Source organism: Lutra lutra, chromosome 10, assembly GCF_902655055.1.
Source record: "Lutra lutra chromosome 10, mLutLut1.2, whole genome shotgun sequence".
Classification (NCBI taxonomy): Eukaryota; Metazoa; Chordata; class Mammalia; order Carnivora; family Mustelidae; genus Lutra; species Lutra lutra.
Genome location: NC_062287.1, coordinates 102,161,380 through 102,233,468, shown reverse-complemented (window position 1 = coordinate 102,233,468; position 72,089 = coordinate 102,161,380). Strand labels below are relative to the sequence as shown.

Sequence of the window (72,089 nt, the reverse complement as noted above, 5' to 3'; positions counted from 1 at the left end):
GGTTCTAAAAAAATTTATTATGGTAAGAACACAACATGAAATTTATCCTCTTAAGAAATGTGAAGTGTATTATACATCATAATTACCTTCTAAATCACATGAAAATATCTGTATAAATTGAGCATAGAGACAGTAAGAATGTCTATAGGGTGACTAAAGGAATGAGATCATCTGAATTAATGACATATTTATCTAAAGTAGTAAAAATAAAAACACATTAAATGTCCAATATTAGGGAAGAGTTCAATAAATTGTAAAACATCAATACTACTGAGTAGTCACAAAAAGAATAAGAGTGAACATGGCATTTTAAAAGGAAGACATTTAGGGACACCTGGGTGGCTCCTGATTTCAGCTCAGGTCATGAACTCAAGGTCCTAGGATCAAGGCCAGGTCAGGCTCCACACTCAGTGAGGAGTCTGCTTGAGGATTTTCCCTCTCCCCCTCCCTCTTCCCTCCTATCGTGCACACGCTCTCTCTCTCTCTCTTTAAAATAAATGAATAAATCTTTTTAGAAAGAAAAAAGGAGAGGAAAGGAAAGGAAAGAAAAGGAAAGGGAAGGGAAGGGAAGGGAAGGGAAGGGAAGGGAAGGGAAGGGAAGGGAAGGAAAGGAAAAGAAAGGAAGGAAGGGAAGGTAAGGGAAGGGAAGGGAAGGGAAGGGAAGGGAGAGGAGAAAGGAAGGGACATTTATAACCTGTTACATAGAACTGTTGCAATAGTGTAAAATATGTTCATGGGAATGAACTCATCTAAACAAATAAGTGTATCTGTGTGGGAGAAAAATGGAAAACACATCTGAAGACAGCCTCCATGAGCACTTACCCACCCATACAGTTGCGAGACTTAATTGTCCATTGCCATGAATATAAAGGGCAAATTGTCTTCACTCACATGGGCTCTAGGTATTTTGGACCATTGTGGATGAATTTGATTTGTTTATTTTGGCTTCAGGAAAGACCTTTTCATGTGAACTTGCCTCTGCTCTAAGATTTCCCTTCTCTTCCCCTGGCTGGTACCTCATTTCATAGATGAGCTGATGAGGTATAGATGAGTTGCAGGCCTTCCCAGAAGACTGAGTAAGTAGTCCCTGCACACGACTTGTCTACAACATTACTCTCCTCCACTCTCTCTCTCATTGTCCTTTCCCAGTTCTGCTTCTTTTCTAGAGCACCCACCCCTCCAACACATTATTAAATATGCTTTTTCTTATTTATTGCATATGATCTGTCTTCCTCCCTCTGAGAACACAATCTCTATGAGAACAAAATTGTTGTCTGCTTTGTACCCGGAAGTATCCCAAGCATTGAAAGTGGGGCTTGGTGAAAATTAATTTTTGGGATGTCATCAAGATCAAAAGCTTCCACACAGTAAAGGAAACAATCAACAAAACAAAGAGACAACCCACAGAATGGGAGAAGATATTCACAAATGACAGTACAGACAAAAGGCTGATATCCAGGATCTATAAAGAACTCCTCAAACTTAACACACAAAAAACAGATAATCAGGTCAAAAAATGGGCAGAAGAATGAACAGACACTTCTTTAATGAAGACATACAAATGGCTAACAGACACATGGAAAAAAGTTCATCATCACTAGCCAACAGGGAGATTGAAATAAAAACCACATTGAGATACCACCTTACACCACTTAGAATGGAGAAAATTAACAAGACAGTTAACAACATATATTGGAGAGGATGTGGAGAAAGGGGAACCCTCTTATGCTGTTGGTGGGAATGCAAGTCGGTGCAGCCACATTAGAAGACAGAGTGGAGATTCCTGAAGAAATTAAAAATAGAGTTTCCCCATGACCCTGCAATTGCACTACTGGGTATTTACCCCAAAGATACAGATTAGTAAAGAGAAGGGTCATATGTACTTTGATGTTCATAGCAGCAATGGCCCCAGATGCCAAACTGTGGAAAGAATCAAGATGCCCTTCAATGGACGAATGGATAGAACAGATGTGGTCCTTATACACTATGGAGTATTATGCCTCCATCAGAAAGGATGAATACCCAAATTATGTATCAACATGGAAGGAAATGGAAGAGATTATGCTGAGTGAAATAAGTCAAGCAGAGAGAGTCAATTATCATATGGTTTCACTTATTCATGGAGTATAAGAAATAACACAGAGGACATGGGGAGATGGAGAGAAGAAGGAAGTTGGGAAAAATTGGAGTGGGAGATGGACCATGAGAGACTGTGGACTCTGAAAAACAACCTGAGGGTTTTTGAGGGGTGGGGGTGGGAGGTTGGGTGAGCTTGCTGGTGGGTATTATGGAGGGCACATATGTCATGGAACACTGGGTGTGGTACCTAAACAATGAGTTCTGGTACACTGAAAAGAAATTAAAGAAATAAATTTTTAAAATTTTTAAAAGTGGGGCTTGGCTGACAGCAAGAATTCAATAAATATTCTAAACATATGGAATAAAAATTTCCTATTGCTAATGGACATACAAGAAGAAGGCTGAACATGGCTAAAAATTAATGGCAGCAATGATGAGAAGGTATGAGATTTTAAGTCCATGAAGTCTGGAGGGAAGTGGAAAGGGAGAAACAAAGAAGAAAAGCATGGTAAGGCAGAGTTGGAAATAGAAATATATTAAGGGCAACAACAACAAAAAAACACTTTTTAATGATTAGAAAAGCATCAGCAGAGAAAAAACTTGATCAAAAAACAAAAACAATTAAGATCAGAGAAAATGAAACCAAAGGTCAGAAGGAATGATTATGGAAAAATCCTTCATAAATTTTTTGCTTCTCAAGAAAAAGTTACCCACCATTTATAGAATTTCAGAGCTAGAAGGATCCTTGATGTCCCCTGAATACCATACGTGACACCCCAGATGAGGAGCCCACATAAGAGCTTCAGTACTTGCCCAAGGTCAAGCTACCACACGGCAGAGCCAGAACTCAACTCCAGATCCCCAGATGCCTAGGCTAGTGCTGAATTTGTGCATCGCACACGCACCTTGAGCTCAGGCTGAAAAGAACGTGTGCATTCAACAATGCTCACTGGGACGTTGTCCAGAACACAATATCGGAAAGTTCCCTGGTGGGTACAGGAAAGGAACGAGGATCCCCTTATGGAATTCCCAGAGTGTCATTGTCCACAGTGACCACATAGAAGACTTGCCCAGTAATCTTGCTTAGTTGATCAACTCGGGAAATTTTCCTCAATTTCTTTCTCCAGTTGGGTTCAGTTTAAGGGGATACCACTGGGGAAATTCCTCCTCTTTGGGGACCCATTAATTTTAAAGACCTTTCATAAAGGACACTAACCAATCTGACTCAATCAGGCAAGACTGGACTCGGAGTGGCTGTAACAGAATCCATTTTCTATCATTAAGGAAGAGACAGGCTTCTAATTCAGAGCTTGAATTAGGATTGTTCCATTGTATCATCCTTCCAAAGGATATCTCTCTCACATCCTGCTCCATCTTTTTTTTTAAGATTTTATTTATTTATTTGACAGATAGAGATCACAAGTAGGCAGAGAGGCAGGCAGAGAGAGAGAGGAGGAAGCAGGCTCCCTGCTGAGCAGAGAGCCCGATGTGGGGCTCGATCCCAGGACCCTGGGACCATGACCTGAGCCGAAGGCAGAGGCTTTAACCCACTGAGCCACCCAGGCGCCCGATCCTGCTCCATCTTGATCGTAAATTTCTAAGTGGTGTCTCTTCTCCTGAATGTTAGCATGTAAGACACTTCTCTGTTTTTATCTGGACATTATGGAGGTATCATACACCACAGTCTTCTCCAGGAAATACTGCAACTCAAAGTTCATGGGTCTTCATTCCATTTTACCCTGTAACAGTCAGTGAGCTCTCTGGGAGAGCTCATTTATCTTCTATGGCGGGAACTCAATGTCTCAGCAAGAAAATTAACCTTCTCTTTAGTGAATTTCCTGAAGTGGCTGATGGAACGGAGCAAATTTCAAAGTGGTAAGGGAGCATTTCAAGAGACTTAATTCCTCTGGTTGATTTTATTTTTAAAAATAATAGTAAGAGACAAAAATTCCTATAATGTGTTACTCTTGGGGAAGAACAGTCATATATATCAATATTAAATTGCAGAAAAAATGGGTTATCAGAGTGGGTGTTACTATCCAGTTGTACAGATGTAGGAAGGTAACTCTGATGAATGATGGAATTAGGTATATGATACCTAATAAGTGTAAACCCATAATGAAATGAGCCTTTTCCTTTTTTTTTTTTTCACTGTTTCTTCCAAGGGGCTATCTTAAAGAGTATAGCATGAAACTCACTTTTTCAAGTAGCATTGTTAAAAAGTAAGTCATAAACAATTTAATGGTGCTATGTGAGGCCGGGGGCGGGGGTGGGGGGTGGGAGTAGTATTCCATGGTAAAAATAGTTGGAAATTTTTCAGGTAAATTGAAGCTATTTGCTTTACAATAAATAGGACATCACAGAACTTTGTTGTGCTAATATGCATTGTAAATCTTGAGAGGAAGTGTGAATATTTTCAATTTGCTCATAAAAATTTATTTCTGAAGCATCAGAAGAGCTCAAGTTCTAAGGAACACAGTTTAAGAATTAGTTAATCAGAGGTGCCTGGGTGGCTCAATTGTTAAGTATCTGCCTTCAGCTCAGGTCGTGATCTCAGGGTGCTGGGAAGGAGTCCCATGTCAGGCTCCTTGCTTAGCGGGGAGCCTGCCTCTCCCTCTCTCTCTACCTGCTGCTCCCCCTGCTTGTGGTCTCTCTCTCTCTCTGACAAATAAATAAAATCTTTTTTAAAAAAGCATATTTTATTGAAATCTCTTTTTCATTTTGTTTCATTTTTCCCTATTTTCTGTTACTCTTTTTATTATTCAAGGTTTAGCACAGCAACTGCAATGCCTGAAAAGACTCAGCTCTAGAGGAACCTCACTATCAGCTCCAGAAGAGATAAGAACCAAAGGGTAAATATCCGAGGGAAACTGACCATTGTGGGAAAAGAGAGGGGAGGGCACTTACAGTCATTGGACCCTTGTTATGTCCCAAACACATTACTTATTTGAAGCATTTAATCTTCATAAATTCCATGTAAGCCTCCATACTCACATCCCCAAGCACACATTAGAGAACCAAAGCTTACATAATTAACATAAAATTAAATTACCAAACAAGGGGACTGGATTTCAAAATCAGATCTGACTACAAAACTCCATGTGATTGACACCACCAGCTTTCCTTCCCAACACCACGTTGAAACACCAATGAATAAAGGAAACATGTTAATTTACTATGATTGCCAAATTGCACATGCTCAGTGCAAAATTTGTAAATACAGAAAAGCATAAGTCATACACAAAAAGATTCGCAATCCCTTTCACTCTGTCATATTTATTATTAATACTTTCAAAAATGTTCTTTTATATTTTTATGAACAGATTTCATTATTTTTTAATGGAATCATGATGTAATGCCTTTTTTTCTTAAAGATTTTATTTGTTTATTTGACCGACAGAGATCACAAGTAGGCAGAGAGGCAGGCAGAAAGAGAGGGGAAAGCAGGCTCCCCGCTAAGCAGAGACCAGATGCCAGGCTTGATCCCAGGACTCTGAGACCATGACCTGAGCAGAAGGCAGAGGCTTAACCCCCTGAGCCAACCAGGAGACCCAGTAGTGCCTTTTTTCCATCTGCTTTTTCATCAGCCTTCCTGATGTTATTAAATATCTTTCTGCAACATTGTTTTCATTGTTTTCAAATGATTGCTTGCCCCATCACATGGATATGCCACAATTAATTTAAGATTTTCCTCTTACTGATATTTTGGTTGATACCAAATATCACCATGTATCACCATGATACAGAAAACTGTCATAATTTTATGCATGGTCTCATGGCTAGTTTATAAGAATAAATTCCTTGAAATTATATTGCTGAAGCAAAGTGCATGCATCTATTAACTCTTTTCTTACATATTGCCAGATTGCACTTCACCAATTCTTCCAGCCCCTTACACGTCCACTAGCAATATTTGGGGATGTGTCTCTCCTTACAAGTTTAACAACAGCAGGGATTCTTTTTTCCCACCACTGTCAGTTTGTAAGTAGAAAATACTATCTGATTTTGTTTCATTATATGTTTATTTGAACATTAATTAAGTTGAATTTGCATGTTTTTCATTATTAGCATATTTCTTTTTTGAATTGCCTATTCAGATCCTCTATTTGTTTTTCTAATGAGGAGTTTATTTTTGGCAGATTATATAAAATTTCATCTCCTATTCAGTTTGCTTATTGTATTTTTGACCCACAGATTTTTTACATTTTTATTCTGTCAAAATATCCATAAGATTTTTATGGATTCTGCTCATTTATTGTAAATCATTTGTACTTGGAAGTCTGAAAAAAGTTCACCAACACTACCTTGTAGGTTTCTTCCTGTTTTTAAAATATTTGACCCTTAAGTCCATCAGAAATAAATTTCATTTTTTAAGTGATTTGCCCATTGCCCTAAGTCCATATTAGGAAATCGCTCCTCTCTAATTGATTTGAATAATGATTCAATTCACAATAGTGAATATACATTGAATGTGTCCTCTGTCCCTGGACTGTTCTAAGTACTTTTACAAGATAATTCATTTGAGTCTCACAACAACCTGAGAAATAAGTACGTGTATTTTCAGATCCATTTTACAGATGATAAAACTGATGCACATAATAGACAGAGGTAATATAACACAGTGATTAAGACAAGAGACTCTGGAGCCAGACCACATGCAAATTTTCATTCCAGCAGCTGCTAGCGGTGTGACTTTGGGCAAGTTACTTACCCTCTCTGTGCCTCAATTTTCTCATCCATAAAGCAGATATAAGAGTCCTTTTTTAGAGGCCCATTATGAAATGAATTAAGAAATGTAAAGGGCAACTGAGGGTTTGGGAGGGGAGGGAGGTGGGGAGTTGGGTAAACCTGGTGGTGGGTATTAAGGAGGGCACGTATTGCATGGAGCACTGGGTGTGGTGCATAAACAATGAATTTTGGAACACACACACAGAAATTTAATTTAATTTAATTTTAAAAATGTAAGTGCATAAATTAATGTTGGACCCAATAAGTGTTACTTGGCTACTATAAATGGTTCCTTGTGTTCCAGTATGCTGCAGTTCTACTGTTCTATGAATACCATTTAATTTTGACAGAACATAGGATATATTTATATATTTTAATGTCTCATGATCCAAATTTTGTCCTATGCAGCACTCTTTATTTTGTTAACATTCCCTTGTTTATTCCTCCAGGGATTTTGATAGGAATTACACAGAAATCACTTCATACTTCAATCCAATTAACACTGAAGTGTTGGCTTTTTCCATCGAGGCATATTGGTGCCAACCTTTGCAGTTTTCTTCAAGAAGTTCCTGTCTGTTACTTCTTAGGTATATTCACTGCTTTATTATTTATTATCCACCCATTCACTTTGGTGGTTTTTTGAGGGAAGAGTACTTTGTAACCAACATTGATAGAAACAGAGAGCCCTAACATCCAAACCATGAACTACATACTTACCTTAATCATTTTACTTTAACTTAAAATCTTCCAGTGGGCGTTTATTCATCAACCTTTTCATATAAAGCCAAGGGCTTTGAGTTTGTATCACCTGAAATCAAAGCCTTTCTTCTCAAATATCACGTATTAATGCCAGCTTTAGCTTTTGTAACAATAGAGTGAACACTTAGACCCATGTCAAATGCGAATATTAAATTATTCCAAATTTCCCTCCCTGTCTTCCTTCGTGGTCCAGCTCACACGTTATTCCACCAAAATTTTTAGCAACTTGCAATTATCAAGCATTCAATTGTTAATTTTCATCATTTATATTTCTATAACAACTTATTAGATTTTTTAAATACTTAATAAAATTACATAATCACAGCATGAATACAAATAATATAAGTTTATTTGAGAGAAACCACACCAATATGTAGACATACAACTCAACACGGAGGTGTAGGAATGCTCAGACATAGTAGAAGAGCCACAGGTCCCTTACATTCCCTTTCCTGCTTCTCTGTGTCTCCTGCGTGTTCATTGCCTCGGCCATCCTGCACATCCGCTCTGCTGAGGGCCGCCAACCAGGCCTTCTCTACCTGCTCCTCACACCTCACTCTTGTCCTGCTGCAGTACGGCTGTTGCAGCCTTGTCTACCTGTGTACTGGCTCCAGCTCCTCCTAGGACAAGGACTGCCAGTTTGCCCTGGTCTACACCGTCATCACCCCACTACTCAACCCACTGATTTCCACCCTTAGGAACAAGGATGTCAAAGGTGCCCTGAAAAAGGCCATCAGTAGCAAAGGGACAGCTGAAGCTCTTTAAAGTTTTAGGGGGAACTGAAAGAGGTCTCTGAGCACGTGACAACAGTGAAACTCTTACCTACAAATGCCAGGTTTCATTGGCATTTCATCCAAAGTTTGGAGTTTCATGAATTCTGTTCATAACGCATATTTTTTTTTTTACTACAGTTCATTTTCTTTTTTTTTTTTAATTTTTGTTTTCAGCATAACAGTATTCCTTGTTTTTGCACCACACCCAGTGCTCCATGCAAACCGTGCCCTCTCCAATACCCACCACCTGGTTCCCCCAACCTCCCACCCCCCACCCCTTCAAAACCCTCAGATTGTTTTTAAGAGTCCATAGTCTCTCATGGTTCACCTCCCCTTCCAATTCCCCCAACTCCCTTCTCCTCTCTAACTCCCCTTGTCCTCCATGTTATTTGTTAGGCTCCACAAATAAGTGAAACCATATGATAATTGACTCTCTCTGCTTGACTTATTTCACTCAGCAAAATCTCTTCCAGTCCTATCCATGTTGCTACAAAAGTTGGGTATTCATCCTTTCTGATGGAGGCATAATACTCCATAGTGTATATGGACCACATCTTCCTTATCCATTCGTCCATTGAAGGGCATCTTGGTTCTTTCCACAGTTTGGCAACCATGGCCATTGCTGCTAAAGACATTGGGGTACAGATGGCCCTTCTTTTCACTACATCTGTATCTTTGGGGTAAATACCCAGTAGTGCAATTGCAGGGTCATAGGGAAGTTCTATATTTAATTTCTTGAGGAATCTCCACACTGTTCTCCAAAGAGGCTGCACCAACTTGCATTCCCACCAAAAGTGTAAGAGGGTTCCCCTTTCTCCACATCCCCTCCAACACATGTTATTTCCTGTCTTGCTAATTTTGGCCATTCTAACTGGTGTAAGGTGGTATCTCAATGTGGTTTTCATTTGAATCTCCCTGATGGCTAGTGATGATGAACACTTTTTCATGTGTCTGATAGCCATTTGTATGTCTTCACTGGAGAAGTGTCTGTTCATATCTTCTGCCCATTTTTTGATATTGTTGTCTGTTTTGTGTGTGTTGAGTTTGAGGAGTTCTTTATAGATCCTGGATATCAACCTTTTGTCTGTACTGTCATTTGCAAATATCTTCTCCCATTCCGTGGGTTGCCTCTTTGTTTTCTTGACTGTTTCCTTTGCTGTGCGGAAGCTTTCGATTTTGATGAAGTCCCAAAAGTTTATTTTCACTTTTGTTTCCTTTGCCTTTGGAGTGGTTTTCTTATACACTAACAATGAAAGTACAGAAAGGGAAATTAGAGAATCGATTCCATTTACTATAGCACCAAGAACCATAAGATACCTGGGAATAAACCTAACCAAAGAGGTAAAGGATCTGTTCTCGAGGAACTACAGAACACTCATGAAAGAAATTGAAGAAGACACAAAAAGATGGAAGACCATTCTTCCATCTCTTGGATGGAAGTGCCTTGGATCGGAATTCCATGCTCTTGGATCGGAAAAATAAACATTGTTAAAATGTCTATACTGCCTAGAGCCATCTATACTTTTAATGCCATTCTGATCAAAATTCCACTGGTATTTTTCAAAGAGCTGGAGCAAATAATCCAGAAATTTTTATGGAACCAGATGAATGAATGAAATGTTGAAAAACAAAAATAAAACTGGGGGCATCACATTACCTGATTTCAAGCTTTACTACAAAGCTTTACTACAAATCACCAAGAGAGCATGGTACTGGCATAAAAACAGACACATAGACCAGTGGAACAGAGTAGAGAGCCCAGATATGGACCCTCAATTCTACGGTCAAATAATCTTCGACGAAACAGGAAAAAATATACAGTGGAAAAAAGACAGTCTCTTCAATAAATGGTGCTGGGAAAACTGGACACCTATATGTAGAAGAATGAAACTTGACCATTCTCTTACACCATACACAAAGATAAAATCAAAATGGATAAAAGACCTCAATGTGAGACAAGAATCCATCAGAATCCTAGAGGAGAACATAGGCAGTAATCTCTTCGATATCAGCCACAGCAACTTCTTTCAAGATATGTCTACAGTTCATTTTCATTTTTTTAAAGTTCTTTGAAATGAAAACTCTGAAAAGTGGACAGGGGTACTGTAGGCTACTGTTCACTTAGCCATAAATTAAAAGTCTACATTTCCCTTGAAGCCTCCTCTTGAGGAGCAATGGTATTAACTGAGTCCTCGAAGAATGTTCATAAGGACATTTCACCTCATAGGCCTTATTCTTGTGTTTCTCTTAAAGCCTGATAAGTAACTGTCTGGTCAATGTGCCTGTTTCCTTCATTAAGTCTCTTTCACATGTTACAAGGTCCCTGTGGGTGGGTCTAGTCTATGTCCCCACATTTCAATCCAGGAATGTATGAGTAGATCAGGAAAGGTGGAGCAGAGTCAGTTTGCTCTGAGGATTACCAGATGTTGAGAGTAAACTGCCAGATTTCAAACATAAGACCCCTACGTTTGGGAAAACAAGAGTGGGGCATCAAGTGTCATGGAAAAAACTGGGTGCCTGGGTGGCTCAGTCAGTTAAGCATCTGCCTTCAGCTCAGGTCATGGTCCCAGGATCCTGGGATTGAGCCTTGCATGGGGTCTCCTGCTCAGCAGGGAGCCTCCTTCTCCCTCTCCCTCTGCCTGCCACTCCTGCTGCTTGCACTGTCTCTCTCTTTCTGTGTCAAATAAATAAATATAATCTTAAAAAAAGAAGCACCAGCCAGTCTTACTATATTTATCACTTTGACAAAAATATTTGAAGATATCATATGCATGGTCACCCAAAACCTGGCCACTATAAATACTGATTTAGTTGTATCCTGTGGTGATATTTTGCATCTCTATTGCTGCAGACTCTCAGTGTTCTCTTTACAATAGGAGTGGAGTCATTAGTACCCTTAAATAGGCAGTAACCTTTTCAACATTGGCCACAGCAACTTCTTTCAAAATACATCTGCAAAATCAAGGGAAACAAAAGCAAAAATAAACTTTTGGTAGCCATTTGTATGTCTTCATTGGAGAAGTGCCTGTTCATATCTTCTGCCCATTTTTTGATATGATTGTCTGTTTTGTGTGTGTTGAGTTTGAGGAGTTCTTTATAGATCCTGGATATCAACCTTTTGTCTGTACTGTCATTTGCAAATATCTTCTCCCATTCCTTGGGTTGCCTCTTTGTTTTGTTTACTGTTTCCTTTGCTGTGCGGAAGCTTTTGATTTTTATGAAGTCCCAAAAGTTTATTTTCGCTTTTGTTTCCTTTGCCTTTGGAGACATATCTTGAAAGAAGTTGCTGTGGCTGATATCAAAGAAGTTACTGCCTATGTTCTCCTCTAGGATTCTGATGGATTCCTGTCTCACATTGAGGTCTTTTATCCATTATGAGTTTATCTTTGTGTACGGTGTAAGAGAATGGTCAAGTTTCATTCTTCTACATATAGGTGTCCAGTTTTCCCAGCACCATTTATTGAAGAGACTGTCTTTTTTCCACTGTATATTTTTTCCTGTTTCATCGAAGATTATTTGACCGTAGAATTGAGGGTCCATATCTGGGCTCTCTACTCTGTTCCACTGGTCTATGTGTCTATTTTTATGCCAGTACCATGCTCTCTTGGTGATTTGTAGTAAAGCTTGTAGTAAAGCTTTGTAGTAAAGCTTGAAATCAGGTAATGTGATGCCCCCAGTTTTATTAATAGTTTTAAGAAGACTGAATTCATATCAAGCCATCTTTTCTGACCACAATGTTATGAAAGTAGGAATCAATTACAAGAAGAAAACTGGAAAATTCACAAATATTATCAAGTGAGATTTATTCAACACCCAAAAATCAATGAGAAACACCACATTAAGAAAATAAAGAATATAGCACCTGATTGGTTCAGTTGGTTAAGCAATGGCCTTTGGCACAGGTCATGATTCTGGAGTCCTGGATCAAGTCCTGCATCAGGCTCCCATATCCATGAGAAGTCTACCTCTCCCTCTGACCTTCTCCCCTGTCATGCTCTCTCTGTGTCTCTCTCAAATAAATAAAAATCTTAAAAAAATAATAAAAAAATAAACTTTTGGGACTTCATTTAGATCAAAAGCATCTGCACAACAAAGGAAACAGTCAACAAAACAAAGAGAAAACCCACGGAATGGGAGAAGATATTTACAAATGACACTACAGATAAAGGGCTGATATCCAAGATGTATAAAGAACTCCTCAAACTCAACACCCAAAAAACAGATAATCAAATTAAAAATGGGCAGAAGATATGAACAGACACTTCTCCAAAAAAGACTTACAGATGGCTAACAGACACATGAAAAAATATTCAACATCATTAGCCATTAGGAAAATTCAAATCAAAACCATATTGAGATAATACCTTACAGCATTAAAAATGCAAATATTGACAAGGCAAGAAACAACAAATGTTGGAGAGGCTGTGGAGAAAGGGGAACCCTCTTACACTGTTGGTAGGAATCCAAGTTGGTGCAGCCACTTTGGAAAACAGTGTGGAGGTTCCTCAAAAAATTAAAATTAGAGCTACCCTATGACCCAGAAATCGCACTACTGGCTATCTACCCTCAATGATACAGATGTAGTGAAAGAAAGGCCTTTTGTACCCCAATGTTCATAGTAGGAATGTCCACAATAGCCAAATGGTGGAAGAAACAGAGATACTCTTCACAGATGAATGGATAAAGAAGATGTGGTCCATATATACAATGGAATATTACTCAGCCATCAGAAAAGATGACTACCCAACATTTGCATCAACATAAATAGAACTGGAAGGGATAATGCTGAGTGAAATAAGTCAAGCAGAAAAAGACAATTGTCATATGGTTTCACTTATTTTTGGAACAGAAGGAATAGCATGAAGGACATTCAGAGAAAGAAGAGAAAAATGAAGGGGTGCTGAAATCAGAAGGGGAGATGAACCATGAGAGACTCTGGACTCCAGGAAACAAATTGAGAGTTTTAGAGGTGAGGGGAGGTGAGTGGATGGGGTAGCCAGATGATGGGTATTAAGGAGGGTACATATGACATTGAGTACTGGGTATTATGTGGAAACAATGAATCATAGAACACTACATTTTTTTTCAAAGATTTTATTTATTTATTTGACAGAGAGGGAGATCACAAGTAGGCAGAGAGACAGGCAGAGATAGAGGGAAAGCGGGCTCCCTGCTGAGCAGAGAGCCTGACACGGGACTCGATCCCAAGATCCCGAGACCATGACCTGAGCCAAAGGCAGAGGCCCAACCCACTGAGCCACCCAGGCTCCTGGAACACTACATTAAAAAAAAAAAACTTTTATTACAGTAAAATAAATTAATAAATAAATCCAATGAAAAATAAATAAGTAAACCGAATCAGATTGGAGAATCAATTCCACAAATCCCAGAACCAATTCAGAAAATTCATCCTTAATATTCTGTTCCTCTTGGTATCAAAGCTGTATTAATCAGGTTCTCCAAGAAGCAGAATCAGTAGGTTGTATGGAGAGAGGGAAAGGGACAAAAAGAAAAATTTATTTTATGGAATTGGCTCATGCAATTGTGGGTCTGGTAAGTCCAAAATCACCACGTGGGCCGGCAGGCTGAAGACCCAGGGAAGAACTGATACTGCAGTTTGAATGGGAAGTCAGTCTAGAGGCAGAATTCCCTCTTCCTCCAGGAACCTCAGTCTTTTTTTCCTAAGGCTTTCAACTACTTAAATGACGACCACCAACGTAATGGTTGGTAGTCCGCTGTACTCAAACCCTCCTGATTTAATTGTTAATCTCAACTAAAAAAAAACCTTCCCAAGTACCATCCAGAAGTGGTGTTTGCCCAAATACTTAGGAACTGTGGCTTAGTCAAGTTAGGACATAAAATTGACTACTAAGTCCCAGGAAATGACCAAAAAAAAGGTTGAATATAATTTCAAATCTCTCCAATATTATTTATGTTTCTATATTAGAAAACTGTGAGGAATTCCTTTTAACAGCATTTCATTCACTAGAAACTCATAAAGTATCACTTCAAAATAATACAGTTATCTGGTCTTAGAAATATATTGAATTTCAAAAAATTCTCAGTCTGATTAGTTTTAATCTTTAGAAAAAATTAAATCCTTGGTCTAAGGAGTCACTGAAAGCAATGTGACATTCTTTTAAAAAATAGATGCTTATTCTATACTCACTTCCCTTGGGATCCTGAAGAGCCACTGAGTTTTCAAGCTCAATAGTCAGTGGACATTATTAGAGGAAATCCAAAGAACCAAGTTAGTCCTATTTTTGCCACTGACTCATTGGACACTATGCAAATCAGGTCACTTCTCTCATCTCATATTCTTAATGAAGGCCTCTGGATGATAGGATTTCCAATATCCTCATGCTTGGATATGCTTAAATTTCAGCATTTTTTATTTTAGGCATGCTGAGTTGTTCTTTTTTTCCCCCCAGCTTGGGGTTCATTACTTCCATTGCATTTCCCTCCGTTAGAATTGCTTTTCTCCCAAATTTCATGGCTAATTTATTCTCCTCATTTATGTTTCAGGTCAAATGTCACCTCCTGAAAGAAGAGGCTTTTGATGACTTTCCTCCTCTAATCACTAACTATCCCTTTAACTTGTTCCATTTTCTTCATAGGACTCATCACTCTCTCCTAATATCCAACTGACTTATTTACTGTGTTTATTGTCTGTTTCACTAGCAACAATGGAAACTCCATGAATGCAGGAAACTTGCTTGTCTTATCCTTCTTTGTGCCCAGACTTAGACATGATGAGCACATCCCATTCCATAAATACTAGTTTAATCAATCAATCAGTGATGAACCAGACTCTAAATGAGGGAACCCTAGGTCTGTAATTGTCAGCTACCAAAAAGAATATATCCAGTGTATGTCCCATTGTGAAAGATCTAACAGACTAATGGATACAAGGGAAAGAGAAGTGCAGTAAGGGTAAAGATATTAAAATTTTGCAAGTTTAAGATGGCAAAGTATATCCAAGCAGGGATATAATCAAAAAGTCTCTATAGTACATTGAGTGAAAACATATGGTTTCTTCAAATCCTGGAAGATCACCCTAAGGGAATTATTTAAAAAGTAACAGGAAGAAGATGGCGGAGAAGTAGCAGGCTGAGACTACCTCGGGTAGCGGGAGATCAGCTAAATAGCTTATCTAAAGATTGCAAACACCTACAAATCCAACGGGAGATTGAAGAGAAGAAGAACAGCAATTCTAGAAACAGAAAATCAACCACTATCTGAAAGGTAGGACTGGCGGAGAAGTGAATCCAAAGCGATGGGAAGATAGACCGCGGGGGGAGGGGCCGGCTCCCGGGGAGGGGCCGGCTCCCGGCGAGCGGCGGAGCAACAGAGCACAAAATCAGGACTTTTAAAAGTCTGTTCCGCTGAGGGACATCGCTCCAGAGACTTAACCGGGGTGAAGCCCACGCGGGGTCAGCGCGGCCTCAGGTCCCACAGGGTCGCAGAAGGATCGGGGGTGTCTGAGTGTCGCAGAGCTTACCGGTATTAGAACAGGGAAGCCGGCTACAGAGACAGAGCCAAGGAGTGACTCTCAGCTTGGGGTTGCCTTGAACCGGTCGCAGGCTCTGTCGGCTTGGAGCGCGGCCGGAGGCCAGGGTGACGGGAGTCATTGGGCGCTGTTCTCTGAGGGCGCACTGAGGAGTGGGGCCCCGGGCTCTCGGCTCCTCCAGGCCGGAGACCGGGAGGTCGCCATCTTCATTCCCGCCCTCCGGACTCTACGGAAAGTGCTCAGGGAACAAAAGCTCCCGAAAGCAAACCCAGCAAACCCGAGCGGATTACTCAGCCCGGCCCCAAGTAAGGGCGGTACAACTCCGCCTGGGGCAAAGACGCTTGAGAATCACAACAGGCCCCTCCCCCAGAAGATAAATTAGAAACCCAGCCAGGACCAAGTTCACCTACCAAGAGTGCAGTTTCAATGCCAAGGAGAGCGGCGGAATTCCAGAGGAGAAGAAAGCAAAGCACGGAACTCATGGCTTTCTCCCCATGATTCTTTAGCCTTGCAGTTAATTTAATTTTTTTTCTTTTTCAATTTTTTTTTCTTTTTCTCTTCTTCTGCTAAATTTTTTTTAACTTTACCGTTTTCTTTTTTTAACGTTTTTTAAATAGTTTATCTAATATATATATATTTTTTCTTCTTTTTATATTTTTTCTTTATTGGCTTTCTTTTTTTAATAGTTTCTTTTTTTTTTTTTTTTGTTTCTAAACCCATTTTATCCCCTTTCTCCCCCTCACGATTTGGGATCTCTTCTGATTGGGCTAAAGCATATTTTCCTGGGGTTGTTGCCACCCTTTTAGTATTTTACTTGCTCCTTCATATACTCTTATCTGGACAAAATGACAAGGCGGAAAAATTCACAACAAAAAAAAGAACAAGAAGCAGTACCAAAGGCTAGGGACCTAATCAATACAGACATTGGTAATATGTCAGATATAGAGTTCAGAATGACGATTCTCAAGGTTCTAGCCGGGCTTGAAAAAGGCATGGAAGATATTAAAGCAACCCTCTCGGGAGATATAAAGCCCTTTCTGGAGAAATAAAAGAACTAAAATCTAACCAAGTTGAAATCAAAAAAGCTATTAATGAGGTGCAATCAAAAATGGAGGCTCTCACTGCTAGGATAAATGAGGCAGAAGAAAGAATTAGCGATATAGAAGACCAAATGACAGAGAATAAAGAAGCTGAGCAAAAGAGGGACAAACAGCTACTGGACCACGAGGGGAGAATTCGAGAGATAAGTGACACCATAAGACGAAACAACATTAGAATAATTGGGATTCCAGAAGAAGAGGAAACAGAGAGGGGAGCAGAAGGTATGTTGGAGAGAATTATTGGAGAGAATTTCCCCAATATGGCAAAGGGAACAAGCATCAAAATCCAGGAGGTTCAGAGAACCCCCCTCAAAATCAATAAGAATAGGTCCACACCCCGTCACCTAATAGTAAAATTTACAAGTCTTAGTGACAAAGAAAAGATCCTGAAAGCAGCCCGGGAAAAGAAGTCTGTAACGTACAATGGTAAAAATATTAGATTGGCAGCAGACTTATCTACAGAGACCTGGCAGGCCAGAAAGAGCTGGCATGATATATTCAGAGTACTAAATGAGAAAAACATGCAGCCAAGAATACTATATCCAGCTAGGCTATCATTGAAAATAGAAGGAGAGATTAAAAGCTTCCAGGACAAACAAAAACTGAAAGAATTTGCAAATACCAAACCAGCTCTACAGGAAATATTGAAAGGGATCCTCTAAGCAAAGAGAGACCCTAAAAGTAGTAGATCAGAAAGAAACAGAGACAATATACAATAACAGTCACCTTACAGGCAATACAATGGCACTAAATTCATATCTCTCAATACTTACCCTGAATGTTAATGGGCTAAATGCCCCAATCAAAAGACACAAGGTATCAGAATGGATAAAAAAACAAAACCCATCTATATGTTGCCTACAAGAAACTCATCTTAAACCCGAAGACACCTCCAGATTTAAAGTGAGGGGATGGAAAAGAATTTACCATGCTAATGGACATCAGAAGAAAGCAGGAGTGGCAATCCTTATATCAGATCAATTAGATTTTAAGCCAAAGACTATAATAAGAGATGAGGAAGGACACTATATCATACTCAAAGGAACTGTCCAACAAGAAGATCTAACAATTTTAAATATCTATGCCCCTAATGTGGGAGCAGCCAACTATATAAACCAATTAATAACAAAATCAAAGAACACATCGACAATAATACAATAATAGTAGGGGATTTTAACACTCCCCTCACTGAAATGGACAGATCATCCAAGCAAAAGATCAACAAGGAAATCAAGGCCTTAAATGACACACTCGACCAGATGGACATCACAGATATATTCAGAACATTTCATCCCAAAGCAACAGAATACACATTCTTCTCTAGTGCACATGGAACATTCTCCAGAATAGATCACATTCTTGGTCCTAAATCAGGTCTCAACCGGTATCAAAAGATTGGGATCATTCCCTGCATATTTTCAGATCACAATGCTCTGAAGCTAGAACTTAATAACAAGAGGAAATTTGGAAAGAACCCAAATACATGGAGACTAAACAGCATCCTTCTAAAGAATGAATGGGTCAACCAGGAAATTAAAGAAGAATTGAAAAAATTTATGGAAACAAATGATAATGAAAACACAATGGTTCAGAATCTGTGGGACACAACAAAGGCAGTCCTGAGAGGAAAATATAGAGCAGTACAAGCCTTTCTCAAGAAACAAGAAAGGTCTCAGGTACACAACCTAACCCTACACCTAAAAGAGCTGGAGAAAGAACAAGAAAGAAACCCTAAACCCATCAGGAGAAGAGAAATCATAAAGATCAGAGCAGAAATCAATGAAATAGAAACCAAAAAAAACAATAGAACAAATCAACGAAACTAGGAGCTGGTTCTTTGAAAGAATTAATAAGATTGATAAACCCCTGGCCAGACTTATCAAAAAGAAAAGAGAAAGGACCCAAATAAATAAAATCATGATGAAAGAGGAGAGATCACAACGAACACCAAAGAAATACAGACAATTATAAGAACATACTATGAGCAACTCTACGCCAACAAATTTGACAATCTGGAAGAAATGGATGCATTCCTAGAGACATATAAACTACCACAACTGAACCAGGAAGAAATAGAAAGCCTCAACAGACCCATAACCAGTAAGGAGATTGAAACAGTCATCAAAAATCTCCAAACAAACAAAAGCCAGGGCCAGACGGCTTCCCGGGGGAATTCTACCAAACATTTAAAGAAGAACTAATTCCTATTCTCCTGAAACTGTTCCAAAAAATAGAAATGGAAGGAAAACTTCCAAACTCATTTTATGAGGCCAGCATCACCTTGATCCCAAAACCAGACAAGGATCCCATCAAAAAAGAGACTACAGTCCAATATCCTTGATGAACACAGATGCAAAAATTCTCGCCAAAATACTAGCCAATAGGATTCAACAGTACATTAAAACGATTATTCACCACGACCAAGTGGGATTTATTCCAGGGCTGCAAGGCTGGTTCAACATCCGCAAATCAATCAATGTGATACAACACATTAATAAAGAAAGAACAAGAACCATATGATACTCTCCATAGATGCTGAAAAAGCATTTGACAAAGTACAGCATCCCTTCCTGATCAAAACTCTTCAAGTGTAGGGATAGAGGGCACATACCTCAATATTATCAAAGCCATCTATGAAAAACCCACCGCAAATATCATTCTCAATGGAGAAAAACTGAAAGCTTTTCCGCTAAGGTCAGGAACACGGCAGGGATGTCCGTTATCACCACTGCTATTCAACATAGTACTAGAAGTCCTAGCCTCAGCAATCAGACAACAAAAGGAAATTAAAGGCATCCAAATCGGCAAAGAAGAAGTCAAACTATCACTCTTTGCAGATGATATGATACTATATGTGGAAAAACCCAAAAGACTCCACTCCAAAACTGCTAGAACTTGTACAGGAATTCAGTAAAGTGTCAGGATATAAAATCAATGCACAGAAGTCAGTTGCATTTCTCTACACCAACAACAAGACAGAAGAAAGAGAAATTAAGGAGTCCATCCCATTTACAATTGCACCCAAAACTATAAGATACCTAGGAATAAACCTAACCAAAGAGACTAAGAATCTATACTCAGAAAACTATAAAGTACTCATGAAAGAAATTGAGGAAGACACAAAGAAATGGAGAAATGTTCCATGCTCCTGGATTGGAAGAATAAATATTGTGAAAATGTCTATGCTACCTAAAGCAATCTACACATTTAATGCAATTCCTATCAAAGTACCATCCATTTTTTTCAAAGAAATGGAACAAATAATCCTAAAATTTATATGGAACCAGAAAAGACCTCGAATAGCCAAAGGAATATTGAAAAAGAAAGCCAAAGTTGGTGGCATCACAATTCCGGACTTCAAGCTCTATTACAAAGCTGTCATCATCAAGACAGCATGGTACTGGCACAAAAACAGACATATAGATCAATGGAACAGAATAGAGAGCCCAGAAATGGACCCTCAACTCTATGGTCAACTCATCTTCGACAAAGCAGGAAAGAATGTCCAATGGAAAAAAGACAGCCTCTTCAATAAATGGTGTTGGGAAAATTGGACAGCCACATGCAGAAAAATGAAATTGGATCATTTCCTTACACCACACATGAAAATAGACTCAAAATGGATGAAGGATCTCAATGTGAGAAAGGAATCCATCAAAATCCTTGAGGAGAACACAGGCAGCAACCTCTTCGACCTCAGCCGCAGCAACATCTTCCTAGGAACATCGCCAAAGGCAAGGGAAGCAAGGGCAAAAATGAACTATTGGGATTTTATCAACATCAAAAGCTTTTGCACAGCAAAGGAAACAGTTAACAAAACCAAAAGACAACTGACAGAATGGGAGAAGATATTTGCAAATGACATATCGGATAAAGGGCTAGTGTCCAAAATCTATAAAGAACTTAGCAAACTCAACACCCAAAGAACAAATAATCCAATCAAGAAATGGGCAGAGGACATGAACAGACATTTCTGCAAAGAAGACATCCAGATGGCCACAGACACATGAAAAAGTGCTCCATATCACTCAGCATCAGGGAAATACAAATCAAAACCACAATGAGATATCACCTCACACCAGTCAGAATGGCTAAAATTAACAAGTCAGGAAATGACAGATGCTGGCGAGGATGTGGAGAAAGGGGAACCCTCCTACACTGTTGGTGGGAATGCAAGCTGGTGCAACCACTCTGGAAAACAGCATGGAGGTTCCTCAAAATGTTGAAAATAGAACTACCCTATGACCCAGCAATTGCACTGCTGGGTATTTACCCTAAAGATACAAACGTAGTGATCCGAAGGGGCACGTGCACCCGAATGTTTATAGCAGCAATGTCTACAATAGCCAAACTATGGAAGAACCTAGATGTCCATCTACAGACGAATGGATAAGAAGATGTGGTATATATACACAATGGAATACTATGCAGCCATCAAAAGAAATGAAATCTTGCCATTTGCGACGACGTGGATGGAACTAGAGGGTATCATGCTTAGTGAAATAAGTCAATCGGAGAAGACAACTATCATATGATCTCCCTGATATGAGGGAGAGGAGATGCAACATGGGGGGTTGAGGGGGTAGGAGAAGAGTAATGAAACAGATGGGATTGGGAGGGAGACAAACCATAAGTGACTCTTAATTTCACAAAACAAACTGAGGGTTGATGGGGGGAGGGGGTTGGGAGAGGGGGGGTGGGGTTATGGATATTGGGGAGGGTATGTGCTATGGTGAGTGCTGTGAAGTGTGTAAACCTGGCGATTCGCAGACCTGTACCCCTGGGGATAAAAATATATGTTTATAGATTAAAAAAAAAAAGTAACAGGAAAGTTAAATGTCTCCCCAGTGTCCCCCTCAATTCATCCTTCTATGTAGAACCAAGGTTACCAAGGCCCCCTTTTTTATATGAAATATAAAATACAGTCTTGGTTCCCCAGGACAATAATAATTTGGGACTTGAGCTGGCCCAGCTATGACAGTCTGGTGAGACTCAAATGCTTGAAGCAGGAGGGATAAATGACCTTCATTAGTGAGCCTGCTATTTCCCAGGAAATTAGATTGGATGCTGAGAATGTTGATTAAGGGTTTAATACTGGTCTTCATTTTGACAGGAATACCTCTGGTCTCCCATTGACAAGAGATTCCAAGTGCAAGGATCGGTTTAGTTTGGACTCATTATCTGGTAACAGGGGAGATCCAACAACCATCCAACTACCCTCCTGGGAGATGGAACTTATGGGTAAGATAGCAGAGCAATTTACGCTTGCCATGGCCTTTGTGGGGAAGGTTACTAAAGCCTCTGTCTCAGGATGCATCCTCTCCAGGCTCATGGTCCTTCTCTCCCTCTCCAGCAGAGCAGTCAGACCTCATCTGCTGGCTTCTATCCCTAATGAACATAACGGAGGAGACTGGCTCCATACACCCCTCTCCCTTCTCATGGTAAAGGTAAGAGGAAGTCTTTTGCTCCCTTCTTCTAGAATCACAGCATACCAGGCACTCACTGACACTAGGCTAGAAAAGCAAGTAATGGCTTTACAAGTAGAGACTCTAGGATTTTAGAACTCATTCAGCCCACAGCATTCAGTGTTTCTCTGAATTCCCTTGGAGGGCGTGTTCTTCTGATTAAAACAATAATAACTAATCTTAGCCTAAATAATATTGAAGGGATGGCTAATATATATCTGGATAAGGTTTAAGGACTAATAAAAACCCTTTTCCTGTAAGGTGTTTCATTTAATCCTCTGCTACAAAGGAGGTATTATTAATATCATCCCTTTAATAGAGTCAAAGAAAGAAGAGAAGAATTAATATTATTATGCAACTTAGTAGGTTTCACACATCAAACCAAGTGTTCTAAATACTTTATGCCAGTTAATTTCATCACAGCTCCATTAGGTGAATATTATTATTTACATCTTCTAAATATGTGAAAAGAGACATTAATGTGAGTTAATCTGCCCCAGTGACATTGCTATTAATAATAGATTGATATTCTACCTCAGTCTGGTATTGCCAAATCTGCTAACCTCCTTATTTTATGCAATCCTCTAACTCAGCAATTTGAGAGCCACTCCAGTATAGACTCCTTGTATTTCCAGAATGCACATGTACAAGGTTTCCCATGACACTTTGGCCACGTGGGGCTGGGCTGGCTGGAGAGATAGGAAGGAAGATGCAGACATAATATGGAATGTGACTTGGAGACACTGAGGCAGTTGTGGATTCATGAACAGATGCCAGCCTGGGCAGATTTCTGGGGATGACACTGATGTGATCTTATCTTGCCTCTGTTCTATGCCCCTGTCTAGTAACAACTTGGAATAACAAGGTGATAGTATGATTCACTTGCTTCCAACCATAAAATCCATTGTTTCATCTCTCCAGAATGTGGACACCATTACTCTGCCTACCTCTCTTCTCCTAGCTAATGCCTGTGTTCCAGATCTAAGCTTAAAGATGACTTCCTCTAGGAAGCCATTTCAGAATCCCTAATTACCAACTATACCAGAGCCTCATGGTGCACAATCTTTTAACACACTTCTCCTTTTGCACTTAACCACAGTTTGTTCACATAAATATAATGGCATACATATAAAATATATTTAGTATATTATAAATCATATATGCAAATATAACACAACAGATTCTTTATCTGTCTCTCTTTAGGATATAACTGCTTGGCATAATTCTGCCATTTTGATCACCATTATATGTGGGGCTTAGTACTTAACCCATACAATATAAAGGTGAGGTATTTCAGAAAGGATAGTTAAAATGTAAAGCCAAAAATTGAAGATTTTTAAAAATGTCAACCTTAACAGACTAGAGCAAGGAACCAATGTTAAAGGAATGATGATGTATACACGACTGATAAATTATTGAACACTGCATCTGCAACTAATGATCTACTATATGTTGGCTAATTGAATCTAAATTTTAAAAAAACAATGCTGACCATGTTCTTCTCTTAATATTAAAAAAATTTAGTTAAGAGTTTTTGCATTCAAGCTAAGGAGACTATCAAAACAAACAAACACAAACAACAAGTGCATTAATCTAATTTGGTTAGACTGAAGAATTAGACAGCCAATGAACTGATAGGAGATACCCAGATCTTTTTAAACTCGACCATCTCTGTGATCTGTCCCATGCAGTAAACTTTTAATTAAGTTATTCTAAATGAGAGCATTTCCAGGGTTAAAATTGTGAGACATATCAAAAAACATGTCGTTCAAGGAATACCAAAAGGAAATTGGCAAGACAGTTTAGGGCTACATGATAAGAGCTCTTACTTCCTGAAGTGTTTCATGGAGAAATGGCCCACTGGGATAGAACAGAATGAAATGTAGAAGTTACAGAGGCAGGTTTCAGTCACCATCAGAAAAATCTTTTAGGCAATGAGACCATCCAACAATGAAGCAAGCAATTCAGGAGGTAATGGCATTCTCTAGGCTTTGAAGGTGACCTGATGTTCAGATATGGTATGGAAGATTCAAGTATCTGACAGAAGACTGAACTAGGCAATTTCTGAGGTCCTCTCCAGCACTAAGAATTCAGGACCTGTAGATAATTCTATTAAAAATTTATTATATCTACTAATAGAAATATAAAATTAGTCTAATAGTAATATTAGATATTAGTATTATATCTATTACATTAATAGATAATAATATATCTGTTATTGTAGAACCTGGAGAGCACCATTAAAATGACAGAAGTACGGTTATCATAAAATTCTCCAAAGTTGTCATTTGCACACAGATTCCAAAGCCCTCTATCAGATAGAAGTAGAAAACTAGTTCTAAATATGTTTGTTGTAGCCTTCTACATGTTATGTTCCTGAGAGGCAGGATGTTTTCCTCAATGCTGCCCTAATTTTCCTAATTCCATGAGGGCTCTTAAATAGGTGATTGGATCATGAAATCATCTTAAAAGTGAAAGAGAAAATGACCAAAGTGTAATGACGTGCTTTTCACAGTATATTTATCCATGCAGCATACATTTATTGAATGTCTACAATATGGGGGATGAAAATGGAACTAAGGGAAGATAGTTGCCCTTGAACTTGTGAATAATAATGACCACAGGGGAAGGGAGGGAAAATGAATAGGAGGAAATCAGAGAGGGAGACTAAACATGAGAGACACTTGACTCTGGGAAACAAACAGGGTTGTAGAACGGAAGGTGGGTGGGAGGATGGGGTAACTGGGTGATGGGCATTAAAGAGGGAGTGTAATGTGATGAGCACTGGGTGTTATATGTAACTGATGAATCGTTAAACACCACATCAGAAACCAATGATGTACTATATGTTGGCTAATTGAATTTAAATTTAAAAAAAAAAATAATGATGATCTGTTATTAGGTTGCTCTTGCTATGGCCTATGCATTGCAGTAGATACTTTACATAATGGTCTCTTTTAAACCAAAAACAACCCTCAGAACTAAGTATAATTATTATCCCCATTTCTCAAATAAAGAACCTAGGACTCTGAGAAATTATATCTTGCCTAGCATCACAGAGCCAGGATTTGGGATTATGCAAACCCTATCATTTAATTTCAAAACTGATCTCACACACTGATGCACTGCCTCTGCTCTTCATGTTTTAATAAAATGTTGAATATGACAGATGACATTAGAAATCATTTGGAGCATGACTGAAGTTCAGATGAGGAAAAGAGAATGAAGAGGCATTCATGCCTTAGGTCCTCGGGAAGGTTTGTGACACAGAGTGGGTCTATGTGGATGATTTGTCCTGGAATGGTGCTTCTGGATTAAGATTTTTCTTTAAAGTTTTTCATAAATAATGTTGAAATTGGGAAAACTGAAACAAGATCACATAGCCCCTTTTCTTTCCTGAATATGAGTTATCTTGGGAAAATAGTGGATGGATGCCCTTTGAGAGTTATGTCTGTTCATCCCAAGGTTTTCAAGGAAGCAAGAAATCCAGGAAGCTGGATTTCCCTTTAGTTCCTTAGAAGAGAAGAAAAATAGTTGGAGACTGGATGTCTTTCCTATTCATCCCCAAACTCAGGGGAAGGATACTTAGATCTTCAGCAGCTTATGATCACATATTTCCCCATACCACCACAAGCCAGGAGGAGCTCTACTATAAAACCCACTGTTTCCTTCAAGTCCTGGCCTTCTCCTGAATAGATATGCATAGAGGAACCAGGAGAGGGAGGGCTTTGTTTTCTGAAATTCATCCCTGATACTGTTGATCAAAGACCTATGTGAGCTCTTTGTCCATGGGCATTGTTTTCTTTCTTCATTTTCCACCATATGACTAACTTTTCAGTGTTAATCTATATATATATGAGTCAATACCTCAGGAGGCATTGTGTGTAAATAAATGTATGAATGAATGAGTGAATGAAGGAATACTTCCTGCTCTCACCTCAATGACCCTTGCTTTCAAGAATTCCTTGACACTTTCTTATGAAAGAATTACTTTTCATTCCACTTCCTCTAAAAATCATTTTAAAAGCCATACTCTGCCTCATTTTCTCAAAAAATTCTTACACTTGGACGAGACTGGAAGAGAATATGCTGAGTGAAATAAGTCAAGCAGAGAGAGTCAATAATCATATGGTTTCATTTATTTGTGGAGCATAACAAATAGCTTGGAGGACATGGGGAGTTAGGAGAAGGGAGTTGGGGGAAATTGGAAGGGGAGGTGAACAATGAGAGACTACGGACTCTGAAAAACAATCTGAAGGGTTTGAAGAGGTGGGGGGGGGTGGGAGGTTGGGGGAACCAGGTGGTGGGTATTAGAGAGGGCACAGATTGCATGGAGCACTGGGTGTGGTACAAAAACAATGAATACTGTTGTGCTGAAAATAAATAAAATGATTAAAAAAAATTCTTACACAATTAAACCAACTCTCGGCACTTAGAAATTAAGTTGTAGATACTTGTGTGAAGAGACTTGATTAAGAGGAGGAAGAGAGAGACTTGGGTCTAATAATCCTAAGGTTCTAACTCCTGACCTGATTAGATTAGATCATGTCTCAGAGTGTGAACTAATATGTTGTTGGTCCAATTTTTCCTTCTGTCTTTGTATTTCTCGGCAGAGACACTCTGTTAGCTCAATGATCTGGGGAAATCGTTCACTGTTGATGGAATTTGTGTTCCTGGCCTATCCCTCCCAACCAGAGCTCTGTGTCTTGTCCTTCCTTGGAGTAAGCTTTATTTATACCTTGATCATCACTGGGAATGTCTTAATTATAGTGGCCACCCGGACAGAAGCCCGCCTACACACCCCCATGTACTATTTCTTGGGCAGCCTCTCAGGAGTAGAATTATGTTACACTGCAGTGGTGGTGCCCCACATCCTGGCCAATATCCTACGGTCAGAGAAGACCATCACCCTCCTGGGCTGTGCCATTCAGATGATCTTCCTCATTGGGCTTGGCAGTGCTGATTGCTTCCTCTTGGCCACCATGGCCTATGACAGGTATGTTGCCATCTGCCACCCCTTGCAGTACCCTCTCACCATGACTTTAACTCTCTGTGTCCGCTTGGTCATGGCCTCTGTGGGCATCGGCTTGTTCCTGTCCACACAACTGGTTGCCTTCATCTTCTCTCTGCCATTCTGCCGGGCTCGGAGTATCGAGCACTTCATTTGTGATATTCCACCAGTGATGCCTCTTGTTTGTGCCAACAGCCACATCCATGAGCAGTCAGTGCTGGTGGCAGCCACACTGGCCATTGCTGTGCCTTTCTTCTTCATTGCTACCTCCTATGTCTTCATTGTGACTGCCGTGCTCAAGATCCACTCAACAGCTGGACGTCACCGGGCCTTCTCCACCTGCTCCTCCCACCTCTCTGTGGTCCTGCTGCAGTATGGCTGTTGTGCCTTTGTGTACCTGCGCCCCAGTTCCAGCTACTACCCCAAGCAAGATCAGTTCATCTCACTGGTGTACACTTTGGGAACCCCACTGCTCAACCCACTTATCTACACCCTGAGGAACAGTGAAATGAAGGGGACCCTGGGGAAAATTCTTACCAGGAATTGCCTCTCCTATAACAACTAGGGGAGTCTACAACCTTCAGGCAAGAGTTTGATTCCAGCTCATGCAAATCTCCATGCAACTGGGATTTCTCTGGATACCATTTAGCTATGTGTGCCAGAGACCTTTAAAATGCTTCTACTAGTGGTGCCTGGGTGTTTCAGTTAAAGTCTCTGCCTTCAGCTCAGGTCATGATCCCAGGATCCTGGGATCAAGCCCCACATCGGGCTCTCTGCTCAGCAGGGAGCCTACTTCCTCCTTCTCTCTTTCTCTCTGCCTGCCTCTCTGCCTACTTCTGATCACTTTCTGTCAAATAAATAAATAAATTTTTAAAAATATTTTTAAAATGCTTCTATTATTTCACTCAGTAATTCTCTTCTAGAAAGGAAATTAACAAATGAGCATAACAATAGAAGGTAACAAGTATAACACTGCATGTCAGGTATCAGCTGGAAAGAGATTGCTCATTTAATAAATTTTGACTGAAAGAAAAAAATATACAAAGATTGTATATAGAAGTACAAGTAAAGAAACCAGTATGTGTGGTAACATACTTTCATCTGAGCAGTAGCAGGAAGCCTTGATCAACCCTAGACCTCACAGACATAAGGGTACAGTATGATCAAAGACCTGTAGGAGCCAAGTTTACTGAGAGAAAACACTTGGTAGGAACTGTGGCTTTAGGGGGAAGAAGCAACAGTTAACAGAAATACAGCCAGGCAAGGAGAGACCAGGGAGATAAATACCCCAAACGCTCTCTGCTCGTACCCTCCCAACCCTTGCCCATCTCCCATGGACCAAACCCAACTGAAAGCAAAAGGGAAGAGTAGACTGAATATTTCAGTTCCCAGAAATTAACCTTTTGGAGAAGACAGGCAAGAAAAGGATTTTGAGAGTTAGGAGAGTTATGCAAACAAAGCATAACCAGAAAAAGATTGTTTCTTTCTTTCTTTTTTTTAAGATTTTATTTATTTATTTGACAGAGAGAGAGAGAGCACAAGCATGAGGAATAGTAGACAGAGGGAGAGGGAGAAGCAGGCTCCCCGCTGAACAGGGGGCCCGATGTGATGCTCAATCTCAGGAACCTGGGATTGTGACCTGAGCCAAAGGCAGCTGCTTAAACGACTGAGACACCCAGACACTCCAAAATTATTTCTTATATAGTATTTTGTATAGAAATGACGATATGTTAACAATCCAGTTTCTGCATAATAAAGTATGGGCTAAACAACTAATGTATGAAAGAAGATTGTTCATACCCCCTGCCCCCAATGCATGTCCTCCAACCAAGTTCTATTTTCCGGAAAGAGTAACAGTAGCTTCCATGCTCATTTGCCTTATGAATTCCTGTTTTTCTAGTAATATTTTGTTATCTTCTCAGCTGTATGGCATTTTTCAATATTCTCTGTGTCATCTAGCATTTTAGGTAGTAACTAACATCTCAGTAACAAATTCATTTATCAGTGATATTGTACAGTCAATAATCCCTAATTAGTTATATAATTAAAGCACCGGTTATCAGGCAAGTTTACAGATAGGCAATGAAAAAGGTTTATGGAACAGCACAGGCCCTAGATTGCCTCTTTCTACCTGTGTGACAAGGAAAAAAAAATCACTTAAACCTTCTGTGCCTTGACTTCATTTTCAATCAAATGGAGATTACAAAAAAAACTATCATTTAAGGATCAAATGAATTAATACAGGTTTTACAATAAGCCTTATAAACATGATATCAATTATTATTGTCTTACTATTGCCACTATTATTACTGTCATTATTTGGGGTATACAAATGTAAAATAAAGGAAAAGAATTGGAGAGAATATTTTCACAGGTAATGTTTTGAGTGTTTCTTCCAGCATCTTCTCTATGTTCCCTTGGAATGTTCAGCTGAGCTCCTCAAGTAGAGTTCATTTTAGTTCTACACCACTTTCAGCCTTGAGGGGGATTAGCATAACAATGAAATTTACCTCAGAGAATTCCTTCTTTTTGAGATTTACCAAAAATTTAAGCCATTTAAGATACTTTGAAATTGGGGAATTGTATTTTAATTTGTAACTTTTATAGTGTAATGATTTTAAAGGAAACCTTTTCCATTCTACCTAAACCTATAGAAATGATTTACAGAATACATATACTGTAGTCCCTTGGACCACTATAACAGAACCGGTAGACTGAGGGGAGAGTGGTGGTGGTGCTTAAACAGTAGCATCCAGCTCTTGTTTTTGGCTCAGGTCATGATCTCAAGGTTCTGAGATCAAGACCCACATCGGCCTCCATACTCAGCAGGGAATTGGCTTAAGATCTCCTTTCCCTCTGCTTGTCCATGTGTTCTCGCTCATAAATAAATAAATAATAAATAAACTAACTCTTAAAATAAAGAAAAAAGCTTTGTTAAGTTCCCTGTAAACACAAAGCAGAGAAAACTTATAGTTGTTAGTAAAGACTGAAGCTGTGAGACCTATGGGCAAACTGGATTTTCATGCCACTGAACAAAGTATCAGTTAATTACTGATAGAAAGCAAACTGCTCCAAAATCTAGTTGTTTGAAACAATGACGACTTATTAATTTTCATGAGTATGTGGTATGGCTTCCATGGCCTCAACAGAATGGATCTCATGTTCTGTGTTTGCTAGGGTCACAAATAGTTGCATTCAGCTGGGAATTTGCCTGGGGCTGAATTATCTAAGATGACTTCATTCACATCGTTGTTTTGGGTGTTGGTTGCACCTTACTCTCTCTCCACATGGTGCTTCACCATTCAGGAGTCCCGCACCAGCTTCTTCATACAGTGTGTGGATCCAGAGATTGAAAGTAGAAGCTACAGGGGTGCCTGGGTGGCCCTGTCTCTTAAGCATCTCCCTTTGGCTCAGGTCATGTTCCCAGGGTCCTGGGGTCAAGCCCTGCATTGGGCTCTGTGCTCAGGGAAGGGGACTGCTTCTCCCTCTCCCTCTGTGCTCTCTCTCTCAAGGGAATAAAATCTTTAAAATAATAAAATAAATAAAGTGCTAACAAGTCTTAGATCTTCATTTTTGCTTCATTTTTTCATGGAGGAGGATAGTGATGATGATGGTGATGAGGGTGACAAACCCTACATGATCACTTACATGGTTTGGTTTATTTATCCTTTCCAAAACCTTAGAAGAGGAATACCATTATTATCCCCAATTCACAGAGAAGTAAACTAATGCACAGAAAGTTTAAATTACTATCTGAGCGTTCAAGAAGAGAAAAAAAAATGGTAAGAGGCATAGCCCAGGATCAAAACCAGGTGATATAGCTTCTGAGGCCACACATTTAATCAAAGATGATCTGGTGCTCTCCCCAGAACAGTAAGTGCTCAGTGCCCAGAGCCCAGTGAAACAAATACCAAGGAGACTGTGTTACCTGAGATATGGGGTGAAACAGAGAGCAACAGAGGGTGGAGGGTGGTATGGTAGGAGATAAGATAAAATATGACACGAGATAAGATAAGAAATTACAGAAAGTCAATTTATAGACCATAGTAAGAACTTCCATTTTACCCTACGTAAGGTGCAGGGCCCCCAAGGAGATCTGAGCACAGTAGGGCATTATCAGGCTTATATTTTAAGTGAATCCGTCTGCGTGCAGAGTAGAAAATCTACTATTTTAAAGGAAAGAGGAGAGGATCAGAATCTTGTTAGGCATCTATTGTAACAATGTAGGCAAGTAATCATATTTTGGATGTCTTTTGAAGGTAAAACCAATAGAATTTCATACAGACTTCACATGGGGTGTGAGTGGAAGAGGGCAGTGAAGGATGACTCCAAATTTGTTTGACCAGTAAAAGTGGAATAATGAGGTGCCACTTACTAAAATTGAAAATCCTAAGGGAAAATAAAATTTCATGTAGAAAATTAAGAATTGTGTTTTGGCTATGTTGCATCTGAAATATATTTTGGGTATCTAGATCAGACGTCAGGTGTTTGGTACCATCATAAATTCACAATGATCAACACGTGGGTGATACTTCATTAAACTTCCCTGTCCTTGTTTCCATCCTCCTCACTTTCCTTGGCTGGATTCTCTTTATTGTCCTGACACCCAAATGCCGGTGCCCCCCAAGGCTCAGTCTTAAAGTAATCTCACTTGATACCATGGTTTTAACATATTTGAAAATTTTATATACATAAAATGACTACAATTGCCTGGCACAGGTTAATCATTCAGAAATTATTAGCAGTGTTATTAGCTCTTACCCCTACACTGGAGCCATAGACCACAGCAAATTTAATGATACTAAGCTTGGACTAGTTTGTCAGTGCAGTTACTGTGGAGTGTGCTTGATCATATAGTAACGAACTCACTGTGGCTGATTCTCTGGGACTCCAGGAACTGGGACTTTATCAAGGAAAGGCAAAGTCTGTAAAATCATTGATATTATATTTATAATATTTGAGTTAATTAGCTTGCTATCTAATTGGTGGCAAATATGATGCATGAACTTTTCATAGCTGATTTCTATAGAACTTTTCCTGATTATTTTAAAAAGACTCTTGCTGTACTTCAAAAATATTTATTGTGGTTCTAAAAAAATTTATTATGGTAAAAAATTTATTATGATTATTTTTAAAAGACTCTTGCTGTACTTCAAAAATATTTATTGTGGTTCTAAAAAAATTTATTATGAAATTTATCCTCTTAAGAAATGTGAACTGTTTTGGGGCACCTGGGTGGCTCAGTGGGTTAAAGCCTCTGCCTTCAGCTCAGGTCATGATCCCAGGGTCCTGGGATCGAGCCCCGCATCGGGCTCTCTGCTCAGCGGGGACCCTGCTTCCTCCTCTCTCTCTCTCTCTCTCTCTCTCTGCCTGTCTCTCTGCCTACTTGTGATCTCTGTGTGTCAGGTAAATGGATAAAATCTTTAAAAAAAAAAAAGAAATGTGAAGTGTTTTATACATCATAATTACCTTCTAAATCATATGAAAATATCTATATAAATTGAGCATAGGGACAGTAAGAACATGTATAGGGTGACTAAAGGCATGAGATCACCTGAATTAATGATACATTTATCTAAAGTAGTGAAAAATAAAAATAAAAATATATTAAATGTCCAGTATTAGAGAAGAGTTTAATAAATTGTGGGACATCAATACTACTGAGTAGTCACAAAAAGTATAAGAGTGAACATGGCATTTAAAAAGGAAGACATTTAGGGACACCTGGGGGGCTCCTGATTTCAGCCCAGGTCATGAACTCAGGGTCCTAGGATCAAGACCAGGTCAGGCTCCACACTCAGTGAGGAGCCTGCTTGAGGATTGTCTCTCTCCCTCTCCCTCTGCCCTCTTTTTGTGCACACCCTCTCTCTCTCTCTCTCTATCTCTCTCTTTAAAATAAATGAATGAATCTTTTTAGAAAGAAAGGGAAGGGAAGGGGAGGGGAAGGGAGGAGAGGAAAGGAAGAAAGGAAGAAAGGGAAAGGAGAGGAAAGGAAAGGAAATAAGGGAAAGGAAGGAAGAAAGGAAGAAAGGAAGGAAGGAAGGAAAGGAAGGAAGGAAAGGAAGGGAAGGAAGGGAAGGAAGAGAAAGGAAGGGAAGGAAAGAGAAGGGAGAAAGGAAGGGACATTTATAACCTGTTACATAGAAATGTTGCAAGAGTGTAAAAATATGTTCTTGGGAATGAGCTCATCTGAACAAATAAATGTATCTGTGTGGGAGAAAAAAGGAAAACACATCTGAAAACAGCCTCCATGAGCACTTACCCACACATTCAGTTGCGAGACTTAATTGTCCATTGCCCTGAATATAAAAGGCAAAATGTCTTCACTCACATGGGCTCTAGATATTTTGGACCGTTGTGGATGAATTTGATTTGCTTATTTTGGCTTCAGGAAAGACCTTTTCATGTGAACTTGCCTCTGCTCTAAGATTTCCCTTCTCTTCCCCTGGCTGGTGCCTTATTTCTTAGATGAGCTGATGAGGTATAGATGAGTTGCAGGCCTTCCCAGAACACCAAGTAAGTAGCGCCTGCATACGACTTGTCTACGACATTGCTCTCTTCCACTCTCTCTCTCATTGTCCTTTCCCAGTTCTGCTTCTTTTCTAGAGCACCCACCCCTCCAACACATTATTAAATGTGCTTGTTCTTATTTATTGCATATGATCTGTCTTCCTCCCTCTGAGAACACAATCTCTATGAGGACAAAATTGTTGTCTGCTTTGTACTCTAAAGTATCCCAAGCATTGAAAATAGGGCTTGGCTGACAGCAAGAATTCAATAAATATTCTTACATATTGAATAAAAAAATCCTATTGCTAATGGACATAAAACAAGGAGGCTGAACATGGCTAAAAATTAATGGCAGCAATGATAAGAAGGTATGGGATTTTAAGTCCATTAAGTCTGGAGGGAGGTGGAAAGGGAGAAACAAAGAAGAAAAACATGGTAAGGCAGAGTTGGAAATAGAAATATATTAAAAGCAACAAGAACAAAAAAACCACTTTTTAATGTCTAGAAAAGTGTCAGCAGAGAAAAAAAACTTGATCAAGAAACAAAAACAAGTAAGATCAGAGAAAATGAAACCAAAGGTCAGAAGGAATGATTATGGAAAAATCCTTCATAAATTTTTTGCTTCTCAAGAAAAAGTTACGCACCATTTATAGAATTTCAGAGCTAGAAGGATCCTTGATGTCCCCTGAATACCATACGTGACACCCCAGATGAGGAGCCCACATAAGAGCTTCAGTACTTGCCCAAGGTCAAGCTACCACACGGCAGAGCCAGAACTCAACTCCAGATCCCCAGATGCCTAGGCTAGTGCTGAATTTGTGCATCGCACATGCACCTTGAGCTCAGGCTGAAAAGAACGTGTGCATTCAACAATGCTCACTGGGACGTTGTCCAGAACACAATATCGGAAAGTTCCCTGGTGGGTACAGGAAAGGAACGAGGATCCCCTTATGGAATTCCCAGAGTGTCATTGTCCACAGTGACCACATAGAAGACTTGCCCAGTAATCTTGCTTAGTTGATCAACTCGGGAAATTTTCCTCAATTTCTTTCTCCAGTTGGGTTCAGTTTAAGGGGATACCACTGGGGAAATTCCTCCTCTTTGGGGACCCATTAATTTTAAAGACCTTTCATAAAGGACACTAACCAATCTGACTCAATCAGGCAAGACTGGACTCGGAGTGGCTGTAACAGAATCCATTTTCTATCATTAAGGAACAGACAGGATTCTAATTTAGAACTTGAATTAGCATTGTTCCAAATATCATCCTTCCAAAGGATATCTCTCTCACATCCTGCTCCATCTTGATCGTAAATTTCTAAGTGGTGTCTCTTCTCTGTTTTTATCTGGACATTATGGAGGTATCATACACCATAATCTTCTCCAGGAAATACTGCAACTCAAAGTCCATGGGTCTTCATTCCATTTTATCCTGTAACAGTCAGTGAGCTCTCTGGGAGAGCTCATTTATCTTCTATGGCAGGAACTCAATGTCTCACCAAGAAAGTTAACCTTCTCTTTAGTGAATTTCCTGAAGTGGCTGACGGAATGGAGCAAATTTCAAAGTGGTAAGGGACCATCTCAAGAGACTTAATTCCTTTGGTTGATTTTATTTTTAAAAATAATAGTAAGAGACAGAAATTCCTATAATGTGTTACTCTTGGGGAAGAACATTCATATATATCAATATTAAATTGCAGGAAAAAATGGGTTATCAGAGTGGGTGTTGCAGAGTGGATCTGTACAACATCCAGTTGTACAGATGTAGGAAGGTAACTCTGATGAATGATGGAACTGCTCAGTATCATATACCTAATAAGTGTAATCCATAATGAAATGAGCCTTTTCCTTTTTTTTTTTTTCACTGTTTCTTCCATGGGGCTATCTTAAAGAGTATAGCATGAAATTCACTTTTTTCAAGCAGCATTGTTAAATAATAAATCATAAACAATTTAATGGTGCTATGTGGATTGGGGGGGGCAGTATTCCATGGTAAAAATAGCTGGAAATTTTTCAAGTAAATTGAAGCTATTTGCTTTACAATTGGACATCCCAGAACTTTATTGTGCTAATATGCATTGTAAATCTTGAGAGGAAGTGTGAATGTTTTCAATTTGCTCATAAAAGCTCATTTCTGAAGCATCAGAATTGCTCATGTTCTAAGGAACACAGTTTAAGAATTAGTTCCTCAGGAGTGGCTGGGTGGCTCAATCGTTAAGCATCCGCCTTCAGCTCAGGTCATGATCCAGGTCCTGGGATGGAGCCCCACCACAGGCTCTCTGCTCAGCGGGAAGCCTGCTTCTCCCTCTCCCACTCCCCCTGCTTGTGTTCCCTCTCTCGCTGTCTCTCTCTATCTCTCTGTCAAATAGATAAATAAAATATTTTTAAGATAAATAAATAAATGAAAAAGAGCACGAGATTTAACTACAAAATAATTCAATTTTGTTCAAGTCAGATCAGTTGTGATAGGGATATACTGGTGAACAGAACAGACATTCTTGCCCTTGCGGAGCTGAAATATGGCCCTGACTGGAATGTTTATCACACCGCTGCTGTCCAGAGTGGAATGCTTTAAGTATCAGCTCCCCAAGGAAGGAATACAAGCACCGGAAATCAAGTGAATTCACAAGTAGTGATCATAACGGGGTTGGGAGGTTCTCTGAGGACAGTAGTGTGGAAAACCTTTGAAAGTGAACACTGGAGAGGAAATCCCTAATGTGTAAATACAAATCTGTTGTGTTTGGTTTTTCAATAAGGTATAGTCCCACCTTGGGTATGTGTGTGAGTTCTTCCCGGAAATCACCCTATAGTGACTTGCCCTGGCACACATCACTCTCCATACCACATGTCTCGCTTTATCTCCAAATTATGTTTTGCACCAAATCTTGGATGTTCTTATTAAGCACAGTGCTGTTCATTTGATGTTCATGTCTTAATAAGATAGAACCATTTTTAAATGTTCTCCTGAATCCAGATCTACCTTCTGTGGTTTTCACCATATATAATTAAAGCTATTTTACTGACAGATGCCAGGGTGGCTCAGTCAGTTAAGAGTCTGCCTTTGGCTCAGGTCATGATCGCAGGGTCCTGGGATCGAGTCCCATGTCAGGCTCCTTGCTTAGTGGGGAGCCTGCTTCTCCCTCTCTCTCTGCCTGCTGCTCCCCCTGCTTGTGGTCATTCTCTCTCTCTCTCTGACAAATAGAAAAATAAAACCTTTAAAAAAAACATATTTTACTGAAATCTCTTTTTCATTTTGTTTTATTTTTCCCTATTTTCTCTGTTACTCTTTTTGTTATTCAAGGTTTAGCACAGCAACTGCAAGGCCTGAAAGGACTCAGCTCTAGAGGAACCTCACTATCAGCTCCAGAAGAGATAAGAACCAAAGGGTAAATATCCGAGGGAAACTGACCATTGTGGGAAAAGAGAGGGGAGGGCACTTACAATCATTGGACGTTTGTTATGTCCCAAACACATTACTTATTTGAAGCATTTAATCTTCATAAATTCCATGTAAGCCTCCATAGTCACATCCCCAAGCACACATTAGAGAACCAAAGCTTACATAATTAACATAAAATTAAGTTACCAAACAAGGGGACTAGATTTCAAAACCAGATCTAACTGACTACAAAACTCCATGTGATTGACACCACCAGCTTTCCTTCCCAACACCACGTTGAAACACCAATGAATAAAGGAAACATGTTAATTTACTATATGATTGCCAAATTGCACATGCTCAGTGCAAAATTTGTAAATACAGAAAATCATAAGTCATAAAAAGATTCCCTTTCACTCTGCAATATTTGCTATTAATACTTTCAAAAATGTTCTTTTATATTTTTATGAACAGATATCATTATTTTTAAATGAATCATGATGTAATGTGTTTTTTTTGGCTGCTTTTTCATGAGCCTTCCTGACCTTATTAAATATCTTTCTGCAACATCATTTTCAAATGATTGCTTGTCCCATCACATGGATATGCCACAATTAATTTAAGCATTTTCCTCTTACTGATATTTTGGTTGATACAGTTTTTCACCATGATACAGAAAACAGTCACAATTTTATGCATGGAGTCGTGGCTAATTTATAAGAATAAATTCCTTGAAATTATATTGCTGAAGCAAAGTGCATGCATCTATTAAGTCTTTTCTTACATATTGCCAGATTGCACTTCACCAATTCTTCCAGCACCTTACATGTCCACTAGCAATATTTGGGGATGTGTCTCTCCTTACAAGTTTAACAACAGCAGGGATTATCTTTTTTCCACCACTGTCAGTTTGTAAGTAGAAAATACTATCTGATTTTGTTTCATTGTATATTTATTTGAATACTAATTAAGCTGAATTTGCATGTTTTTCATTATTAGCATATTTCTTTTTTGAATTGCCTATTCAGATCCTCTATTTGTTTTTCTTAGGAGGAGTTTATTTTTGGCGGATTATATAAAATTTCATCTCCTATTCGGTTTGCTTATTGTATTTTTGACCCATGGATCTTTTACATTTTTATTCTGTCAAAATATCCATAATATTTTTATGGATTCTGCTCATTTGCTTGTAAATCATTTGTAGTTTTCTTCCTGTTTTTAAATTATTTGACTCTCAAGTCCATCAGAAATAAATTTTGATGTGTAATGCATTCAGAAGTTCATTTTTTAAATGATTTGCCCATTTCCATAGTCCATATTAGGAAATTGATCCTCTCTAATTGATTTGAATAATGACAATAGTGAATATACATTGAATGTGTCCTCTGTGCCTGGACTGTTCTAAGTACTTTTACAAAATAATTCATTTGAGTCTCACAACAACCTGAGAAGTAAGTACGTGTATTTTCAGATCCATTTTACAGATGATAAAACTGATGCACATAATAGACAGAGGTAGTGTAACACAGTGATTAAGACAAGAGACTCTGGAGCCAGACCACATGCAAATTTTCATTCCAGCAGCTGCTAGTGGTGTGACTTTGGGCAAGTTACTTACCCTCTCTGTGCCTCAATTTTCTCATCCATAAAGCAGATATAAGAGTCCTTTTTTAGAGGCCCATTATGAAATTAATTAAGAAATGTAAAGGGCAACTGAGGGTTTGGGAGGGAGGGAGGTGGAGAGTTGGGTAAGCCTGGAGGTGGGTATTAAGGAGGGCACGTATTGCATGGAGCACTGGGTGTGGTGCATAAACAATGAATTTTGGAACACACACAAAAGTATTAAATTAAATTTTTCAAAGATGTAAAGTGCATAAATTAATGTTGGACCCAATGAGTGTTACTTGGCTAGTATTAATGGTTCCTTGTGTTCCAGTATGCTGCAGTTCTATTGTTCTATGAATACCATTTTTATTTATGATAGAACATAGGATATATTTTATAACATAGAATCATTGGTGATATATTTTAATGACTCATGATGTAAATTTTGTTCTATTGCAACACTCTTTATTTTGTTAACGCTCTCTTGTTTATTCCTCCAAGGATTTTGATGAGAATTACACAGAAATCACATCGTACTTCAAAGCAAATTAACACTGAAATGTTGGCTTTTTCCATCCAGGCATATTGGGGCCAACCTTCGCAGTTTTCTTCAAGAAATTCCTGTCTGTTACTTCTTAGGTATATTCACTGCTTTATTATTTATTATCCACCCATTCATTTTGGTGGTTTTTTGAGGGAAGAGTACTTTGTAACCAACATTGATAGAAACAGAGAGCCCTAACATCCAAACCAGGAACTACATACTTACCTTAATCATTTTACTTTAACTTAAAATCTTCCAGTGAGCGTTTATTCATCAACCTTTTCATATAAAGCCAAGGGCTTTGAGTTTGTATCACCTGAAATCAAAGCCTTTCTTCTCAAGTATCACGTATTAATGCCAGCTTTAGCTTTTGTAACAACAGAGTGAACACTTAGACCCATGTCAAATGAGAATATTAAATTATTCCAAATTTCCCTCCCCATCTTCCTTTGTGGTCCAGCTCACACGTTATTCCACCAAAATTTTTAGCAACTTGCAATTATCAAGTATTCAATTGTTAATTTTCATCACTTATATTTCTATAATACTTATTATATTTTTGTAATACTTAATAAAATTACATAATTACAATATGATACAAATAATGTAAGTTCATTTGAGAGAAACCACACCAATATGTAGACATACAACTCAACACGTAGGTGTAGGAATGCTCAGACATGGTACAAGAGCTACCAGTCCCTTATGTTCAGTACATCATGGGCATCATTTAGTACATTGAATAGAGGGAATGAGGAGCTTGGTTAATCTGACACAGCAGTTCATTGAAGATTATTAGTTAAGAGACTCTCTGCTACATGTCATTTGGAACTAGCCACTCCCATGAATATCTTATTGATCCAAGTTTTTCAATCGGTTCTATTGTGTTTTCAGTTATAGTCAAATCTAACTCCTGTCTAACTTCCGTCTCCTTGCATTGCCTAGATCACAAAACACACAATGCGACACTAAAGTAATGCTAGCTTTCCTGTGTCATTGTACGTGCTCTTGGTAGACTTATTATGTAAATATGAGACTCTGTCTTTAATAGAACCTAAACTTCATTTAAACCTGTTTTCAGAAATTAAATATTTACTTTTCTTATTTAAGCTATTTTATCTCACATGCTTGTTCACAGTTTCCTTCATTTGAACCTTTTGTTCTCTGTATGAGATTTACTTTTTAAACCAGAGGATTTGGAATGGATATGCGGAGTGTTATTCTATTGGTGATCGTCACTCAGAAATATATGTTTGAATAGGTATTTCTCTGATCAGTCATAGCTAAAGGAAATAGCTCTTGAATCCTTCCTGATACAGGTTGAGGGAATTATTTCATGATTATATTATTTCTCCCATCCTTCCCTATCAATTTCCTGATAATATAATTTGTTGTTTTAAATGTGCAGGATTATTTTACTTCTTGCATTTTATATTATGTAAGTTATCAAGAATTATCTTTGGATTTTTTTTTGGCTTTTAACAATATTTGCATTAATCCTTTAGTGTTAAATAGGTATTTTACTCTTTGCATTTTCAAATCAAATTTTTATATTATGACTTCCCCAATCCTGGATTATGTATGCTGATTAATTGCCCAGCAACCAGGATTCTTTGTGAGGAATTGTTTTCACTATATTTAGAATGACATACTTCCTAAAACCTTGTAAGTCTGAGAAAGTCTGTCTGTTGCTTTTGAACATAAATCACTAAAACCTGGGTACAGAATTATTTCACACCAATTTGTTTTTCTTAAAACTGTAGACATTATTTTATCATCTCTTGAGTTTTATATTGAAAAGTTGTAGTAAACTGAAGGAGCTTAATTTATAGATGCTTTCCCCCTCCCAGATGCTTTTAAAGCTCTTTTCTTATTCACTTGGGGTTCTAATATTTATTTCAATTTTGTTATTGCATTTTTGTCCCCTTATTATCTTTTCTTATCTCAGGCAGCTCCACCTTAATTTTTCCTTACTCCGTACAGTCCCTTTCTATGTAAATCTGTCCAAATCCAAAAGTTTAGGTCAATGATTGCAAATTTAAGGGGAAAAAAATGCAAAGGAAAGGAAATATGTAAAAAGTATATATCAGGAGGATTGGAATAAAAGGTGCTTGCCCAGTTTTATATGACCCAAAATAACTGGATGAGAAGTGAACTCATGAATAAATTATAGCTCAGCCATAAACTGGAATACCATAAAACAACAGAAAGAATAAAGCCTTGGTACATCGAACAGCAAGAATAAACTTTGCAGACACAATGTTGAAGCCAGTTACACATATGAATTGAAACATACATTAATCTGCCATGACAAGAGTCAAAAGAGTAGTTTTGCCTTCATGAGGTAGAAAGACAGGAAACAGGAGAGATGCTAGTAGGGTTACTGGAATTTTTCAATTTTCTTATCTTGATCGTGGTTATACCAGTGTATTTACTGTGTAAAAAAAAAAATCAAGTGGTAGCCTCAGGATTTGTGAACTTCTCTATATATTACAGTTCAATAAGAATGCTTACCCAAAAAGTGAACAAGACATCCATTCATCTAACTTTGAAAATATCTACAACCACACAACTCTTCGATTAAATAGAAGCAAAGAATTAGCCCTTGTCCATTGGATGTAAAATACCAGAGTAAAGAAAGACACTTCACCAAGAATATCTTCATGTCTTGGGCACCAGAACCTTCTACAGATGATTATCTATCCCATTTATGAAGATTTCCATGGAAAAATATGCCATAGCCTCTAGTGTGTGAATTCACCCCAAGCACTGAAATGAGAAAGTGGAGACTAAATAAATGCTAAATCAAAGATCGAATTTAAAATGTTTGCTTTTCTTCCCACAATAAAGGCAAAGGAAGAGTCGCACTTTCTGCTCGTCCTTTGCAGGAGACAATGTTTTCTAGGAGCCCCGTCCTCAACCAGTCCGACCCCACTGAGTTCGTGTTCCGCGTGTTCACCACCGTCCCTGAATTCCAGGTCCTCCTCTTCCTCCTCTTCCTCCTCCTTTACTTGCTGATCCTCTGCGGCAACACAGCCATCATCTGGGTGGTGTGCACATACAGCTCGCTCCGCACCCCGATGTACTTCTTCTTGTGCAACCTGTCTTTCCTAGAAATCTGCTACACGTCGGTGGTGGTGCCTCTGATGCTTTCCAACATTTGGGGGGCCCGGAAGCCCATTCCACTGGCTGGCTGTGGGGCGCAAATGTTCTTTTTCGTCACCCTTGGCAGCACTGACTGTTTTCTTTTGGCGATCATGTCATACGATCGCTATGTGGCCATCTGTCACCCACTGCACTACACCCTCATCATGACCCAGAGGCTCTGCGTCCAGATGGTGGTGTGCGCCGTGGGCCTGGCCCTCCTCCTCTCCCTGCAGCTCACAGCCTTAATCTTCACGCTGCCCTTCTGCGGACACCGCCGGGAAATCAACCACTTCCTCTGCGACGTGCCCCCAGTCCTGCGTCTGGCCTGCGCTGACACCCGCGTGCACCAGGCCGTCCTCTACGTGGTGGGCATCCTGGTGCTGACCGTCCCTTTCCTGCTTATCTGTGTCTCCTACGTGTTCATCGCCTCGGCCATCCTGCGCATCCGCTCCGCCGAGGGCCGCCGCCGGGCCTTCTCCACCTGCTCCTCGCACCTCACCGTGGTCCTGCTGCAGTACGGCTGTTGCAGCCTGGTCTACCTGCGCCCCCGCTCCAGCACCTCCGAGGATGAGGACCGCCACATCGCCCTGGTCTACACCTTCGTCACCCCACTACTCAACCCGCTGATTTACACCCTTAGGAACAAGGATGTCAAAGGTGCCCTGAGGAATGCGGTCCTCGGTAAAGCAGCCTCTGAGGCCAGCTGAGGCTTAAGGGGCCTGGGGTGGGTGTCTGTCAGTCGGCATGACCATGAACTCCAAACAGCAAACACGGATTACAATACTTACTTTCCCACACTTCGCAGTTGGCCGTTCTTTTGCCATGTTTGTCCCTGTGTCCCCAGTCAGCGCTCATTTCCTTGAAGTGCTTTGAGTAAGATTGGAAAATTCAGACAGAGCAGGCAAGGCGGGTGCTCGAGTCAGCTGGCCCTGCTTTCAAGGTTCACAGCCCAGTCATGGCAATTGCTCCCTCAGCCTCATACCTTCAGACGCCCTGCCTCCTGGCAGGGAAATAACACTAAGATCCCTTCATAGAGGCGTAGATCTAAGAGCGATGTATTTTATTGTTGATTTAGACACAAGTGCGTGGCAAACCGGAGCTTATTTAATGCATCCATTTCCTTCATTCCAAACCTCCCAGCGGGTTGCCTTCGTTGCCTTTCACTCCGCCATGCCAGGAAGCGGTCAGGACTTGGCACTGATTGGCTGAGCACGCACAGTGCGCCAGCCATGCTGAGGGATGGAAGCTGCATCTGCATAAACCATCCTGGCTGTGGGCTTGCAGGCAGCTTTGCTCTCCTGCCTCACCTCTCCCTGTGCCTTCTGAACGGCTGCTGTTCGCAGACCCGCTCGCAGGTGGCGCCACTGGCCCTGCCACCGCAGCAGGTCCCGCTGGCAAGTGGTGGTTCCAGCCTCCTGCACCTGTGCCCGGATGCTTTCCAACAGGCCAATACTTTGTAGAACCTCTGTGCTCTGCACAGCTGACATCACGCTGCCCAACCTTCTCACTTACACCCTGAGGAACAGTGCGGTGAAGAGGGCTACGAGGACAGGGCTTAACCAGAAATTACCTGTTCCAGAACAGCTGGGGGAGGACATAACCTGCCTGACAAAGGTCTGGATCCAGCCCATGAAGCTGACTTTAGTTAGCAACCTCAGAAGAGTGAGCGTTTCGCCAGTGGATATAAAACTGATCAAGGACCCGGTATAACCTTTCAAAATGCCATAAGGCTAAGTATACCTAAAGCCTAAAAGCGTTTCTTTTCACTGATTCAATAATTCTTGTTCTAAAAATCATAACCTCAAAAAATTAAGTCTAACAAAACTGGAACTATAAGGCTGCTCCTTGTATTTATAAAATGAAAAGGTATTAAAATCTCACTTCCAATGTTGGACACATGAATACAACCATACTTAAAATCGTATTTAACTTAATATTTAATAATAAGGGGCTACGTTTATCATTTTAACAGTAAGTGATAAGAGCTAGGTATAAACCTCCACTTACAATAGGAGCCCACTGCTATAAAAATACATGTGCAGAATAATGAATAGTAGTACATCAGAAAGTTCATGGTTCTCATCCATGATCTGTAGAACTATGGATAATTGTTTCTTCTTTATTAATCTATTCATTTTTCCATGTTTTGTAAAATGAGGCTGTGTTACCCTCATAAGCAGAAAAATGATAATTTCTGAAAGGAATCTGAGGGTCATATAAATTTATTTGGCCTGTAAATTCCCATCACAACACAATCCTCCAACTTTCACATTTTTCCTAGGTATGCACTTTATGTTTTCATAACTTCTTCTCTTCAAAACTATTGCTTTTGTTGCTTTCAACTTTTTTAAGGTTTTATTTATTTATTGGAGAGACAGAGCACAAGCAGGGAGAGGGGTGAAGGGAGAGGGAGAAGTAGACTCCCCACTGAGTACTGAGCCCAGTATGGGGCTGGATCCCAGGACCCAGAGATCATGACCTGAGCTGAAGTCAGTCACTTAATGGACTGAGCCACCCAGGTGCCCTGATGCTTTTAACTTTTTACACTGATTTCACATGGGGATAACGAGAAGGCCTACAGTGTTCATTATCCTGGAACCGATCATGGGTATAACAATGTATTAGAAACACCTTTGTTTCCAACTGAATGCTGGAGGAAGGGAGCAAAACTCTCTGGTTGGCAGGTCACTTATCAACCTATGCAGTCGAAGCCACATCAGTACAGAATGAATCAATTAAATGTACGCACTGTGCAAGGCATTGTCCAGAAGGCAAACATGAGGAAAGTTTCCAACTATGTTTCCTGACCTCCTTTCATTTTTATTTAATGTCACAAATCATAGAGAAAATTAACCTAGATTCCAAAAAGAAGGTGAACTGTTACTTTATCAGGAAGAAGGCTCTAGAGTGGTGATGAGTTCTGTCCACTGAATTTCTGGGCTCCCCTGGTTACCTTCCTGGACAGATTTTAGCTGAATGGAAGTTTTTGTTGTTGTTGTTTTGTTTTTGCTTTTTTTTTTTTTTTAATTAAACACTGCGCTACAGGGTGCCTGGATGGCTCAGTGGGTTAAAGCCTCTGCCTTCAGCTCAGGTCATGATCCCAGGGTCCTGGGATTGAGCCCCACATTGGGCTCTCTGCTCAGTGAGGACCCTGCTTCCCCCGCTCTCTCTGCCTGCCTCTCTGCCTACTTGTGATCTCTGTCCATCAAATAAATAAATAAAATCTTAAAAAAAAAAAAAAAAAACAAACACTGAGCTACATACAATGCAAAATGGGAATCACTCCCATTCCCTGAAATGACACTGCTTGCAAGTAACTTCACTAAAAACATCATCATGTCTTCTTAAACTCTTTATCACTGCTATGTTGTCACACTGGATTTCTCCAACCCCTTTCTTATGGCTCAACTGGTGTGTGAAAGGAAATGTTAGTCACAGTGTTGAGAGTTGTGTTATCATGTAGGAATTCCTCCCCAGCATTTCTCAAAAGCAATTATTTATTTTTAAACCCCAATTCTGAGAAAAGATAGATTAGAAATTAGGAAAATTGGAAAAAGGTATCATAACTCTCCCCCAAGAACTAAAGCATGATAAGCAACACAGAGAGGCTACTGGTTCAGAGGAATCCACTCAGGTCAGGTGGAAAGCAAGAGCAGGAAATATGGCATGCAGAGTCAGAGGTTAAGTTTATATTTCAGGAATGAGGACAGGAAGCACCGGGCAAGAAACGGTCATGACCGGATCAGTCAGTCTTGATGGTGGCTCTTTCCATGTGTGAATTCATGGCCCTGTCTGCTGCTAACAGTGAGTCATCCTTGCAAATAAATATTCATAAGTGGATATGCCTAGGAAACTTTATACAAATCCTATGAGTGGTGTTCCAAAAAATAACACATTTTGGAAGCAAATAAGTCCTTAGATTGGTGGTTTTGACATGTGATTCTGCACAGTGCTATTAGTGTTAATAGGAAATCCGAATTTTTCTTTATTCAGAAACCACCCAATAATGTGCACAGGCATTTTCCAGTGTTTAAGTATTTGTTGAAGCCTACAATACTTGGTAGACATTAATACATCTAATATTTATAATTATTAAATTTTAGATGCCTATAGTAAGAATAAAGAAGATAAAGAATAGTGAGAATACTCCTTACATGACTTAATTTTATGCATTCCCGAAAATTCACAGGAATTCCAATTCCTCCTTCCCACATATTGAAGACCAAGGAAACCATATAAGGAGTATGTGTTTGTGCATGTCTGTATTGTCCAGTTACAGCTAATGAATGTAGATGGAGAGATGGCAATAAGAGGATGGAATGAGAGAGATGATGCAACAACACATCCTGGGCAGGTAGTTTGCTTTGTGGATATTGCATGGGTCAGAAATAACCTGCTGTATCACACTGTCAAGCATCGCAACAGACATTTTCATAATGATGTCCATATTCCCTTTCCTCTGTCTCTTTCGCTCCTCTCTCTGTTTCTTCCTCTCCCAGTAGTTACTTTGAAAACCACATTATAAAATTTTGAATTCTAGTGAAAATAATTAGAAGCTTGAAATGAGACGGTGATTATTGCTTGAGCCTCTCTTTGCCCACAACTCCAATATGAGAATTGTCTTAGTTGCTTCTTTTGGTTTTTAATTCAGCTCTCATAAGAAGGAAAAGACACGGTGCTTATAGCATTGGAAAAAAGAAGCTCCTCAACAGAGAAGGTGTACAATGTTGTGTAACCATCCCCAGAGACCACAAAATACATACTTGGTGATCTTCATGAAACTATTTTAGAAAGGCACCTTGATGTCATCATACAAAATTCCTTCAATAAGTATTTATCATGAACATTCATTTACTCATTTTTAAACAAATATTTAGAAAGAATCTATTATTTTCCAAAGTCTCTGACTCCATGGATCTAATGTTCATGAGGAAGAAAGAGACAAAATGGGCAAATGCTATGGAAATAAGAAGGAAGGTGGTGAGGGGGGCAGGGATTTGGGATGAAGAGAGTGTAGAGGGATGGTGACTTGGGGATGAGGAAGGGACCATATTTTGTACCTGACATGGGGCTATATGCTTAAATTAATATACAAAACACAAGATACCTGCTTTCAAGGAATCTAACACAACAGAAACACACAATTATAAGTCAATCTTTTCTTTTCTAGAATATAGAAATTCCAGAGGAGTATTTTAGAGGAGAATAGCATGCAAGAAGAACATTGTGTACCATATGCCCTTGTTCTCCTCAATGTAAGTTTTGGTGATTTCTTGTGTGTATTCTCAAAGAGGGGCTTATATTTTCTTCCATTACCAAGGAGCTTTTAGAAACTCTGGTTCCAAAACATCTAAGACTCCCTCCCACATGCACAGATGAGGACGTAAACCTCCAGAAAATCTCTGTGGCTATACATAAATGCCCATTGGCTTCGTCTATCCTGGGTCATCTTATTTCTGAGAAACTGCCACATATCTGGTCTCCCGACTCTATGTGGACTATCTATTAGATCATCTTGGAGGATGACAGCTTCCTTCTGGATGTTACCATATGTAGAAGCACCCTTGGCTTCACTCTCCCTCCCAGCTACTGCTTCCAGAATCCCAGCAAAGATTTAACATCTCACCGTCTGCTTATCTGGAAGAAAAGACAAGGCAAGAAACGATTTTTCCATTAACTCTGATGTGATCATAATTCAAATAACACTTAAAGCAAAAAGGAAAATGTGGTGAGTTTACTTGGTTTTTATATATTTTAATCAAAATGTAAGTAACATACAAGAAAATACATAGATTTCAAATGGTTCAGTTTGATGTCTTTGGGCAATTGTATTCAATAATAAAATATTTTCATCACCCCAGAAATTTCTCTTGTTCCCTTTTCCAATCAACTCTTCTCCCTTCCCAATCAACCACTGCTCTGACTTCTATTCCCATAGATTAGCTGTGCCCATACAGGAATTTCATATGAATGGAACTCACATACTATGTTTTCTTTTGTGTCTGGCTTCTGCCATGTAACATGTTTTTGAGATTCACACAGGTGATCATGTATTTTAGAATTTGTTCTTTTTAATACCTGAATCATATTTAATTGTATAAGTGTTGTTAATCCAATTTCTTTATCCATTATGAGTTTGATTCTAATGTCTTCTCTGTACTCTTGTTTCTGGGTGTCTTATGCTGGACATATGAAAGGGCACTTCATTAGAAGGGTTCTCTCACCCCATATTCCAATTCTTCAGCACCCCCATGCCCCACTGGCCAGAGGCTAACACACATGTGTCTCAACCTGACCATTCTGGAGACATTTTGTTATCTGAGTCCTTGGTGATTTTATCAGTGTTTATCTCAAACCTCAAAGAGAGGCTGGGAGTGTGGAGTTCTTAAATTATATTTCCAAGGTGGCTGACACCTCCTGAGTAAACAAAAGAAAAGTACCTAATGTCTGTTGGCTGTTAAATGTGTTCTAGGGACGATTGCCAGTTTTTTGGTATGCAAATAGGAGCTCTAACAGCTTAAGTGACATGCCCAAGGTCATATATCCACTGGGTGGTGGAGATGGACTTCCAAGCCAGGTCTGTCTCACTTCAAAGTCCTTGCTGTTTCTACCACATCAGCCTCCAAGAGCATAACTGGACTGCAAACCACTTCATGTGACACTACTTTTGGTTCTGAGCCAAAACCAATCCAGTGATGCTAACAAGTCACCCGTCCCTCAATTTACTCATTTGTACAATGAGTGATGTTTTAGTTGACCTTTGTGGTGCCCTCCAGTGCTAGATTCCATGACTGTGTTCATGGAACAACTCCACACCATATAATTTATGAGTGACGAGAAATGACAGGCAAGGAAATGGTAAATAGAAAAGCAGCACATTTCCCAAGTTATAACTTTTCAACTTTATTTCTTATTTCTTTTTCAGAGCTTCCGTCTCAGCAACACTGGTTTCTTTACTGAACCCAGAACATGCCATGCATGGTCCCACCACGTGGCCTCTGCTCATACCCTCCCCCTGCTTCAGAATCCCTCTTTCCATGTCTCCCCACCTCTGTAACCCTGCCCATGTTAAAAGAATGCCTCTAGTATACACCTGCCATGAAATATTTACTTAATACCCTAGTTTATAGGTAACTCTCTCTCCCCTGAATACCTGCAGGATTTTCCCTAGCGTGCTTGATATCCGACAGCAACCACTGTATTTGTCTCCATCCGCCATTGGTAACTTTAACCTCTTGCTTCTTATATCTGCAAGTCAACTGTGAACTGTGGATGGTAGAACCTGGGTGTTAGCCCTCATGACTTCCCCATAATACTTAGGCCAGAACAGGAACAGGATATGGAGTCAAGCCCAAGTAATGTTTTATTAATAAACTCTGAACAGATTAAAAAGTAGTCAGAAGCTTAGGAGATTTTCCCAAGTCCTTCTTTTTCAATAGAGCTAACCCTCATTTTCTACCTCCCCAGCATGGTAGAGGAATGGGGCTTCCATTTCCCAAAACCTTGAACCGGGGTAATTCTGAACTCTAGAGGAGCAATCATGACAACCAGAGCCTGAAAGGTCAGGACAACTAAATATCCATACCCTTCAAAGAAAGAGAAAATTCTTGCTCCTGGATCTGCTTTCTAGAAGACACATGCTGAGCTAGTAGTTTTCTTAGTCATTTCAGGCTGCTTTAACAAAATTTCATAAACTGGGAGGCTTATAGACAACAGAGCTTTATTTCTCACACTTCTAGAGGCTGGAAGTCCCCCTACCCCGCAAGATGAAGGTGTAGGCAAATTCATTGTCTGGTGAGAGCCCACTTCTTAGCTCATTGATGGCTGTCTTCTCCCTGTGTCCTCGCATGGCAGAAGGGAAGAGGGGCCTCTCTGGGGTTTCTGTTCTGAGAACACTAATCTCATTCATGAGGGCTCCCTCATGACCTAATCACCTCCCAAAGACCCCCTCACCTCCTAATACCACCATCCTGGGGGTCAGGTCTGAACATACAAATCTGAGGGGAACACAAACGTTCAGACCATCGAGCAGTAGTAGAAGAAGAAATTCGTAAATATGCCTCATGGACAAGGTGCAGAAACAAGGATTATGATTCCACCCACATTTCCTGTCTATCTATGACCAGATAGATAGATAGATAGATAGATAATAGAATGCCTTGCCTTCTCTTTCTTCTCCATTGAGCAGCTATTTTAAATATTGGCCGTGAGTAACTATACATTTAGTTTATCGGTTAAATTGTTTCCTATTGAGGAGAGCTGCGTTTTCCTGGTTTGGGTAAGAAATACCTGCACTATATTATGAGGCCCATGTAAGCATTAGAAGGGATGTATCTATTGAGGCTGGGTCTCTGGTTTTATATATATATATAAAACATATATATATATATATATATATAGCATACCTTCCTCCTGTCATTCCAGGGCCTCTTTTTCCTGCCATCCCAGTATATCTGTGAACCACCCCAAATCATGTCCTCTGTATGTGTCCTTTCAATATTAAAACCCAGAGTTTATTTCATTCATTTACAGCTAAGAGCCCTGAATGCTGAATCCCTGGGTCCTGAGATTCCCTTCCAACATGGACATCCATTCAAGGGGTACAGGGGCCATGGGCTCTCCCCTTCTGTTGCAGATGGCATCTCTTTGGAATCACAATGCCTAGTGCAGGAATTTCGCTCAGTTCTTGAGGTATTCACTAAGTGCTCTCCCTCTACTAGGCACTGGAGAGGAAACAGAAGGAACCCAATATATTTACCATCTCATGAAAACCTAAGACACACAGCAAACACTTCACTTATTATGAAGAGCAGCAAAAACTAAGTTACTGAGAAAAGCACAAGTGGGAAAAGGCACATGAAAACAGAAATAAAAAAAGCAGAGATGCCTGTCTATTCCCCATTTACCTCACTGAGGCTGGAATGTGAAAACAACGGTCTGTTTGAGGAAAAGACTTCAGAGATATGATCCCAAATGACATCGAAAGAGCTCAGTGCCCCATGAGAGCCCAGAACCATGACTTGTACTTGGGAAAAGAGTCTGGTTCTGAAAAATACATAAGGGCTACTCTCGGGCTCCTCCCTGCTACCCTGTCAACACTCTGTTAAAAGCTGCTCGGTCTAGATTCCAGAAACTTCCTGAGATCTTGCCATCCGTCAGAGGTAAGCCCTTTTAGACATTACTGCGGCTCTTAACCAGCTAGACTATTGCCTCAGGGACTCAAAACAATTAGTGTGGGACTCCTGGTGGGCAGAAGAGGTGGTAGCACAGGAAGGTGAAATTAGAAACTGTCACTCAAAACCACACACATCGCCTGTCACCGTCCTAGTCAAGCCCAAACCAACCCAGGGCCCAGTGATCACAGCACCCTCTCAGGCAGGTCTGTTTTGTCCTGGGGTTTGAATATAGATGCCTGCTGGTTCCTTATAACAATGTAGCTTTGAGTTGGAGTCTATACCTACTGTGGGTAGGTTCCCCTTCTTAGATTTGTAAGCCAAGCTTCTCAGGAGCAAAGAGACCTACTCAGGTCTATTGCTTGGTCTCCACTGCCCCTCAGTTTTCCAGAATACCAGAGAAGTAGGATTCCTGGGTTTTGGCCTCTTCATGGAAAGAAAAGTTATTTGGTATATGGCTATCTCTAACCTTTTAGAGACTGAAGAGAGAGAAAGAGTGAGAGGAAGCCATACAAGGAGAACGGAAAGACCGGAAGGAACTCAATACCTCGGCTCTTAGGCCACTGTTCTTTCCAGTCAGCCACAGGGAAAACCGGACTTGGCCCAATCTTCCTTCCCTGACTCTGGGTTACCCTTGGGAGGTCACTCTAGCTTCCTGGTCACTTTTAGTTTTAAAAATAACTTCTACTTTGGAATGGAAGACTCACTTCTGGGTATACAAAAACTTGGTCCAATTTAAAACTTAAATATCACATGCTTCAAAGCAACTGCCCTCCCCTCTGGCTCAGGTAGCCTGGAGATGTGCAGTGGGAAGGAAGAATGGGAGTGGGTACAGAGACAAAAGTCTTCAAGTCTGGTGCCATGGAATCCTGGCAGCAGGTGAGTTCTGTGTGGCAGCCATGCCCATCACGAAACTATTTGGAGTTCTTCAGAGGCCTCATTTCTGGCACTGCTGCTCCAGGACGATGAATTTTCTCCCTGGTATTTTAATGATCCATTTTTGTGAGAGAGCCATGCATGCCCTCCCTGCTATATAGCCTCCTCTACCCCCACAGGCTACTTTTTTGTTGTTGTTGTTGTTGTTGGGATCCCAACAAGGTCACCTGAGCCTAACAGCCTCCATGTCATGTCATGGTGAGGTTACAGAATTGCCCCCACTCCTGCCATGGGGGGCTAATCTAATGAGCCCCCACCACCTTTAAAAGTGGGACACAAACCCAAATCTTTTAAGTTCTTATAAGCCCCCTTAACTTACTCCATTCATCTAATATCTTGCCACCAGTAAAGCAAAAGTCTGGTTTCCCTTCCTGTACACGTTGTCCAAGAGCAGCTCTTCTGGTGTCCTCCCCCTAACACGAGTGGGCAGGAGCACCCACATGGCAGTGTATTTCAGTAAGCACTCCTAACTCCTGCTCATGTGTCCTTCCCAAATACTTCACTCAGTGACTCTGCCCATTTCTGTCTTCTTAGATTTCAAAATGAAGGTGAATACTGGGAAAGGGTGTAGAGCCATTTTGTTCACTTTAAATACTTCCTTTCAGGGGTATCTAGCATCTTTAGAAGATGGAGTACACCTCGCCTGTCGTCTTCAGTTTAAGGCATTTAATTATGTTTGGAACCAACTATATACATCATTTTTAGAGTCATATCCAAGTTTAAAACATGTTCATTGACAAGTGTCTATCATGGCGGCTCTGTCTTTCCCTCCTAGGGCATTTCCTGAGTCTCTGCCCTACTGACATATTGAGTAATTTTTCTCTACCTCCTTGCAATGGCTCTAGCCAAATGGTACCATACTGGCTTTTCTTTGGGGGCGTGAAGACCTTGTGTTCCTTTCTCCAGATCAGCAGAGATATGCATCAAGGAAATCAGACCACCATCTCTGGGTTCCTCCTTCTGGGACTCTGCAACCAGGCTGAGCAGCAGAAATTCCTCTTTGTGCTTTTCCTGGGTATGTACCTGGTCACTGTGGTTGGGAATAGGCTCATCATCCTAGCCATCAGCTTGGATTCTTACCTTCACACCCCCATGTATCTCTTCCTTGCCAATCTGTCCTTTGCTGATATTTCCTCCATATCTACCTCAGTCCCCAAGATGCTGATGAATATTCAGAGCAAGACTCAATCCATCTCCTATGAGAGCTGCATCACACAGATGTACTTTTCTATCATCTTCGTTGTTATTGACAATTTCCTATTGGGAGTCATGGCCTATGACCATTTTGTGGCTATCTGCCACCCTCTCAACTATGTGACCATCATGCAACCCAGGCTCTGCATTTTGCTCACGGTTATTCCGTGGGCCCTGAGTAACACTGTTGCCCTAACACACACCCTTCTGCTCCTCCCTTTGCTCTTCCGTGACAGCAACACTCTCCCACACTTCTTCTGTGACTTGGCTCCTCTGCTCAAACTGTCCTGCTCAGACACAAGGATCAATGAACTCGTAATGTTTATCGTGGGCGTGTCAGTTGTCACTGTCCCCTTTGCGCTCATCCTCTTCTCCTACATCTGCATTGTCGTGGCTGTCCTAAGAATCTCATCCACGGAGGGAAAGTGGAAAGTCTTCTCCACCTGCGGCTCTCACCTGACAGTTGTATTACTCTTCTACGGGACCATTATAGGGGTTTACTTCTTCCCCATAGCCTGAGGAACAGGGACATGAAAGGTGCCCTAAGAAAGCTCATCAGTAGGAAACGGTTCCTCCCTTTGATGTGCTGGACATCTGACTTCCTTTTATCCCCATAACCAGATGGATGATTCTGCCTGGAGTTCATGGCATAGATGTGATGATTCAGCTTTAGGTCTGCCTCCTATTCCAACCTCTGAAGGGTTGGGGTTTCTCCGTGTCACTCTGATCTTGGAGACGAGGCCCTAACCCCTTTGGTAAATCACAAGCATAACACATATCTTGATTCTAATCTATGTTACTACATAGATTGCAAATTGTTTGTACCTCAGATGATAACAAGTGCAGACAGTACCTACAGTATAGCTTTTACAGCTCTGAAGAGAGTTATTACTGATTCCTTTATTCAATCTAGATTACTCTAGGTCAGCGCTGCTCAAAGTTTGTTTTGCTAAAACTACTATTCAGTGAGGTGTTCATAGGAGGGTGCCACGTCCAAATAATTTGGGACAAGTCTGAGCTAATTGAAGCAAAATGTCTTCACTAGACAACTTCTCAGAGCCTTTGGTATAGTATAAATCTCCAGGAGGGTTGTAAGGTATACACTAAAACTCAATTCTCGGGGCACCTGGGTGGCTCAGTAGGTTAAGCCTCTGCCTTTGACTCAGGTCATGATCTCAGGGTCCTGGAATCGAGCCCCACATCGGGCTCTTTGCTCGGCGAGGAGCCTGTTTTCCCCTCTCTCTCTGCCTGCCTCTCTGCCTACTTGTGATCTCTCTCTCTCTCTCTCTCTCTCTCTCTCACTGTAAAAAAAATAAATTAAATCTTTAAAAAAAAACTCAATTCTCAAAACTCAACTTAGTCAATCACATATAACATAATTCATCACAAAATAGTTCATGAGACTAGTGTGCAGAACACATTTGTGGACATGCATTCAATGAAAAATCAGGGAGCATACATAAGAAGACAGGAGTTCTAGTTTTGACTCTTCCCTGAGTAGTTATGAGACTTAAGGCAGGTCAACTCACTTTCTTAAGCCTATTTTATCTTTAAAATAAGGTCTTTGTTTCCAGTTGTTTCTTTTTTTTTTTTGGTCAACTTTTTAAAAAATCTTTATTTTATTTTTCAAGATTAATTTTTCATGCACCACACCCAGTGCTCCATGCAATACATGCCCTCCTTAATACCCACCACCAGGCTCACCCAACCCCCACCCCCTTTCCCTCCAAAACCCTCAGTTTGTTTCTCAGAGCCAACAGTCTCTCATGGTTCATCTCCCACTCTGATTTCCCCCAATTCACCTTCCATTCCTTCTCCTAATGCCCTCTATGTTATTCCTTATGCTCCACAAGTAAGTGAAACCATATGATAATTGACTATCTCTGCTTGACTTATTTCACTCAGCATAATCTCTTCCAGTCCCATCCATTTTGATACAAAAGTTGGGTATTCAGCCTTTCTGATGGAGGCATAATACTCCATTGTATATATGGACCATATCTTCTTTAACCATTCATCCGTTGAAGGGCATCTTGGCTCTTTCCACCGTTTGGCGACCATGGCCACTGCTGCTATGAACATTGGGATACAGATGGCCCTTCTCTTCACTACATCTATATCTTTGGGGGTAAATACCCAGTAGTGTAATTGCAGGGTCAAAGGGTAGCTCTATTTTTAGTTTCTTAAGGAATCTCCATACTGTTTTCCAAAGTGGCTGCACTAACTTGCATTCCCACCAACAGTGTAAGAGGGCTCCACTTTCTCCACATCCTCTCCTACTTGTTTACTGTTTTGTTAATTTTGGCCAGTTGTTTCTAAATGAGGGGTATACATCAGAATTATCTAGAAGAACTTGTTTAAAATGCACTATCTCAGACCTTGTGGTGCTCTGCTCGACCAGTTGCAGTGGACTTGGGTTCATCTTGGCAATTAAATTCACAAGATACACCAAGCATCAAGCTTTAAGAAAGCTTTAAGTAAGGGTACAGGACAGCCACACAACATACACAATATCATGGTAGAAGTCTCATGGTTCCCAGGCACACCTTCTAAATATCTCAGTCATTCCATACTTGGAATGTGCATGATCATGAGAGAGAGCACTCAGTGGGTGTGGACCACTTCAACTGAGGAAAACTTCAGCTCTGGGGTTCCTAGGGCATTATGCCTTACTTCTTGACAGTCCCCTTAAAGATACGTGACTATCCCTTTTCTGGTAGTACCCCTTTTCTACCTCTCAACAAATGCAAATTGCTCTACTACAGACTCCTCTATAACCAATATTAAAGAACAGATAAAAGTGGTAAAGCAGCTTCAAAGCCATTTCAGCAGGGCTGTCCTGCATCTTGGATCCAGCATACACCAATGAGTTCCAGAACTCATTGCTAGGGGGATTCAATCAAGGGTCAAATCTCAGGCTTCCTTGAGGTTGAGAAAGGCTCTAAGCCAGGTTTTACTGCTTTCCTTCCAAACCCCAACCTGCAACTCCAGTGAAGGAATCAGGCTCTTGTATTTTAGAAACATCCTTCAGGTGACCTAAAGAATTACTGAACCACATGAACTCTGAGTTCTACTCCAGCTCTGGGATTTCCATTAATCTATATGCCAACTGGTTGATGGAGATGTCTGCTGAAGATGTCTGTTGGATCTCCATCTTAAATATACCTTAGAGCTCCCCAGAAAAGCATGTTCTTTTTCTCTTTCCAAAGCCTTTTTCAAAATATTTTCACCTCTGGAGCAAACTATTACTAGTTATTTAATGTGATCCTCTAACAATTGCATTGTAGTGTAAGGAGATTTGGTTCTAAGTCTTGGCTTTTCAGGATGTTGTGACCCACCTGTATGATCCAAGGAAAATTATTTAATTTACGTAAGCTGTTTGTGGCTAAATGGGCATGTGTGTTGGGCAATCACCATAGTTCTTAGTATATGATAGACACCCGTGAGGGGCGGGGTAGCCTTCCTCTTTTTATGACTGTCCCCTGGCTCCCAACCCCAGTCTACCTGCCCTACCAAACTATGTTTATTTTTTCCCAATTTAATAAGACTTCTTTTCTTCTCTAAACTTATAAAAATCCAACCTCTTTAAGAAGAAATATGCAATCAGCCACCCGCCTTTCTCTCTGGTATTGTTTAAGCTTCTATGCTTCATTTGAGTCTTCATTATAAATTTAAAATCCACTTGCTTTCTCTGAGCCTCCTAGTCCTCCTTCCTCAAATATCTCAAAATCCACCCAGTTCCACCCACAGCTCCAACATGAAACTTGCTTTTACTAGTCCACAGGGAGCGGTAGAGAGTCCTAGGTTTGTAATCAAATGTTTCACTTATTTGTGGAGCATAACAAATAGCATGGAGGACATGGGGAGTTAGGAGAAGGGAGTTGGGGGAAATTAGAAGGGGAGGTGAACAATGAGAGACTATGGACTCTGAAAAACAATCTGAAGGGTTTGAAGAGGTGGGGGGGTGGGAGGTTGGGGGAACCAGGTGGTGGGTATTAGAGAGGGCACAGATTGCATGGAGCACTGGGTGTGGTACAAAAACAATGAATACTGTTATGCTGAAAATAAATTTAAAAAATGATTTTAAAAAAGCAGAATAATTAAAAAAAAAGATTTGAAGTCTGCAGCTAACTTACTATGGGACAAGCCATGTTACCAACCCCAGTTGTGTTTTTCTGTAATGCAACAATTGGTCTAATATGAACAAAGAAGGTTTTACAACAGCATTATCATGAGAACCCATTTACGTAAAATGGCATATGCAGGAAGAGAGTCAACAGAATATTAGCAGTGTTTGTTTCAGATCTTATTTTCCAAAAACGGTCACAAAAATATCTCCATCCCACATGCTCTTGAAGAACTTTGCCATTTCTTCATCAAGAGATGGAATCTGTGTCCCTCTCCTTGAACCTGGATGGCTGTGGGGATGCTTTGGCTAATAGAGTCCCCACAAGAGGTGCTGATGATTTCCAAGACTCTTAGAAAAGCCAGTAGAACCTCCACCTGGCACATTCTTGGAACATGAATCCCTGGAGCCCTGAGTTCCCCTGTAAAATGTCCCACGACTCTGAAGCCACCATGCTAGAGAGACCTAGAAAGGCCACAGAGAGTCAGAGAGAGACACCTGAGGAGCTCTAACTGTTCCAGCCTTTGAGTCTTTGGGTCACTCCCATCAGTTTCCACCGTGGGAGTGAGAGAACATTCAGCTGACCCAGTGTCATTTCGGGCTGTCAGCACTAGAGCCCCCAGTGAAAACTGCCTGGCTGAGTCCTGTCAACTCATGGAACTGTGAGAGGTAACACTAAAAATCCCTGGGATCTTTTTAAGTCCCTGCATTTTGGGCCTGTTTGTCCTACAACACAATGTAACCAAAATTATGGGTTCTGTTTCATAAAATGGAGGGATTTATGTAATGCTCTGTTATTGCTTTAACATTTTACAGTAACTGTCACTTTAGGAAGAAATTTTTTTTATTATTTTAAGGAAGATAAACTGTCTTGCCTATTAAACCATCATGCTTAACATGGTTCCAGAATCTTCTCAGTTATGTAAGCATCCATCGGGCAGATCTGTAATTTTTCTCTCGTTATTCTGGTTTCATCCAGCCCATATGTAATAGAATAGAATATCTAATAGAATATCTAGTAGAACAGAATAAGAACCAGTAGTTTTAGACCCAGGTCATTTGAATTGATCTTCATCCTTGTGGGTGGGTCCTCCATCACTTCCAGCTCTTAGGTTCCAAAGGAGACCATATCCATTCTAAGATACATCTCTATTCTCAGTGAATAATGAGGAAGCTGACTTAGCTACAGATGGACTTATATACAAGTTGAGAGTTTACCTGAGGAATCGAATTAGGGATAAGGTGAAGACACAAAAGACAATTGATTAAGAAAATAGAGAACCACAAACTTTTATGAGAGCCTTGATAAGTCTTCACAGAGGAGAGTTGTACATCTGGACCTGGATGCTTGAATTCCCCTGAAGGATACTTGTATTTGCCATCTCAACAAATGTCTATGGTAAACCTTCTATTTACCAGGCTCTGACTCTGGCCCTGGGAATAAAAGGATGGATAATTCCCAGTCAATGCCTTCAGTGCACTCACAAACCAGAGAAATTGACACAAAAACTATTTTAAGTGATTTGTAAGACTGGAGAAGCAAAGACAATATTCAGACAATAATTAATGTCATTAGCTTTAGAATACAAAAAGATTTTGTGCAAAACAGTCAACTGAACTTCACGTTCTTCTTGAACTTTGTGTTAACCATGCCTGAGAAGAGCCAACCTGTGGCCTTAAGAATAAATTAACAGAAACCCCTGCTATCTAACACAAATGCAAGAAAAACACCTAGAAAAATAAACTGAAAAAAAAATCCACACATTGGGTAGGCTTGGCTTGTAAAACCTATTGCATAAATTGTCTTCAAATATGTATTAATTTATTTACAAAACAAATTTTTTTGAGTACCTAGTGAGAGTCAAAAGGAAAATAGGACAGCGCCCTTGCTTTCCTGGTTTTTCCTTCACAGAGAAGGAGACAAACAAGGAATGTATGAATAAATTTAAAATGGCCGTAATCTGAGGTCTCAAGAAGGCCTGTGATAAGACATGGAGCAACGTCAGAGGCTATGGTGACCCGGCATGGACTAGCTATTTGAGGTGGAGAGGTGCAGGAGTCACGGAAGGTCTTTCTTGGATATTTGAGCAGAGAACTGAATAAGAGAGTGAGCCATGAGGAGCTCTGGGTAAACACAGTCCAGGAAAAGGGAAGGGCAGGCAAAAGATGCCACCGTGGGAGCAGTGGGGTGCACTTGAGGAACAGCGAGCTGGGGGAGCCTAGGGAGAACGGGGGATGTACATATAGTCCTGGTGCTAGCTCGGGACCCAACCTACCTGGCTGAATCTTTCAGACCACGGCAAAGACTCTGAATTTTATTTAATACTCTCAGTATTTGATCTATGGAACTGGGTAAAATTGCCAAGAGGTGACTACAGAGAGAGAGAGACCTATGACCAAGCCCTGCATGATTCTAACACTTAGAAGTGAGTACCCAGCATAGAAGTCAGAGGAGCAGGTGCCAGGGGCTAGGAAACCACAATAAAGTGGTGTCAGGAAGACTGAGGAAGAAAGCGAAAATTCTTCCAAGAAAAAAGTGGGATCAGCTGTTTCAAATACCACGGGAGCCAAACCATCAGCCCTTCAATCATCCTTTGTGATCTCCTCTCATCACCCTGGGCAGCCATCATCCCCAGCAACCTCTCCACCAGTCCTGCATCCTCAGCATCCAATCAACATGGAAACTGCCTCCCGCAGAACACATTTTCCGGAAAATGAAAACGTCTCAAATTTCTTCTTTGCTCTCATTTTCCTTCCATTGCTCATGACTCTCTCTCTATTCTCCTTTTAATAGTGGAATTTAGATGACTCAGAAGTACAGTCTCCTTTTAAAACTGGCATATGGCTTTAGGCAATACCATCTGTGATCTTTTTAACCAACCAAGACTGTGCAGTAACATCTTCTACATTTTTTTCTGATAATAAAAACAATACTATACTGTAACCAAGTACAGCTTATCCTAAAAGTACAAGAGTTATCTAACACTCCAAAAACAATCAATGTAATCTACCCTATTAATAAGCACAAAATAAAACTATATGATCATCCTAGTGGAAACAGAAAACTCTTCTGACAAAATCCAAAACCCCAAATCCATTCCTGATTAAAAAAAAAAAAACTCTCAACAAACTAGGAATCAAAGGGAACTCCCTTAAACTGATAAAGGCATCTACAAAAAACCTACATAGTATTTGGTGAAAGACTGACAAGTTTCCCCTATGATCAAGAACGGCAGGGCGCCGGGTGGCTCGGTCGCTTAAGAGTCTGCCTTCCGCTCAGGTCATGATCCCAGGGTTTTGGGACTGAGTCCCCACGGGGCTCCCGGCTCAGCAGGGAATCTGATTCTCCCTCCGCCTGCTGCTCCCCCTGCTCATGTGTGCTCTCTCTTGCTCGCTCTCTCTCACTCTCTCTCAAAGATAAATAAATGATCTTTAAAAAAAAAAACAGGACGGGAATGTACAGTCTCATTACTTCTATTCAACATTGTATTAGAAAGGAAGTAAGGCAGACAGAGAAAGACAAATACTGTATGATCTCACTATTATGTGGGATCTGAAAAAAACCAAACTCACAGAAGCAGAGATCAGATTTAATAGATGATAGATAGGTAGGTAGGTAGATGGATAGATAGATATGTAGATAATAGAACAAAATAATTAAATACATATATTAAATGTTATTAAATGGTAAGAATAACAACAATCAATGTTTAGAAAGGAATCTTGAATTCTTTGGCAATCGCTGAAGATTAAAAAAGAAGACAAGCAGGCAAGGTTGGTCCCTGCTTGGAAGCACGGTGCTGACGAACTACTTATTGGAGGAAGCAACAGAAATCCAGACGCTTCTGCAATGATTTGTGTCTGGGAATTGGAGCCTGGGGGGGACAGAAGGGAAGAAGCCCAAGGGGGATAGGATTTTCGAGCACACCCTTTGGAGTGAGAGAGACTTGGGATCAGATACTCCCTGGTCGGCCACTTTCTTGCTGTTGAATTTGAGCAAGGTATATCACCTATTTTGGGTTTTATATCTTTCTTTTGCTATGAGGTCAATCAAACTGACTTTCCATTCAACGTGTTAGGACTAAAGTAAATCATTCACGTAAAGCTTTAAGCATAGTGCCTGGTATGAATTTAAGTGGGTATTTAAGTGTATGTGACTTTAAGAGGCAAGTTAAAAAATTTTTAGAGAACTCCACTTCTGGAGGTGTCTGGACCCAAGCCCAGTCTCAGCCCAGGAGAGACTGTTCCAGACAGCTCTGAAATGAAGAGGCTCACAGATGCCCAGTGGGCTGTGAACCCTGGGATAATCCCCGTAATCACACTAATTAATGCCTCTAGAACTTCACCAGCACCTTCCCACTGCCTCACGTACTGAGTTGTGGTGAGAATAAATGTGATACACGTAAAACCCGGCCCTGAGTAAATGCTCAATGAGTTTTATTTCACAGTTGAGAAAGCAAACTGACAGGCTCTCACTAATCCAAAGCCATAGAGCTAAAAAGTGACAGCCTGGACACTCGGGTGCCAGACCCTGAGCTCTGTTGCAGCACAAATGCCTCTGCCCCTTGCCAGAGAAGCTCATGTGTCAGAGAAAATTTGCACGGCCATTAATATCTGAAAAACAGCCTGCCAGATGCACTCTGTGGAGTTGCTTTACCGCATTCTGCAGCTTCGGAGAGATTTGCGCAAAAACACGAACAAAAACTGAGGCATAAACTCAAATCTCTTGGCTCCCAGGGGAATTTTTCCCCATATGTCTTCTCCTAAACATGCCCACCCAACTCTTTTCTAAGTTTTGTCCTATAAGTCCTTACAATGAAAATTCCTAAAGCTCAGAAGATGCCATTTATTTAACCTACACACCTCATTTGCTCACACACAATTACACACGTGTGCGCACACACACACACACACCTGCTGTCACATTACACAATACTAGCACATCAGGGCTTATAAAATAAATGGGACACAAGTAGGGCAATTGGCAAGCAGAGGGAAAAGCAGGCAGAAGTAGGCTCCCTGCTGAGCAGAGAGTCCAATGTGGGACTCGATCCCAAGAACCCAGGATCATGACCCCAGCCAAAGGCAGATGCTCAACCTACGTCCTTAGCTGTGAGATTTAGGCAATATCGAATATGCAGCACATGGTACATCAGAGGGTGACAAGTATTACACAGAATAATAAATCAGAAAGTGAAGGTAGTAAGTTTGGGTACAATTTTAAGTAAGGCCTCCTGGGCAAGCCTCCCCAAGTGGGTGACATCTGAAGATAGACAGAGAAGGCGGAGACACTAAGGAATGACATATTTGGCAAGAGTCTATCTAGGGCTTTCCAGAAGACTTTGTCCTGCACAGGGCTTTCCTAAATGCCTGCTTTACCTCCTTGTTCCTCAGGCTATAGATGAAGGGATTCAACATGGGGGTCACCACTGTGTAGAGCACGGACACCACTCGGTCTTCCTCTGAGGACTGGCCAGAGTTATCTCTGAGGTACATGAAGATGAGGGTGCCAAAGAAGAGGGACACAGCCGTGAGGTGGGAGGCACAGGTGGAGAAGGTCTTGGCCCGGCCCCCTGCAGAGCGGATCTGCAGGATAGCCCTGATGATAAACAGGTAGGACACCAGGATCACCACGACGCAAAGAGGCATGACAAAGATGGCAAACACAATGATGACCACCTCCTGGGTGTAGCTGTCTCCACAGGTCAGCTTTAGCAGAGGAGGGAGGTCACAGAAGATAAAGTCGATCTCGTTGTTCCCACAGAAGGAGATGGTGAAGGCGGTGACCGTGCGAACAAAGGCGCTGGAGAGACCGGCGCCATAAGCTCCGGCCACTAAGCCCCAGAGGGCCTTTTCGGTCATGACAGTGACGTAGAGCAGAGGCCGGCACACGGCCACATAGCGGTCATAGGCCATGATGGCCAGCAGGTAGCAGTCAATAGAAGCAAAGAAGGTGAAGAAGAAGAACTGTGCGGCGCAGCGGGAGTAGGACAGCGTGGCCCCGTGTTCCAGCAGCACAGCCAGCATCTGCGGCACAATGGCTGACGAGTAGCACACGTCCACGAACGAGAGGTGGCCGAGGAAGAAGTACATTGGGGTGTGCAGCCGGCCATCCACGCGGATCAGGAGGACCATTACCGCATTCCCCAGCAGAGTGAGTAGATAGAAGCTCAAAAACACCAGGAAGAGAGGAAGCCCCCACTCGGGATGCTCGCTGAACGCAGTGAGGAAGAACTCAGTCACTATGGTGCCATTCCTCCCGGCCATGTGTCCAGCGGGCCGCAGCAAGGACTGACGAGAGCCAGATGCGGGGGCCCTGAAGACAAGCGCAAGTCATTTCAAGTAAGAAAGCTTCAACTAGGGTGTCTGAGGGGAGGCACTGGACTTGAACAAACTTCGCAGTCTAAGTGGAAATGCACAAATGCAGACCTCGCTGTAAGAGCAGATAAAAGGTGGGGCACCTGGGTAGCTCCCACCCTTAGGCATCCAGCTCTTGATTTCCACTCAGGTTAAGATCTCAGCTGCTGGAAGATGAGCCCCACATCCTTTCTGCACCAGGGATGGAGTCTGCTCTAGATTCTCTAGCTCCCTCTGCCCCTCTCCCACTTCTCACACTCCTGAAAAAAAAAAAAAAGATAAAAAGTGATGAATGCCTCTATTACACTAAGAATGGACAGCAAGTGATTCTCTGACTTACAAGTCGGCTCTTGTATTTGCATCTCTGTCCCCAATTAGCTGTTTGATCTTACACAAGACACTTAACCTCTCTGAACCTCAATTTCCTCTTCTGCCAGAGGGGGATCATAATATCTGCCCTACTTAGGAGATAAGGTTAATGCATAGATTAAAACAAATGCAAAAGTGCTTTGGAAAGCTAAAAACACTCCATGTATATATGGTGGCTATTTAAAATTTAAAATGAATGTTTCTTAAGGAAGGAAAATTTATATTCTATGAACAAAGGAGCATGAACCAAAAAAAAAAAAATGCCCATTAGGAATCAGCAATAAGCTCTGCTTGTAGGAATATTTTTATTCACAGTCGAAAAACAGGCATGTTTAACCAAGAGCTATTATCCTAATTAGAGTTGGCTGGCTTATTAGGGGCTTTGCATTTGTTGTTTTTTGTAAGTACTAGCAATAACCTTGGAATCAAAACAACAACCATCCGCTCTTTTCAAGACCTAACAAAACTCAATAAGCATCTTTTCGTTCCTCTCACTGTCCTGGAAAATAGCAGTAGTTTAATAACAGACAGCATCCAAATTTGAAAGCGGAAATATTTCTGCAGCCTGGTGTCTGTGGAAGGAATCTCGGCTAATGGCTTTGGAGTCCTTGTAGGGTTGTAGAACAGGGATGTAAAGGAGGACTTTGATTCCATTTGATGACCTGATGCAGCAACAGCCAGGCCAGTACAGAGTGGACCCCTTAGGGAAAATAACAAAGAAAAGAAGTTAGATCTGGAAGCCATGTGCTGGGCACCGGACTGTCCTCACCTGAATCTCTCTTGCTGATGCCTTCCTCCTCTGTGTAGTGTTTCTTCTGCCGGCAACCTGCCGATCAGAGGAGTCCTGTGTTCTAGGTCACTCATGCAAGATGTGTGACCCTAGGCAAGTCACCTTTCCTCTCTGGACTTCAATTAACCTTGTCTTTATTCCCTTTCAATAATCAACAACACAGCATGAGTCCATAATCACAGCAACCTTGGTGAGATGAGGTGGCTTCCAGACCTCTATGTCTGTCATCACTTCACGGAGTCCCTCCCTTTCCTTTCACCTTTGACAAAATAATAAATCCCTGACACTGGAGGTTTCTGGGACTTTGTCAGACTCAGACAGTACAGCAGGGTTAAGGGACCAGCCTGAGCTTCGGATCCAGCACTAAACCTTGCTGGAGATGCTTCCTATATCCACTGCCCTAGCATCATGCCCGAATTGGTCCCAGAGGGGAGTCTCCAGGGAGAGACAATTTAACTTCATGTGACTTCTAACGAGGTGTCTAATATCTTTGAGCATTTCTCTCTAGTTTCCAGCTCCAAAAGCCCCATCTCATGTCCTGCTGTCACTCAGCAGCAGCCAATGGGGTTGGTTCCTGGTCTTGCCTCATTCCTGCCTTGTTCCAGAAGGATGGTGCTTTTTTTGAAGATTTCCTGTATCTCAATTGGGAATATTGTCAAATGTTTTGCCCACTGACACTCTAGCCAGCTCTGATCTGATCCCAAAAGTAGACTGTTTTGTAAGCACAGGCTTTTGATCCCCATCGCCAAGATTCACTGGAATTGGTGACTCCAAAAATTCACCCTTTGGCAGAAACAGAATCGTGCAAGTGTGAAGTCATGAGACAAATCGTCGGGGAGGCAGGTGTGCATGAGCGATGAACAGACTTCTACCAGGCAAACTGAGTAAATTCTTTATGGTGATCCATCTCTCCTCCAGAGAACTGGTTCTCAAACTGGTTCTCCGGATGCATAAGAATTGCCCAGGGAATTTATTTAAAACATGAATACCATCATCTCACCTCCAGAAAACCCGAGATAGAGTCTCTGCCATGGGGCACAGACATCTACCTTGTTGACAGTCATCCCAGGTGGTTCCAGGGAGGAAAATAGGCTTACTGTCCTCACAAGTTTGAAAATCATTACATACTGTACCTTCCATGTGGAAAATCATATTGCAAAGCAGCATATTAAATGATCCATGAGGTCCTATCATTAAGAGGCCTTGCCAATGAGGGGTGCTTGGTTGGCTCATTCAGTTAAGCGTCAGACTTCTGGTTTTGGCTCAGGTCACAATCTTGTGGGCCATGGGATTGGTGCAACACTGGGATCTGTACTTGTCCCTCTCCCCCTGCCCCTCCCCCTGGGCATGCACATGCACTCTTTTTCTCTCTGAAATGAATAATATAAATCTTTAAAAAAGAAATCTTGCCAAGGTTCCTAACCCACCATTTCCCAAAAATATTTGACCACAGAACCTCTTTCTCACTGAGAGCAGATTAGCATCCTGCAGAACTCAAGTTCCCAGGGGTAGATGCGCCTTAGGCAGTACAGCTCTGAAAAAGCTCAGCCGTTGGCCCAATGCCAAACAGCAAAGCCATAATGATTCCAAGAAAAGCCATCTTCTGATGACTCATCATCTTGAAATCTGGCTCCTTCAAGTCTCTGCAGACCAGCTGCCCCAAGAGCAATGGCTCCCACTGTGAAAGATATTGGAAGGAGTTCGGGTGGGCAATAGCCTTCTTCCAGATTCATCCCTCAGGGGCTTTTTGAAAAGACTCCTCCTTCAGCTCTGAGGAGGGTCCAGGGGCTGAGCTCCTACAGTTCTGCATCAGAAATAATAGTGACTCTGCTTCACTCCTTACCCAGAAGAAACAGGATGCTAAGACCATCAGAACCCTACTTTGGGGAAGCTATGGTAGAATTTTAAACCACCATCAGATAATTAGTAAGACAGTTCAGTCATCATGAAACCCTCCCCAGAAAGAAAGCAGTATACTCAAAGAATATAGACCAAAATCTTACATTTGTGACCATTGGGGCCTATACAATAGGAAGTTTAGAGGTCTGTTGCTAAGAACTAAAGATCTGACAGACCTCTGTCTCCTGGTTTAGAGATTCAGGGCTTGGTGGTCATTGAGCCAAAATGTGAAAGGGAAAGTCAATAGAATGATAATAGCAAAGACCACATAAGCTGCTTAAAGTACACCAACCAACTCTTCTAAAATGATAGACAGCAACAATGATGATAATGATGACGATGGTGGTGATAAATAGGTAAGTAGATTATTGATGATAGATAGACAGATAGATAGATACACAGATAGATGTATTAGCTGATTGAATCCATGCAATAACCCTATGAGTTAGGTACTTTTATTATCCCAATTTTAAGGAAATGAGAACATGTAGGACAGACAGTTGAAGTGGATCACCAATAGTGCCAAAGTGAGGGACAGAACAGGTGTTTGAACCCAAGCAGTCTGGCTCCAGAATGCACACTCTTAACTCCCATACTCTATTGCAAACCCTGTGGACCTCATATTTGGGAATAGTTGGAGTATTCTTCCTTCTACATCTCTAGATCCTTTGTAACCTTTTAGGAAGACGGGACCGGACTTAGATGTGGGACACACATTGCTGAGTAAGCAGATGGTGGTAGAAAATTCTTGGGGTACTTGGCCAGGCAGTTGCTCCTTCTAAGAAATATTACTCCCAACCATGGAGAAAGGATGGAATCAGCATCATCCTCTGCTCCTCAGGCCCCACCAGTCTAAGGGCAGATGATTGGATGAGGAGAAAACTCAACCTGAGTTGATCGCCAGGGGTAATCCTTTTTTCTTTTAAAAGGCTCTTTTCAGGGCGCCTGGGTGGCTCAGTGGGTTAAGCCGCTGCCTTCGGCTCAGGTCATGATCTCAGGGTCCTGGGATCGAACCCCGCATCGGGCTCTCTGCTCATCAGGGAGCCTGCTTCCTCCTCTCTCTCTGCCTGCTTGTGATCTCTGTCTGTCAAATAAATAAATAAAATCTTTAAAAAAAAAAAAGGCTCTTTTCTTGAACTGCTTTAAATGAATATCTGTTCCTTGTAGCCAAGGAGTCACACTTCACAGCCTGCTGGAGGCATTAGGAAAGAGGGCAGGTTTGGGTGTAAACAGGACATATCCTCAGCTCTCATCCTGGGATCCATCTCTACTGTCTTCCCCCATCCATACTTGGGTGGATCTCTTGCCAATTATTCAAGGTTAAGGACTGCCTAGAGCCCACAAATTTGCTTTGGTGGCACTTTTCCTGATGTTACAGTTCATCATTGGTGCCCCGCCTTCACTTTATGTATTGTGGAACTGATGGATTTTTAGAGGATCCCATAAAATGCTAGAACTACAGGGGGCATGAGAATTCAAATGACTGGGGCTTTCCAATTCTAGGCAAACAGGCTGCTGTCCCCAAACAGGGAGACAGTCAGTGGTTGGATCAGTTCATTTGATTCCCAATCCATAACTTTTTAAGATCAAACTAGCTAACTGGCACCTTACCCAGTGGCCCTTTACTTCCCCAAATACAGAGGAGGCTCCACATAAACATGACGAGATAATCTAGTGAGTTCTTCTTGATTCAGTTCTAATTCTTCAAAATGCATTATCTGCCCTTCCCATCCCCCTGAGAAAAGCTTCTTCCACTCCCTCCTTGATAAGCTGCCTCCAAGTTTTCTTAGAGCTTCTAAATGGGGGCCAGAAAAACATTAGGGATCCAGTCCAGCTCCTCATAACTGTGGAGAAAAAGATCCTAAAAGGGGAATTCTTACAGTCATTCTGGACTTCTTGATGAGGTCTTCTTTCTTCGCAAGCAACAAAAGCCCAACACCTAACATGGCTGGAACACACAGAATTCCCTGCAAGATTCTCAAAACCTTGGGAGGTACAGGGAAGGGTGCATCTAGACATTAGAGGACAACTGGGACTGGTAACTCTCGTGACATCAGGAATTTCTCTATTGTCCATAGCTGTCTCTGACTATCAGCTTTAGCTTTTCCCAACCAAATTCTTCCACAAAGTAGAAAAAAGTGGCTACTGTTTGTGTCCCTACCTCACATGCCCAACTTCTCCAACACACACACACACACACACACACACACACACGTAATGAAAATCACTTTTTCTTGTGCCAAGTTTTTGTTGTTGTTGTTGTTGTTGTTTTGTTAATTTTTTAATTTTTAAGCGTAACAGTATTCATTATTTTTGCACCACACCCAGTGCTCCATGCAATCCGTGCCCTCTCCAAAAAAAATCCCACGGAAGACCTCAGATGTCATATGGCCAAGGGACAAGGTACTAGAATTGGCTTAACATTGGTCAGGTGACTACCTCAGGGTCAGTCAGTGGAGCCCAGAAAGATGGGCTCTACAGGGAAGGGAAGTGCTCATGGGAACTCATGGTCAGATTTCCAGGTGGGAGGGGATGCTGGTGTGGACATACAAAAGAACAGATTTTCACCACACTAAGTTATGGAGAATCCAAGAAATTCCTGCTGCACCTATGCTTCAGGGAACGCACAGAGGTATGGCTAAGCAGCAACTCTGGGAAGCAAGAGGTGGCAGAGCCGGAAGCAGATGTGTCACTGGTGTTTAAACAGTTCACATTTATATCCTGCCGACAGACCTAACTGCCAGCAACAGGGCATTGGAAAGACAATTGCTGTGATGTCCTTCAGCTTTATGCCTGACCACCTAAGGACCATGCAAAGTGTGTGGAGTTCATCTCTGTCCACTCCATCTTCCTTGGCTTGAATGCCCATTCCCATACTTCTCCATTACCTAGACTCGGGGGCTCCCTCATTCTAACCCATGCTCGGAGAGGGCTCCCTTCTGAACAGAGTGGCTGGTGATGCATCATGTGTGTCCTCTTCTCAAATAATTTATATTTTAAGAGTTAAAGCCCAGATATATAGAATGTCAGACCACAAAGGGACTCTCAGAATTTTCATATTCCAGCCTCTCCCCAATTTTTTGGGTGGAGAAATCAAGGTACAGAATTGGGAATTCCTTCATGGAAGGACCCAGACCTGGTGAGTGGCAGGCACCACCCAGCATTCTTTCTATCTGTCTACAGTCCCCAGGAAAGAAAGCCACATGAGCTAATTTCAAGCAAAGGAATTAAAGCAAAGCAAGGGGATTAAGAGGGAATCAGGCTCATTCTTGACACCTTGCAAATCATGGCTTATTGCTCATGTCTACTGCAATCAATGTACAGTGATATCTGCTAACTCGAGCTGCTGCTGGAAGAGCTATGGCTTTTCTTCCTCCACCTCCTGGAAGAAGTAGTGTGGTCCCCAGGACCCCTCTTTCAGGTCTGGGGCAGAAAAGGCTGGGAGAGTCTCCTGAAGCCACCAGAGAGGCCATGATACCAGTAAGTCCCTTCTTTGACAGCTCCTGGAGGACCTGGCTTGTAGTAGTAGAGTTCTCCTTGGAGGAAACAATGTTCTGGCAGGCCCCTGAGAAGGGTGAAGGGAGGCATCCAGCTGAGCTGCAGCAGGAGACCAGGAGGGTGTGGGTAGGGTGTTATACTCACTATTCCCTTACTGAGCTGGAGAGCCAAGGTCATCTCTCTGGAAAACTTTTTTTATTCCACTTTCAGGTATTGCCACCATATTCAGAACTTTCCCACAGAAGGCATTTTCTGGTCTGAATAGTCTAGTATGACCTATGCATATTTTTGAATGATTAATCATCAAGTATAAGTTTTCTGTTAAAACAGGACCTTTAAAATTAAAATAACTCAACAAAAAGAATCATAATTTGCTTTATTTGAGTGACTTCAATACAAGATATAGGAAGATGTATAGAAATATTAACACCTATTCACAACCAGGTAACCTTCCTGGCGTCTTCCTGGCGCCTGGGTGGCTCAGTGGATTAAGCCTCTGCCTTCAGCTCAGGTCATGATCTCAGGGTCCTGCGATAGAGCCCTGCATCTAGCTCTCTGCTCAGCAGGGAGCCTGCTTCCCCCTCCCCCTCTGCCTGCTTCTCTGCCTACTTGTGATCTCTCTCTCTCTGTGTCAAATAAACACATAAATAAATAAAATATTTTTTTAAAAATACCTAATTCAGGGGCACCTGGGTGACTCAGTTGGTTAAGCGTCTAACTCTGTCAATCTCAGCTCAAGTGTTGATTTCAGGGTCGTGAGTTCAAGCCCACCTTGGGCTCCACCCTGGGAGGAGAGCCTACTTTAAATGAATGAATAAATGAATGAATGGATGAATGAATGAATGAATGAATGAATGAAAATATTTAATCTAATCCTGTCTGCCCTTCAATACATAAGTGGATACCTCAGGACATTTTTCTTAACCTTCCCTGAGTTCTCTCTAGAGTAAAAAATATATGGCATCCCATATACAACACAGGATTTGTGACCACTAGTGTCTACAGACAGTTCAGTTGGCCCCTTCTTGAACAAGTTCCTTTCACTGCCTGCTCAGAATTCCATCAGAAGGAGCATTCAATCATCTCCTTAAACCTGGCAGCTCGTTCTCTTAGCAGTTTCTCTCGCTTCATGGTGTG

The 72,089-nt window shown here is 40.9% G+C and overlaps 4 protein-coding genes across 4 annotated transcripts; 3 read left to right on the top strand and 1 right to left on the bottom strand.

The window, feature by feature from the left end:
* The first annotated feature begins 27,045 nt into the window (after positions 1 to 27,045).
* On the top strand, positions 27,046 to 27,990 carry LOC125079974 (olfactory receptor 10W1-like). Its single transcript, XM_047693727.1, has one exon. The coding sequence runs from the start codon at positions 27,046 to 27,048 to the stop codon at positions 27,988 to 27,990; it is 945 nt and encodes a 314-aa protein (XP_047549683.1).
* A 14,367-nt stretch (positions 27,991 to 42,357) lies between these two features.
* LOC125079872 (olfactory receptor 10Q1) lies at positions 42,358 to 43,317 on the top strand. The gene has a single exon (XM_047693598.1). The coding sequence runs from the start codon at positions 42,358 to 42,360 to the stop codon at positions 43,315 to 43,317; it is 960 nt and encodes a 319-aa protein (XP_047549554.1).
* A 10,287-nt stretch (positions 43,318 to 53,604) lies between these two features.
* On the top strand, positions 53,605 to 54,432 carry LOC125079871 (olfactory receptor 1S1-like). Its single transcript, XM_047693597.1, has one exon. The coding sequence runs from the start codon at positions 53,638 to 53,640 to the stop codon at positions 54,430 to 54,432; it is 795 nt and encodes a 264-aa protein (XP_047549553.1). The 5' UTR covers positions 53,605 to 53,637.
* An 8,929-nt stretch (positions 54,433 to 63,361) lies between these two features.
* Positions 63,362 to 64,306, bottom strand: LOC125079643 (olfactory receptor 9Q2-like). The gene has a single exon (XM_047693445.1). It carries the CDS (start codon positions 64,304 to 64,306, stop codon positions 63,362 to 63,364), a length of 945 nt encoding a protein of 314 aa, XP_047549401.1.
* Between the last annotated feature and the right edge of the window lie 7,783 nt (positions 64,307 to 72,089).

What these genes read in the sequence shown, in the direction of transcription:
- LOC125079974 (XM_047693727.1), top strand. Translation starts at nt 27,046, where the DNA reads ATGATCTGGGGAAATCGTTCACTGTTGATGGAATTTGTGTTCCTGGCC.
- LOC125079872 (XM_047693598.1), top strand. Translation starts at nt 42,358, where the DNA reads ATGTTTTCTAGGAGCCCCGTCCTCAACCAGTCCGACCCCACTGAGTTC.
- LOC125079871 (XM_047693597.1), top strand. Translation starts at nt 53,638, where the DNA reads ATGCATCAAGGAAATCAGACCACCATCTCTGGGTTCCTCCTTCTGGGA.
- LOC125079643 (XM_047693445.1), bottom strand. Translation starts at nt 64,306, where the DNA reads ATGGCCGGGAGGAATGGCACCATAGTGACTGAGTTCTTCCTCACTGCG.